Below are 59,394 nucleotides of genomic sequence, written 5' to 3' on the forward strand. Positions count from 1 at the left end.
CACTTTCCACTTGTTATATGTGCTAATATGTTGTTTGTGAGTATTTTGCTATTTTAGAATAATGATATGTTATTTAGAACTCGAGTAGATATGTTATACCATTTGAGTTATGAAAATTGTTTTGTAAGATTTTTAGAATTGTGATTGAAAAGTTTAGAAAGTTATATTATTTATATTTATGAATTATACTGAGAAAAGATTGAGATATTTTTTGTTATATTGTGAATAATTGGTTGTTATTTGAATTTTGAATTGAGTCCTATTCTACCACGTGGTAGGACCATCATTGGTGCACATTAGTTGGCTTTCTTCGTCCCTTAGAGTGAGGGATAAACATTTGTGACTTCTTATTTCCCCTAAAGTGTGAGATAGGCCTATGTGTCTGATTGATTTCCTATAGTGAGGGCTATACTTATGTGGCTCGTGTGTTAGCTCCATAATGAGGACTTGGGTGATCGAGATTATCTGAATATACATATTTTATATTTTTATTGATATATCCATATTTCTTGAGATTTAATAATTGTCCTACTTGACACTTCACGAGTACATGTTAGTATGTGTGATTAGTTGGAAAGCTGGTTATTGAGGCGTTTGTCTCACCTCGTGGTTTCTACTATCTTCAGGTAATAGTTCAAGTAGTGGTCTTTGAGGTAAGGCTTTGGAGGCATAGTATGTTGTTATAGCTTATATAGCCTCCCAGCTTTTATTCTATGTGTTAATTTGTTATATATTGCCACATAGGGCTCATCTACTTTGAGGTTGTAAATTAATACTTATAAGTACTACTATCTGATATAAGAGGGCCGTTAGAAGGCCAGATACCTCTAAGACTCTACATGTGACACTTTCTTAAGATGTTGACTTTTAACTAATAGACTTCATAGCTTATATTAAAATAATTTATCAGTTCTTATGTTTGAAAATATAAGTTTGATTTGAACTAATAGTTGAATAATATTTTTGGACTTTAAAAACCTAAGGCCCAAGTTAATGATTGATATTACTTGTAATATTAGTTTATTTCTTTTAACCATAATAGTGATTTTATGATTTTAATGTTTCTTCTTTTCTATCATGAATAATATTTCGAATAAATTGTTTGATTTAATCTAAATGGGTTTTGAAAGAATAGTTGTCACATTGTATGTTTGAGTATTCGGCTTAAATGTATTCAAGATAGAGATCAAATCAAAAGTGATTCCAATCCTATCTTTGTTAGATTAAGTTTCAATGATACATTTTCATTGGCTTATTTCAATAGATTGGAAATCTGTCCAAAGCCATCTTTGACTCTCCCTGTTTGATTTCTATTTAATTGCCTCATTAGATTTGAAAAATACTCAAAATTATTTTATAAGAGTGTCTTGTCAAGAGAAAAGTAGTTTTAGATTATATTAAAACACTCTACACTATACCAGAAAACCAATAAGAAGAATAAGAAGAGAAAAGTACTTTGTCACACATCATAAAATTGAGCCGACTATTATATATACAAGTTTCAATAGGAAGAATTATTTATTACTCTTACCTACTTTAGACACAAGCTGCAATAGAAACTTCGTTTTATGTCTAACAGACAAATTTAAAGATGGATTATAAATAGAAGATCGCATTAAGTTAAGAAGAAGAGATTTTTTAAGAAGAGAACAAGAAGCAATCTACAAGAAAATTATACAAAGAACATTCTTTATAACATTCTCTAAGAAAAATTATTAAGCTTTAGTGATTAGCATTTACTCTGTTTGAGAGAGAGAAAAAAAAACCCACTCCATTGTAAGAGTAATGAGATTTTAAGTGGAATATACTCTTAATAGTAGTAAGGGAGAGTGATTGCCTTTGGAATTGAAAATTTGCCTCTGGTATAAAGGTAGTCAATGCACTACGGTACCAAGAGCTCACTAAATCTATAGATATAGTGAAACTCTCAAGTAGAGTATGAGGACTGGATATAGGTTAGGCTTTGACTGAATCGATATAAATCTATGTGTGTATTATTTTCTCCTACTCTTTCTTCAAACGATAGGTGATATCTTCTCCAATATAATTTGATTTTATTGATTGAGTTTGATTACTTTAGTAATCTGAAAATTTTTATTAAAACCCAATTTATCCCTCCTCTTGGGTGTTCATCCTTACTAACATTACTAATATCGGCATCAATATTTGAAATTTTGCTTCTTGCTAAATTGAATTTTCAGCAAAATCTTATGGCAATCCTGTAAAACATTACGAAAATTTAAAATTTCCTTACATGCCAACAGAAACTTTGTGTCACCCTTTATGGTGTTTCTCTAATCCCTACCAAAGTAAACAAAACTTTTCTCACCATTTTTTTGTAGCGGTTCGAAACTGCCACTAGTGTCATCCTCGAGTCTTGATCTAGAAGTTCTATTGGTATTGGTGCAACAAATTGCTACTATTTTTATGGGGGGTTTGACTATGTGCGTAGAACCGCTAGCAAATCAATTGTCACGGTCAATTTTATGTTTGGATTGCAGTTGGAGAAGCCAAAAGTATATGGAAAAGCGTGAAACTGAGGTTAGTGGCTTATTGTGGCTTAGAAGATTGTTTGGATGGGACTTCTTTTCTAACTGACTTATGGGAAAAAGTAACTTTTCTAACTGATTTATCCAACGCAATCTGAATCAACTTTTCTAACTGACTTATGGGAAAATTGTACAAAGCTTACGATCTAATTAGTCAGGTGATTTCATTTACTTTAATTAGAGACCAAATAAATTTTAATTTATATTCTTGTTTATCCATTATGTATATTTAATTAATTATCTACAATGTGTTTTCAAATTTTTCTCCATAACAAATATTTTTATTTTATAATCTCACAAATAAACTATTTATATTTTACCATAATAATTTTATGTATTTTTTAAACTATTATTACATTAAAAACATATAATTTCAAACACAATTATTCAATAAAGTCTATGCCCTTTTTAGTCATTTACAACCAAACTAACTTTTCTATTAATCATCCAAACAACTTTTAACTTTTTCAACTGACTTTTTATAAGCACCTATCCAAACATAAATTATATTACACTAACTGACTTTTACTCTAACTTCAGTTACAAAAGTTAGTTAGACTATAAGTCAGTTTTGTCCAACGCCAATCCAAACATACCTATAGTGGCTTGTTAAACCACTATAAATGTGGTCGGTAGTGATCAACTACTACAAATCATACAAAATAATTAATACAAATTCATTTTTTTTGGTATTGTCTTTTCATTTACATCAAAATAAAACAAAAATGGAAAGTGTATAAGTTGCCACAAAATACTAAATGAAAAAGAGATTTTTGAAAATAAAATGATGAAGTAAAATTTATTTATCATCATCATTATAAAAAATTATTATGTTTATAATTGTTTCTTTGCATTTATATATAGTCTGTAATATAGTTATTTTTTATTTTATTGAGATTCACATAACAAAATTATTATGATCATACTCTTCTCCTTACATTTATGTATGATTGTTTACATAATATTATAAATTAGGAAAAACCCTAATTAAATCTGACTGAAATACCTACATTTAAATTTATACGTATACTTTTAACAAATTTTTAATAATGACATAAGGCCAAATTAAGGATTATTGAATATTATTAAATTATCATAATGACCCCTTTTTAATTAAAAAATTGATTATTTTACCCATCTCAAATGGTCCCTAGTCTCTTTTGATTATTCTTTGAGAGTAAAAAAGCATGTACGCTAGGCCTCATTGAAGGGGTCGCACCCATTTTATTGAGTGTGAAGACCTTCGGTGCTCCTCGAAAGAATTTTGGAAAGGAAAGCTGTTCGTTTTGATCAGGATGCTGGTAGATCAAATGCTGATGTTATGTTCTGCTTTTGTCTGTTTGCTTCGCTTAGTTGTTTTCTGTTGGTAGTTTTCTGATTTTTTGTGGACTTTTTAATACTTGCTTTTGAAATGGAGCATCTTTTCATTGGCCAAAAAAAAGGGAATATATAACTAAAACCTTGAAAATTATTTTAATAATACATTCTATATTACAATATAAGTAGCCTTTAAATATACACTTTTTATTTTGCTTATTTCTTGTTAGATGTCATCTAAACATATTTATATTAGTGGTGATTAATATAGAGATTATGAACTTATTTTGTGCAACTATCCTTTTCATTTTTGTTTTTTTCTTTTTGGTTGCCTTTTTTGATAAGGCTGATGCTGCTGCGAAAAACCTTGCAAGTTTTAGACGCTTCTGACTGGAGACACGTAGTGAATAGAAAACGGCGTCGTCAAGCAGCAGACAGGCAGCAAAGGGAACTAACGAAGGGGAGAAGCCGAGCCCGAACCCCTCCATTTGAATCACACCCAGTCGCGTACCCGCCTCACTGTCACTGGTCACTTGTCTGGCGCGAAGAAGCCCTAGTACGAAGCAGCGGCCTCCCTCTCCTTCAAATCCCTAGCTTATCGCTACTCTCCCGGAGTTGCTCACGGCCTTATTTCGACGTCGCCCACCCCGCCCCTCGACGTCGCCTTCGTGTTCTTCTTCTTTGTCAGCTAAGCTATTTCCTATTGGTACAAACAAAATCATCCTATTCCTTCTCTACGTGTTTTCGTTGGAATAAAAATATATTTCAGTGTTGGTTTTTTTTCCAATTGCTGTCATTTTTCTGTTTGCATAATGCCTTCTCTCTCTTCATTTCTCGGGGTTCTTCTTTTGGCCGATATTATGTGGCTTTGGGGATTTTCATTTGTTTACCTCGTCTTCTGATATGGCTAAGATTTTGTTTCGGGTGGCTTTGGTGTATTTCTGACGTTATAATGTTAATATGCGGTGATGTTTGTGACGAAATCTTGGAGAAAGCATATTGGGACCCTTTTTAGGTGTAACATCAAATCTTGATTATATTATTTGCACTTAGCTTTGATTTTCCCACATTTTTTTTCATCACTTTGAAAACCGCACTTTGACAGGGGCAGGAAATATGGCTGGCGTTGCCATCAGGCATCGGATACTGAGATGGGAGGCCTTGATGCAGCCTAATGATGTCATGTTTATGTATGATAAATCTGCTAGAAATTATTTAATGACATGAGGGGTGTGTTTGGCTCAAAAGCCCCCCCTGGGGTGGGGGGAGGGTTCATGGAGGGGAAGGGACGAGAGGGGGGAGAGGGATTGTAATGTTATCTTGCTTGGATTGATGAGAGGAGAAGGGGGGGTTTATGATCTGATATATGATCTGACAAGTGTAGGATATTGAAAGCTAATTGTAGACAAATTAGTCAGAGCAAGCTAAAATATTACCTTAAAAAATTTTCCTTCCTCTACTAAAAATTTTAGCAACCCAGACAAGGGGGAGGGGAGAAAAATCCCTTCTACCCACTCCCCCTCCTCTCACCTCATATCAAACGAGCCCTTAATAACTAGGCCAGTGATTTATTGGCTTCATACATGTAAGTGTTTAAATAGTGAAGTTAAGACAAGATAATTTGCAATGGATTATATGCTGTTTCATGCGCCCATAGCAATCTCTAAATTTTGAGCTATTTTATGAGAAGCTTTGCCTGCTTTTCAATTAGTAATGGCGGTTGAATGAACCAGGGTTTGATATCTCGTACCTCATGTTTGATCGAACTAGAACAGGGCTCCCTTTTACCTCTTTACCTTCATATGAAGATTTTCCCATAAATTATTACAAGAAAACAACTCTTTACTGTGTCATAGCTTTTTCAATAATTCTATTAGTACCTTTGGTCCTTAATATAAGAGTTAGATAACTAATTTGTGAATATTAAGGAAATTTGTTAAGTTAGTTATTTGTAGTAGATGGATGTTATTTTCCTTTAAATATTCTTGTTAATTATGTGCATTGGAACTACCTCTTGATGGAAACTCCTTAACATGTGTAATTAATAGAGACTACTTGGGGGCAAAATAAATAAATATTGGAGACAAATTAACTTGAGGTTTTATATTTAGGATCGAATTAAATCTCCAACTAGCTCTTATATTAATGACTAGAGGTAGTATTTTATAAAATAATTCTATTATGAAATAGCCTGTAGCCTCATGCTTGGGTTAATGTTACTAATTTTTATAAATAATCCATTTCTTTATATGCATATATATATTGACATTTAAGCTTTGCATAATTCATTTAGATGAGATATAAATGAAATTATTTATTCTATCAATAAATTGCTAATACTGCTTGGTGCATTGATTGATTGTGGTTCCATCGCATTTTTGATAGTAGAAGATGGACGACAGCTTGTATGATGAGTTTGGGAACTATATTGGACCAGAGATTGAGTCAGACCAAGAAAGTGACAGAGAGGACGAAGATGAAGAGCTTCCAGACAGACCCCCTGAGGATGAGGCAGCATCTGACGGTGAGGATACACCTGGTGCTACTGATGGCTGGATGACCACCTCCAATGATGTTGATATGGATAATCAGGTTGTTCTTGCTGAGGACAAGAAGTACTATCCCACTGCAGAAGAGGTTTATGGAGAAGATGTTGAAACTTTGGTTATGGATGAGGACGAGCAGCCTCTTGAGCAACCAATTATCAAGCCTGTCAGGAATATTAAGTTTGAGGTTGGAGTTAAGGATTCGTCTACCTATGTTTCTTCTCAGTTCCTTCTTGGCCTCATGTCTAATCCTACACTTGTTAGGAATGTTGCACTTGTGGGACACTTGCAACATGGGAAGACTGTATTTATGGATATGTTGGTGGAGCAGACCCATCATATGTCTACCTTTGATCCTCATAGAGAGAAACACATGAGGTATACAGACACTAGGATTGATGAACAAGAGAGGAAGATATCAATCAAAGCTGTCCCTATGTCTCTTGTACTGGAGGATAGCAATGCAAAATCATATTTGTGTAACATTATGGACACCCCTGGTCATGTTAATTTCTCTGATGAAATGACTGCCGCCCTAAGGCTTGCAGATGGTGCGGTGTTGATTGTGGATGCTGCTGAAGGAGTAATGGTAATTGTTTTAATTGATTGACTGAGTTGGCTACTGTTTTAGGTTAGGCCATGTTGAATATGGTTAAACGCCTGGCTGAGGAAATCCTGATGCAGAAAGAATTATTGCTTTTCTGAATCTGCTAAGAATTATTGCTTTACTGAATCTGCTCTAACTTTCCTGAATTAATTGCCCCATCAGCTATTGGTTTCCTATTCACATGAGAGTTTTAAAAAATATGGTTGTGGTCTATTAGACTGACTACCCCCCCGGGTTCTTACTTGTTCAAGTTGTCCTTTAGACTAGTAAAGCTATCTCCTGTGTGGTTTTATGTCAGTTGGCATAATGGAATTTAGGAATATGGGTTTCTGTTGTAAATGTAGGTAAACACAGAAAGGGCCATACGTCATGCCATCCAAGAGCGCCTGCCCATAGTTGTTGTCATCAATAAGGTAAACTATTCTTTATTAAACATCAGTCGCAGATTTTAAGTGTTATTCTAAGGTTTCCTATCTTTCTAATTTGTTATTTGTCTTTTTAGGTTGACAGGCTAATAACAGAACTTAAATTGCCCCCAAAAGATGCTTACCATAAACTCAGGCATACTCTGGAAGTGATCAATAACCACATATCTGCTTCTTCTTCAACTGCTGGCAATGTACAAGTTATAGATCCAGCTGCTGGAAATGTTTGTTTTGCAAGTGCTACTGCTGGATGGTCTTTTACTCTACAATCATTTGCTAAACTATATGGGAAGCTGCATGGAATTCCTCTGGATGCTAATAAATTTGCTTCTCGTCTTTGGGGAGATTTTTATTATCATCCAGATATCAGGACTTTCAAAAAGAAACCCCCTGCTAGTGGAGGGGAACGATCTTTTGTAGAGTTCGTGCTAGAACCCCTTTACAAGATATATAGCCAGGTGATTGGAGAACATAAAAAGAGTGTGGAGACAACTCTTGCAGAACTTGGAGTTACTCTAAGCAATGCAGCCTATAGATTAAATGTCAGACCTTTGCTGAGGCTGGCCTGTAGTTCAGTTTTTGGTCCAGCCACTGGTTTTACTGATATGCTTGTTCAGCATATACCTTCACCAAAAGAGGCTGCTATTAGGAAAGTTGATCATATATATACTGGGCCAAAAGACTCTACCATTTACAGAGCCATGTCACAGTGTGATCCTTCTGGGCCACTTATGGTTAATGTGACCAAACTGTATCCAAAGTCTGATTGTAGTGTGTTTGATGCCTTCGGTAGAGTTTATAGTGGCAAGATACAAACAGGGCAGAGTTTACGTGTTCTAGGAGAAGGCTACTCGCCAGAAGATGAGGAGGACATGACTGTTAAAGAAGTAACAAAGTTATGGGTATATCAAGCTCGAGATAGGATGCCAATAGCTGAGGCTCCTCCTGGTTCCTGGGTTCTTATTGAAGGTGTGGATGCTTCGATCATGAAAACTGCCACTCTTTGTAACGTTGATTATGATGAAGATGTATATATATTCAGACCACTTCAGTTCAATACTCTGTCAGTGGTGAAAACAGCTACTGAGCCGTTAAATCCAAGTGAATTGCCAAAAATGGTGGAGGGCCTGAGAAAAATCAGTAAGAGTTACCCCTTGGCAGTTACTAAAGTCGAGGAGTCTGGGGAGCACACTGTTTTAGGGACTGGTGAACTCTACTTGGATTCAATTATGAAGGACCTGAGAGAGCTGTATTCTGAAGTTGAAGTCAAGGTCACTTGCATATCCGTTTTCAATTTCCTTATTGTTCTTCATATTGACTCAAGAATTTATTTTTAGAGCTGTTATTTTTGTTGAAGTGTGTTCTATAATTGACTATTTAGGTTGCTGATCCTGTCGTCTCATTCTGTGAAACTGTCGTTGAATCTTCATCAATGAAATGTTTTGCTGAAACTCCCAACAAGAAGAATAAAATAACTATGGTAGGAAGCTACCTGAATTTGATGTTGGTTTTGATCAAACATGCTATATTGCTTGACTTTGCTCAAGCTAACTTCAATCATTCTTTAGATCGCAGAGCCCTTGGAAAGAGGTCTTGCTGAGGACATAGAGAATGGCGTTGTTAGTACTGATTGGAATAGAAAGAAACTAGGTGAATTTTTCCAGACAAAGTATGACTGGGATCTTCTTGCTGCGCGGTCAATATGGGCATTTGGCCCTGACAAGCAGGTAAAATTTCTGTGTCTGTCTGTGTGCTGCGATGCTTGTGCATTTGTGGGGCACATGCATGTGGATGTATAGGTACAGAGATAAATGCTTTGTATGGATAATGTAGGACTGCATTTTGTATGTCTCTTTTATGTTTGATCCCTGTTTACTGTCTTGTTTATATTTATTACTGCACAATTAGATGTAATTTTTTATGATGTCCCTAAACTTTTGCGGTAACATGCATGAATATCTTCCAGGGTCCCAATATTCTCTTAGATGACACCCTTCCTACCGAAGTTGACAAGAACCTACTAAATGCTGTGAAGGATTCCATTGTTCAAGGGTATGCATAATGGTGTGATATTTAACTAATCATTGATCCATTAGTCGCACATTGATTATGAAGTTTTATATTATTTCTTTTACAGATTTCAGTGGGGTGCACGAGAGGGACCTTTGTGTGATGAGCCCATCAGAAATGTCAAGTTTAAGATAGTTGATGCAAGGATTGCCCCTGAACCTCTTCATCGTGGATCTGGCCAGATCATTCCAACAGCAAGACGAGTGGCCTATTCATCTTTCCTCATGGCTACACCTCGGCTTATGGAACCTGTATATTATGTGGAGGTAAATGCTTGTCATTTCGATTGAACTATTATAAAAGTTTAAAGAAAAATGGAATTTGTATATTTTCAGGATCGGATGATTGAATCCCCATGCCATTGGGAGCTTGGTGCACATCTCTTTGGTTTAAATGATTGTCTGATTCAAAATTTCTGTCCGCAAAGCCTAAAAATATGATCATAATTGTATAAGACACACGATAAGACAAGAATAATATTTTATGGAAGGAGATACAACAATTTCTGTGCTTGTCACTGATTAATAATTGTTCTGGAGAACAATATATGTTGAGACATGATTCCTTATGTGGGAAGTTGAAACTTGTATGATCGCATGCTAAAGTTATTCTTCTCACTGTTTCTTCAGATCCAAACACCAATAGACTGTGTTTCTGCAATCTACACTGTGCTATCTCGCAGACGTGGGCATGTCACAGCTGATGTTCCTCAGCCGGGCACCCCAGCTTATATTGTCAAGGTTGGTGGCAAGTTTTTGTGCACAATCTGTGTAGAAATTGGTTATTTAGGACTACCATGTGGTTGTGGATATGCTGAATCTTGCATCATGCATCTGAAACCTGGATTATTGACTTCTTCCCACCTTTTATCTCAGGCATTTCTCCCCGTCATAGAGTCCTTCGGATTTGAGACAGATTTGAGATACCACACGCAAGGTCAAGCGTTTTGCCTCTCAGTATTTGATCATTGGGCTATTGTTCCTGGAGACCCGCTGGACAAGAGCATTGTTCTTCGTCCACTTGAACCAGCACCAATTCAGCACCTTGCGCGTGAGTTTATGGTAAAAACAAGGCGTAGAAAGGTAGAGTACTTCTATCCTTCATTGCATTGTTCACTAGCAGTTTCTTTATATTGTTGGTTGCATGCATTCTTGTCCTGCCTTTTTATGAATTACCTTATCTTCCTGAAGGGAAATAGTTGCAGGATTCTGCTCTGTTTATTTTTGTTTCTCTCATAATCTGTTTTGATGAATGTGATTTAAATTTCAGCTGACCAAGTGTTAGCAAAGGCAAATAAACTGATATATTATTTCGTATTCCCATAAAGCATGAAAACAGTGTTTAACCAATGGTTTTTTTTTTTTTTCCCTGCAAAAGATTGCGATCATGGATGCTTAGGATCGCATGACAATTTGGTAACAACTAATAAGTATGAAATATTGGTTTGATGAATTCCTACGAATAAGAAGGGAAAATTTTTCGATTAGAAGATAAAGCTATGCAGTGTTATGTTTATAGACAAAACATGAAGGAATGTTATAAATTATTCAAGTGTGAAATATTGGATAAGGAATGTCTATTAACATATGTTGTTGCATTCAATCTGCCAGGGAATGAGTGAGGATGTTAGCATCAGCAAATTCTTTGATGAAGCTATGATGGTTGAACTGGCTCAGCAGGCTGCAGATCTTCATCAACAAATGATATGATTCTTCAAATTTTGAAGTTCTGTAGCGTCTGATTATTTTAGTTCTGAATTTGGCATAGCTATATAAGTCCTCCCTAGTCAGTTCATATGCCACCGTAGTGTTTACATTTATGTTCTTCCCGCCCGAAAAAATGAAGTTTATAGTCATTTTGTATTCGAACTTCAAGATAAGAGGGGGGTGGCGGGGATAATGTAATATATTTTCGTTTTGTTCCCGACTGTGGAATGGCGAGTGATTGTTCAACGGGAGATCCATTTTGTTCATTTTCATTCTGATACATAGCAGCCCCAGTAATTTAGGAAGAAATTTTTTGTTATTTGATCGTGATACTATCAATTTATTCTATATTTCAAATTGTTTTGTGCTGTGATTTTTTCAAGGGCTCGTTTGAAGTCACAATTAAAAACATTTGTAAACATGTTTCACATGAGATGAAATAAAATTCTTTTCATATATTTATCTTATATTTTTTAAATTATGATTGAAGAGTTATTTATAAATTACTTCAAACTAATCCTAAATAGAAGCTGATATTCTCAGAAGTCCATATAGAATTACTCCAAATTAAATAATAGAAAAATGTGTTCATATTGAAAGTCTAAAATAGCAATTTCTTCTGCATATCCTATTGCACAATTATTCAAGTATATTGTGAATACCTTTAAAATAGAGTCTTGCGGTAACTTATCTATTCTATATCTTAATGATTAGTATTTTGATAATTAATAAAACTGTTTTAATTTGAAACCAATAGTTTTAATCCTTGAAATAAGATTTCAGCGATCAATCAGACTGTTCCATGGGCAAAAAATTTTTAAATAGACAAAAATAAGTTAAATTTTAATAACAAATTATTAACTTTAAATTTCATAACCAAAACTAAAATAAATTCAAATTTCGAACACTAAAAGTAGTATTAACTTTGTACATAAACACAAGTATCAAAAAGCCAATTCCATCATGACGTTTGGAAAGTCTGTCTTTTATATTAAAAATAAGTTTTCATCCTGCCCCTTGAACCTGTTAATAATTATTCGTGCTTCCAAAAAGGATTTGAAAGCTATATTTAGTTTTAAAAAAAAAAAAAACTGCTACGCTGCTTTAATAAAAATTTTGCAAACCATGATTTTAAAATTTTAGCTTTCTTGACTCTGTTAGCTTCTAATTGTCATGTATCGTTGTAATTGATCTGCTTCCCTATAGTAGAATAAATTTGCTACATACTTGAATACTAATGGGTATATCGAGCAGCCTTATGATTGATTAACAACTGCAGAAAGGAGAAACTCCCTCGTGCTAATAAAAATAATCTCATTCGTCTCCGATGAATAAGTCACAGCCATTAAAATTAATTTTTCTTCAACAATCAACATGACCAATTTTAATCAATAACCTATTTTTGTAGTAATTACCTCCTGTCCTCAATATAAGACATAATTAACTAATTTGGAGATCTTAAAGAAGTTACTAAATTACTTAATTATAATATATGTTACATCATCCCTCCAAAATAATTATGTGTATCATTAAATTATATATACTACTTTCAGTCTATAATATAAGAGTTAGTTTGACTTCTAATTTAGTCCTAAATATAAAATCCCAATCCATTTTGTCTTATATTTATCTATTTTTCTAAGATAATCCTTATAGTAGTTGTACATGCTAAAGATTTCATTACATAATAGTTTTAACTAATACACATAATTAATAAAAGTGTTTTAAGGAAGATAACATTTATTTATTACAAGTAACTAATTTAACTAATTTCTTAATTTACTCAAATTAGTTAACTGAGTCTTTATAATAAGGATTGGAGGCAGTATTGTTTTCCAAATTTTATTGTTTGGCATTTTAACCTGTTTGTATCATCTCTCTCCGTTGGGCTTTGATGTCTTGTAAAAGCCTTCTTATATACTCCTTTTTATTTATGTCTGGAATAAAATTGTTTTTTTATTAAAAAAAAATTACAAATGATAAATGGTGGAAAAATCGCAAATAGAGAACCTAGAATATACATAATTGTAATTTGGGTCCTTGAATTTAGAGACTCGGTCACAAATAGAAATTATAAAATACCGGTTAAAAGACAAAATACCCTTCCACCTTTTGCCAATCCCTTGCCCACATGCCTAAACCACATCTTTCTTCACTCTCGACTTATCTCCCTCTTCCTTTCTTATGGTGGCAGCGAGGTAAACGATGACAAAGACAATGGTGATGAGTGAATGAAGGAAGGTGACGATGAGCGAATGAGATACTGCGCGGATGGCAACGAAAATTGTTCTGGGTTCGATTTTCCCTCCCCACCTTTTTCTTGGATTTCTGGGTTCTTGTTTTCGGTTTTCGAACACATCTTGCTTTCTACCCCTCAATTTCGTTTTTTTTTTTTGGTTCTTGAAACAAAGTTGCTTGATTGTTCTGGGTTTGATTTCTATCTGTTTCTTCTTTTTTTTTTTTGGTTAAATTTAAATCTTTGTTCTATCATAAAGTTTCAAAAATTTTCACCTTTAATTTTGACGATGGCTCTGCGATGTTGGGTTTAAAACCGTTCCTTAGTTGTATAAGTATGTGTTATGAGTCCAATTTTATGAGAATTCGGTTTTAATTTAGACTGGGGAACCTAATTCCCGAGTTTTAAATCTGATAATGAATCTATCACACTGTTATTTTGCACAAAATATTAGAGGGGCCAGAAGTTCCGTGGTTTTTAATATTGCTAGGAAAGATACATATTTTTATAAAGGTCTTCTGGATTTGCTCACTTAGCGAAATAAGTATATCATTATAGATCTAGTTTCTTTCGCTGATACTATAATGATATATGATCATGATATCAATAGGCCTTTCATTTTATCACCCATTTTAAGGGAGAAGAAATATTTATCAAGATGGTGTGAATGTGTTCTATATTATTCTTAAATTGATATATCAGATTGATGGATTTTATCTTTGTCATGAGACCCAAAAATTTGTTTAAACTTAAAAGTAACTAGGAATATCAGTTCTCTGTATGGCGAAGCTAATTACCTAAGATTTCATGCTTAGTGTTCCTGTGAGATGGGTTTCAGGAATCGTAGATTTTGTATGGTGTCTCTATGCTTCTATTGGTAAGATTAAATTTAAAAGGTCAATAAAGTTCATGTTCTGTTTTGTTTTCTCTTCTTACTAACTTATTATTTTAAGTGTGGAAGTTATTATTTTCAATTATGGAGTTGTTATTTCTAAAACTAAATTGTAATTTTGAATATTATATTTGTTATTTTCATTTTAGAAAAGTTACCTTATTATTTTCTTATTTTGATTAGTTAACTTGTTATTTTCTGATTGTTATTTGACAATAATATACATATTTCTAATTAATGCCCTGTTTGGTATGTAGGAATCGGAGGTTTGGAAATGGAAATGGAATTAAATTCCATGTTAAACTTAAATGGCTGTTTGGTATGTCATATTTGGATCCACATAAATTTAATTCAATAAAAATGGTGAATAATTCCATGGAATTCAAGATTTGGCCTTCTCAATTTTCATTTCTATCCTCAAATGCTAACCCTATCAGCACTGCCCACCGCCGGTGACCACAACACACTGCCGGCGAGCACAACCTAGAAGACTCTTCATCATTCGCACTATTCTTCGGTGGGCACAACCCAAAACAATGTGGATCTGAGTTCATTATAGTTTATTTCGAAGAAGAATGCAAACGTGTAGGTCATCATCGGGAGTAACAGGGGCCCGTTTGGTACGCTCATTTTCTCTTTATGTGTAGCGCTTGTAGTAAAATAGGAAAAGAAAGCTGCAGGTGATTTCATACTAAATGTTCTGTTACAATTGACTGGTATAATATTCCTCTCCGAAGCTTGGAACTATCCACAGCATCTAGGAGATCTTGGGTGGTCTGGTTGGGATGATTGTGTAAAATGACAAAAATATTTTGTCTTTATGCTATATTTTGCATGGTGGATCCCCAATGAATAGCGATGCCATCCCAGCTTTCGAGTCTCGCTCCGGCTTTGACTCTCTTCCCAAGCCTGAAACCCCCTCACAAAACCCTACTTTTTCACCAAATCTTAGTTCTTGTTATCACATTCCTTGCATATGCTTCCTTCCATGCCTCCCGAAAGCCTCCCAGTATTGTGAAGAGTGTTCTGGGACCGACGATTAATTCCAATTCGACTCAAGGTTCTATTATCGGACCCGGCGAAACAGGTTGGCCTCCGTTCAATGGAGATAGGGGAACTCACCGGCTTGGCGAGCTGGATCTCGCTTTTCTTTCTTCCTACGCTGTGGGCATGTACGTGGCAGGTCATATTGGTGATCGAATTGATTTGAGGTTGTTCCTTGTATTTGGGATGATGGGTAGTGGCATTTTTACCATACTTTTTGGCTTAGGCTATTGGTTTGATATTCATGTGTTGGGGTTTTTTATTGGAGTTCAAATTATTTGTGGGTTGTTTCAGTCAATAGGGTGGCCTTGTGTGGTTGCAGTCGTGGGTAATTGGTTTGGAAAATCAAAGCGGGGCTTGATAATGGGGATATGGAGTTCTCATACCTCAGTTGGGAACATCATTGGTTCGATTGTTGCCTCTGCAGTGTTAGAATTCGGATGGGGTTGGTCCTTTGTGGTGCCTGGACTTCTTATCATTTGTATGGGGATTCTGGTGTATGTGTTTCTTGTTGTGAGTCCAGAGGACATGGGATTTGTGCAATCTGCAAGTGAGATTGAAATGAATGTAGAAACAGATGGAGTAGAGAATGTGCAAAAATCGGAAACAGAGGAAGCAAAACTCCTTGATTCTGATGATTCGGATTCTTCATCTGCACTTGGGTTTTTTGAGGCGTGGAAGTTACCTGGGGTGGCTGCATTTGCCTTTTGTCTCTTTTTCTCTAAGCTGGTTGCTTACACTTTTCTCTATTGGTTGCCCTTCTACATTACGCACACAGGTAACTGTTGTTGTGTGTATAAATGTTTTCACATAGATTTGGTTTGTCTTTTGCTTCAATTATTATTAGCATCTGCATATTATTAGTGTGACTGATTCTTTATATTGATCAAGCTATTTAACCAATTCAAACATTTACGTTTTATTGAAATGTGTGGGTAGAATGCCTTTTCTAGTAGTTATGATTGACCCGGTTGCTTAGACAATCTATCTGTTGTAGATTGAGACCTAAAGTTTTTTTGATTGGTGGTCATGTCTTTCCAATGTTTTCAATGTTGACCACGATACAGCCAAATGCTAAATAGCAGAGGCTGTGTTTTTCTTCGATGTAAACCTACTGCTTCCTTCATAGCTGATTCTGGTTTTCATTTATAGCTGTTGCGGGTGTGCATTTGTCTAAAAAATCTGCTGGAATACTTTCAACAATATTTGACATTGGAGGAGTTCTTGGTGGAGTTATGGCTGGCTTCATTTCTGACATGATTGAAGCTCGGGCCGTTACTTCTATCATATTCTTGTTCCTATCAATTCCAATGCTGGTTCTCTACCGGCTTTATGGGAGCCTCTCTATGTTGATCAACATTGCGTTGATGTTCCTTTCGGGCTTTTTGGTGAATGGTCCGTATGCACTAATCACAACTGCTGTGGCAGCTGATCTTGGTACACAGACGTTGAATCAAGGGAATTCACGAGCACTGGCAACTGTGACTGCAATCATTGACGGTACTGGTTCTGTTGGAGCCGCTCTTGGTCCACTCTTGGCAGGGTATATTTCTATTAGGGGATGGAACAGTGTCTTCTTTATGCTAATTCTGTCTATTTTCCTTGCTGGCTTGTTCCTAGTTCGTGTGGCAAGAATTGAGATCAGAGATAAGATGAATGCAAGAAAGTGATTTTGGAAATAGAATGGTAGAAATACATTTTTGTTCATTTAGGCTAGGGATGCCATTGGTGTTTTATATGTTAGAGAAGTCACAGGATATGAAATACAGATGAGGTCATTATCATTCAACTTTGTATTATTTACTCATTCTTTGTTCACTGATACAAAATATATAATATTGGTTGATTTTGTTTTTTAAGAGTGATAATCCAACATGCTCCCCAATATTTTTTCCTTCTATTTTTATGTGTTTTTAATTTCTGTGCCCTTTCTGTGCATGGGATAACATGACAAATTTGTGATGTTCCGACATTATAGCTGAACTGTTTATTTTAAAACTGCCCGTTTCATCTGATTCTAATCTGGTCAACCATAGTGCTCTATATTAACCTGGATCAACACTTTGACTTGTAACAACAGTGTAAAATTAAACAAAGGAGGAATAAAATCGTCTAATATTAAAAACAGTTTATAAAATAATGGCCTACATCAGTATTCGATTCTCTTCAACTTTACAAGGGGGAAAAAAAGTAGAGAAATGGGTCTGACGATCCTAGTTTGAAAAGAAATCTAAGATTATGACTTGATCTGTTAACAATCTTTGAGAACTAGTGAATCATGAATAGAATTTCAAATATCTTGGATGAGTTTCATTTTGTGCCTCGCATATTATATTTTAGCTTCATTTGATCCAATCAAATCTAGGTATTTTCAAACAAATTGTACACTTCTGCATGAAAAACCGCGTATCTCAATAGAAGCCTGGTAGATAAACAATTATCCTACAATGATTTGATTTTGAACCCATGAAAAATACCCCTGCAGTGCTTGTTTCTGTACAGTCTCAAATGTAGATTATAATCCTCTTATATGTTGCGCTCTCGCTTTCCCATTAACTAACAAGAAAAAAATAATCCTATGCGGTATAAATTTGTATTACATTTTCAGAGCCTTTCCCCGCTCCATGACTAGGTTGAACATCATTCATTTGGAGATGCAAGGAGGCATATTTTGTGCGTGACAGGTTAATATATGTAGACAATCACATCTCAAGAGGGAAAAAAAAATCAGCTACCTCGCAGACCAAAACAATATTCCATCCTTCCAGTAAGGACTTGAGGTCTGAAGTCCCTCAGTAGATATGCTGCTTCTGAATCTTGGCCTCTCTACAACCACAGGTGGGGGTGGTTCTAAGTGAAAACACGCTACCGTCACAGTTATCTTACCTGTTGACTTTCTCTTTATGGTTTCCTCCACTATCTCTTTACAGCATAATTTCACATCATTATGCTCTTGAAGCCTCTCCTTGCAAAATCCACAGCATTTTTGCTGCAGAAAACGTCCCATATCCCATCACTTCCAATTATCAAAACCTCATCTTTTTTGGTTATTGTGGTCAGTTTGAGTTCTGGCTTAGCCCTTAAAAGGTTCTTTTCTTTCGCTAATTTCCTTCAAGCCCTCAAGATACTAGTCGCCTAATGCCCGTGACACTGACAGCTAACTGGCCATTCAGAAAAGCATTATCAACGAATTCAACCAGAGACTCAATTCACTTCCTCTCTTTCACGCAGAAGGGCCGGCCTATCATCTTTGGACATTTCTATTGCCCTTCCACGTCTGGAGAAAACAACTCTGCAGTCTCCTGCATTGGCCACTAGCAAAGACCTGTACAAAACAATGTAGGATTATTCAAAACCCAGCCCATACTAAATATGAATTTTCAAAATTCTAGTTACAACAGACAATATGCTAGAGGGCGTATGATAGTACTACCTGCAGTCCTAAATATACTCTCTACACTAATCACATTGCTGCACATTCAGACAGAAGGACCTTTCTTGTTCCAAACAAGTGCTCAGACATTGATGCTTCATTTTTATTGGCCACAACAATAAAAACAAACGGCTTCCTTGGTTGAATAATAAAAGCACCCAAAAAGATCTTCCCCCACATTGACATTTGCCAGAATTTATGGAATCACAACGCTGTGGCACTTTAAATCAACACCATTTATATTTGGCGTCAAATTAGCGCAACTGCGCATTGACACTCTGCATTTTATGTCATGTCCAAAATGAGTTCCTCCAAACAAGGACACGCACATGGCAATCCCTATTTATGAAGGAACCTTACGGGGTTGTCTTTCGGATTCAGATTCTACCAAGTAGGGAAATTGAAAATCTATATATTGTGCGAAATATTAGTAATATATTGGTATACCCCCCTCTGGTCCGAAATACAAACCAACTAAAGATTTTCTTATCCATAATATAGGTTACTTGAAAAGTAATAAAAAAAATATGACTCATCATATTCTTTTAACTCTTTCAAGACATCATTAATGTTTTATCTTAGTTCCAGTGAAATGGTTGAAAGATGCTTATGTTGTAGAGTGGAAGTAGTACCTCCAATTTAACCAATTTCAAACCATACCAGCTCTGAAGATCCAGATTCCAAACAGGATACACAATATGCAAGGCTGGAAATGACAGGGTTTTCTGGATTCTGAGTCTATTTTTTTGATACGTCTGAAAAGAAGGAAAACTAAGGATGCTTAACTCATCAGACTGCAGCATGCCCTTAACGACGTGGAGCCCAAAACTTGAAGATCATGAGGGCATATGCTAACTGATTATCATCTCAATTGCTGAAGTTCCACTTGCCATGCTCTGTTCATCATCTCTTTGATCTCCATAATCAGCGACCAGTCTTCATGTATGTCATTTATCAACCTTCAATCAGGTCAAAAGCTTCTGCAGAACCACTTCTGAGAACTATATCTCGATAGCCGCGATCACAGGCCCTTTTAAGACCCATCAAGCAGCAACAAAGTTCCGCCGCAAGACTATCAGTGACGTCTAATTGGAGAAGGGAACCTTCCAAAAGGCCTTGGTTCATGTCCTTAAGAATCCCCCCACAAGCAGCAGCGTTGGATCTATAAGAAAAAGCACCATCTACTTCGACCAAGGTTCTTTCCCTGGTATTTAGTCTATTGTTGTTCTGCCGACGCCAGTATTGTCCCTCCAGTTGACGCTGATGAGCTGATTCTGTATCGCTGAATCTTTTAAGTGAATGAAATTACGTGCAAACTATTGATACTCTGTCTACTCTCTTTTTATTTATTTTATTTTCATTTTTTGTTTTGTATACCAAACATCGTAGAGCCTGGTTGGTACGCTCTTGCAATGAAAATATGGAAAATGTTGATTTTCCATGGGCGGTGCATGCTTGGTTGTAAAATTTTTCAGAAACCAAATTTTTGACAACAGTAAATTTTGCATCATTGGTTCCCACAAATTTTGGTGGGAGTTGCTTGAAGACCCATCACAACGTTGAAGTAGAAAATGATGGACAAAGGAGTTTGTTCTCGAAGGGGACCTTCAGCAATGTTGAATATTGGCTTATCATCACTTCACATGTGGGCTTGAGTAGTGTTCTGTTTTCAAAGGATTCCAGCTCCTTTACCTCATCACGGCTACGTTGTTCTTGAGTTGGAGATATGGCACTCGGATTGTAGCTATTTTAAAATTTTCAAACATGATTTCCCTTCTATTTAATTTTTAAAACCAATGGCCTGCTAATGGACCAAGTCTCTCCCTTATGAACCATGAGAATGTCTAACAAGCAATCAATGACCTTAGGACGAACATTAACGGGAAGGCTTGAAGAAAAAGAGCATTCATTTTTATAAATGGTCATTTCCAATCTGTCTGAGTGAATTGCTTTGTTTACTAAACTGAAAACAGGAGCAAATAGGGTGTGTTAGGAAGAAATTAAAAAAGAAAGAAATTTGTTTTTTTTAACCTTTGCTTACTCTTTCAATCATAAATTTAAAAATATGAAACATTTTTGAACGGGTAATATTTTATTAAAAAGTAGACTCAGATTTTTTTTTTTAATAATATGTTAATTGTCTATTTTGAATTTAAATTGGGAAAGTTATCTATGGATGCTAAGCTTTAACTGTGATAAAGAAATGAGTAAATTCGAATTTGGTGGAACAAAAGCGAATTTGATAGGATTATATCCAAAATTACTGCATAAAATGTGAATTTGCTCATGTGATGACCAAATTCTTTACTACATAAAATACAAATTTGTTTAAACAAATTCGAATGTAATGCAAAACAATTCAAATTTACTGCATCAAATTTGAATTTATTTTTTCTTTTTCTTAACATATTAAAACTTAAAATTTTAAAAAATAACTTTCAAAATAAAAAGATTTTCTAAATGGGTCTCATTGCATTAAAAACTGAGCTCAGTGAAATTTACAATAATATGTCATTTGTCTAATTTGTATTTAAATTAAAAAGATATGTTCACCAGAAATTGACCTTTAAATTAATTTTTTATATGGGTTTGTTTATGCTTTGTTTAACACTTAAAAAATTAGGGCAAATAGAGTGTATTTGATACTAAGTTGTGATTTTTTTTTAATTTTATTAAAGTACACTTTTAGTCTTTTAACTTTAGACAAAGTTTCATTTTTGTCCCTTAACTTTAAAAAGTAAACTTTTAATCATTTAATCTTAAAACCGTTAATAAAAAATGATGGTATTGAATTCTTAAATATTAGTAAAATATTATTAAATGCTAACGTATTAAATTTAATTTTCAAAACAACTATGATTGTTTCAAAAAATCATCATTTAAGAGTAATAATTTTAGAGTTAAAAAACTAAATATATTTTTTAAAATTAAGGGGCCAAATTGAAACTTTACACCAAATGAATACTTTAGCTTTTTAATTTTTGTAACTTTTTAATATTAGAAACATATTCTCTGTCAATAAAGGAATCAGGATGTTGGCTAGCTATTCTTAAAAGCCCAGTTTGATGAATCCTCATTTTTTAGTGTTTTTCAATCATGAATTGGGGGACGGCAAACTTTTGAATTGAATCCGAAATCACACTGCATCTTACGAGTTCAAAACAAAATGAGAACGTGCTTAAAATATATTATATAAATTTTGTCTACAACAAAGATAAAATATAAATAAGAAATTAGGAAAAAAATTACACTGCTCACAAAACAAACTCAGAATCTATGTATAATATTTAAATTTTTTTTGTATTCAAATTGAGGATTTTGTTTTCTTTAATACTTTATTATTTAGTTATTTTTTAATCATTTAATATCTCTAGTGATTTTTTTATTTATATTGAATACTTATATTTATTAAAATTATAATATATTTTTATTCATTTATTTTATTAAATTATGAATTTTTTAATTAAAAGCATTTTTATTTCATAATAATGAATTCTTTAATTAAGGGTAATATGGTAAAGTTGTACAAGTTTCCAATCTATTTTTATCCAATCAAACACAGTTTTTCATTCCAATGCTTACTAAACACGCCCTTGGCCAAAAATTTATCATTCCAACCAATTCTTCCTACCAAATGGGCTCAGATGTATTCATGCATTAGTGAAGTTGTGGTTCGCAGAGAACACATATTTCCTCAATCATCGCTGAAAGCCAACTTAATAATAGGAGTTTAAGTAACCAAACAAATTAAATGATTACTTAGTAGAGCATAGATATTCCCCTTATCCTATTTATAAAGTAGAGAGAGAAAGCTTTTCTTTATACTATTTATACTCCGAAACAACTTTGGAGAACCGTGGAGCAAATTCTCCCATAGAAGATGTCATTAGAGATGGGGATGGCACAATATAGCAAACCTGCACTGTGCCATGGAAATTCCGGAAGGGGGGGCGGTTTTCTCTTCATCTCAGATATGGTGAAGAAGGGTTGTCATGTTGGGTCTTGTCCGGTTGAAAAGAATAATTTTGGACTACGGTTGGGGAAGACATTGGGGGCTATAAGGAAAGAAACAAGGGACCAGGTAGAATATTTTAAAAAATAAAGGGCTTGCATTCATAAACAAAAAACAAAATATTAGAGATTTAATACATTAGATTTTATTTTTACTACAATGTTAGGCAACTTTCAATCTTGGTTTGTTATCTAGTCAACATTTGATGCAGGTCCTAATTGTTCCACAAAGTTCTGATGTTTAACCCATTTTTGGGGTTGCATGCAAGAATTCATAGAATACATAACACCTGCAAAACCTCACCTGCATTGATCAATAATAACATGATCCGCTTCCTTCACACGAAAGCAAGGAGATGTACGAGCAGCAAGATTTGAATGCCTCTTCTCATATCTATATGATCAGCAAGTTTGCAGCGTATTGCTAATACTCCCCAAAATGAAACAGAAACAAGAAACTAAGGGGCCATAGCTACAAGTAAAAAAAAAAAAAAAAACCTATAATGCTTCTTGACAAAATGAAGATAATTCCGCCGAATGATAATAGTCCTTGTCATCTTAGCAATGTGACAAGTTCAAGCTAAGATACGACCTCGGATATAAACCGTACCAGTGAAGGGGCACTCCTTATCAATATTTATAGGTGCCTATACGAAGAGTAAAATGGTAAGGAAGCAGCATTAATTTAAGCGATCATACAGAAATGGATTGTAAAGCACTTGGAATGATAAAACACAAAGGAGTATGACATGAGGAATGTAGAAATGCATTTTAACTAGCAAACTTATGATAGAAAATGGGGAAACATATTAGGAATATAATTGGGTGCCTAATACAATTATAGACTTTAAGGATAGAAGCAATTGGATTCTAGTATAGCATTATGTTTTCCGATTAGATATACCTTCTCAAAAGGGTGTGGCTAATAAATACAAGATAGTTTGCATCAACTGAAAAAACTCATCATAATAATTTTGAAAATTATATTTATCAAATGACATCTAAGCACTAAACTAGCACCTGCATCCTAACAAAACTCAACCGTACTGCTTACATCATACTATTTCCAATCCTTAATATAAAAATTAGTTGACTTATTTGAATAAATCAAGAAAATTAGTTAAGTTAGTTATTTGCAATAAATATGTGTTGTCTTTCCTAAAATAGCCTTGCTAATCAAGTTTCATTTGATAAAATATTTACCATGTACAACTACTATAATGACTATCTTAGGAAAAATGAATAAATATAAGAGACAAAATAGATTTGAGTCTTATATTTAATATCAAATTAAATATCAAACAAACTCTTATATTGATGACCAGAAGTAGTAGTTTAAAGGAAGCTAGCATTTTTGAAAACATCCTATGTTTCCGTAGCAATGATTAACTAGACCATAAAAGCGTTCCCACAATATTTATTTATGGCATAAAGCCATCCAACTAGGTTTACTAGGTTCACATATTCATTAAACTTCATAACATACTAGAGTGCAGCATGTGTAGTGCCCTATCAAGGGGGAAAAAAAAGGCTTACAATAATGAAGAACTATAGAGGTCATGATAGCATAGTAATGCAATCACAAACAAACGGAAGTGATACTAACAAGACAGGTACCACGACATATAAATAAAATCAGAGAGAAATCAAAATGAATACCTTCAATGGCCTCCGTGGGGTCTTGAATCCAAGTCCAATGGATTTCTAGAGACGATTTCTATCTTTTTCAGGCTTTTTTCCCTTCCCAAATTTCTTGGAGCTTCAAAATGAAATCAACAGCAAATCTGCCCCAACATTCAGCATCAACATAAAACTCAAGTGAAAAGTAATCCATGAATGAGAAAAGGGACTCTAGTCATCAATCTACATACCACACGAACACTTTCAATTGCTTCAAAAAAAGCCTTCTTACTCTACAATATTAAGGGAGAAAAAACAAAGATCAGTGAAAGATTCAAACTAAAATCAACAAATTATCGCACTACGAAATGAAGAAAACAGCCAAGAGACGAGCTTGTTCAACTATGGTTGCTAGGGCTCTCTCCATCTGAGTAACGAGGTTTATTGAGGAAGAGAAGAGAGGATAGATCCCAACAAAAAAATCCTAATCGCTTATCCCTCATGTATATGTTTTCTTTATTTACCGAATTATATATGTATATGTTGCAGTCTTTGAAAGATTATTATTATTATTGTTTAAATGAAATATATTAATATATAAACATGTGAGATTTATTGTCGTTCTCACATCTTCAAATGAAGTTGGCTAAGACAATACTCTCCTTATATTTATAAAAAGAATTCAAAAACCAACTTGAAAATACATAATCCTAAGAAAAGCAGCTGACAATTGCAAATCACAAGCGAGGGAAAACCTAACTTGGAATCATAAAAATGTGAGAAAATGATAAAGATACCCTTTGAAACAAAAAAGAAATAAAGAGAAAGAGAAGAAAGTTGGCAGAGTTGAAGAGTGCTTGAACTTGGGAGACAATTCTGTAAACGCCAAAAATGTTGAAAGCAAGGTAAGGTGAGTAATTTTTGACACCACAATCCTCTTGTGTCCATCTCTTGAGCTTCACGATGCTACTGTTTTCTTTCATTTGGCTAGGTATTTTATTCGAGGTAGCTGGGTTTTTAAGTGGGGAGGGGTGAAGTTGGGGGAGCTAGTTGGGGGGAGGAGGTTGAAGTAAGAATGTTAAGAGAGAGGTTTTTTTTTTTTGGGTGCACAAACAAAACATTTGGGGTAAGAGGCATGTTTCTATTCGTTATGGATGAGACTGATCAGTGCTGGAGAATGGCCTAATGTTTAAGGAAAATTCAAAGAAGGGAGTAGGTTTCTTGTGAGAGTATGAAGTAGCATGAGTGTGCAAAGTAAAGATGGGGCGGAGTTTGTTGTTACCACCTAGCGTGAATGTGTGAAACCTTAATATGAAATTGTTAATGCATGAAGTTGTGCTATGTTCCTGTCAATTTGAAAAGCGATGAAATATATTCATTGGTGAACTGACATAAACAATAATTTACTGCTTCAGGTTACTATGCAAAATGAATTGCGATATTTTGGTCATCTTATGGAAAGGAATTGTTTTTTTATAGATGTAGACTCTGCCCTTTATTGCTTTTCCAGGTGAATTTTTTTGTAAGTAACATCCGGGATTATGTCAATGACAATAGAACATTAAATATAACCACTATCTTAGTATTACTTAATTAATAGAGGCCCACTTACTTTCTTCGAGGCTTCAACCCCCAAAGCCATTCTCTCTTCTCTTCCTCTCTCGCCCCATTCCCAATTTCCTTCTTCATTATCTCGATCTCTTTCATGGACCTTGGGTTCCCCCCACAGAGGGAAGAGGTTGTGGGAGAGTCGGTAAGTTTCCACACCAGTCACCTCCATTTCTTCTTCCCACATGGTGCTGCTACAATTAATGCTGAGATTTTGCTGTATCAACCAATCTCGTCTCTGCCGAAGCTTGAAAGGGATATGAGAATATGTTAACACTTTATCTCTTGGCTTTCACATGGTTGACAAAATGCCTCAATGTGTTCTCTTTGTGCTTCTCAAATCCCATGACTGAATTTCGTTTCATGGAAATGTCCTTTTGTTTTTAAGTGGAGATTGTATTTATCTACCTGGTCTTTCCTTGCAACCATTGTACTAATTTCTCACGAAATCTACAAACTACTGCAACTAATTCATTTTTTTGATCCAAGTGATTTCACCTTGTCTTGTATGATTCTTTTTTGAATATATAAAAAAAATCTAATTTAATTGAATGCATGCACGTTGTGCATTCTATATGCTTCTCTTTGGACTCTGTAGATGGCTGTCATGCTGATCAAATAATGTGAAATCAGAGGAGAAATAAAACTGGGATGATGAACTAGTAAAGGAAAATTGATCACTCCGAATCTAATTGTGAATTTGAAACTATTTATGGGTCGTATATAGTTTATGGACTTTGTTACGGGATGTTTTTTCTTCATTCATAGTTTATGGACTGTGTTACGGGAAGCTTCTTCTAAGGGAGCAACAGAAGGATACGTGTCCTTTCAGCTTCTCATAGTACACTAAAGACCAAAACCAAAAGATATTTACTTTTAGACCTTTGAATAATTTGGTCCCCGATTATGTTCTTTGTAAGTTCTGAAAAAAAGGCACACTTTGACGCTGCATAAGAAAGAAAAGTGGTGTCACTTTCTTTGTCGGGGTCTAAAGAACCCAGAGAAGAGAACTACCCTAATTATACTCATGATAACTTAATCATCAAAAAGGAAAACAATTAATAATACTAATGATATTATTAGTCAGTAATGAAAACAGAATAATATGTAATGTACAAGTTATTCCTAGAAAAACTGCAGCATTTGCGTAATGCTGCCAACCTTCTATGCCCTATATATCCCGAGCTTAAAAAACTTTTTGTCCCTTTCTCTAGTGGTTTGTTCCCTTTTCCCTAGACTCAGTAGTGTATTGGAGGCTTTCTCTTTGCTGGAGAATAGTCTATCTCAGCTATGTCCACATGGTCCGTATACTGCTCATGATAGGGCCCCCGGTGCTCTGAAGTAGGCAAAGTTTGAATATTTATTCCCTCTTCTTCCCCCTCAAGTTTCACCATTCTCATATTGCCATTTATAGAGAAGTGAGCTTCATCCCCTCCCTTCTTCACTTTATTCTGCTCACAGAGTTCATGATAGTATCATAAAGAGGAAAAAGAAGAGATGCGAAGGTTTATTTTTTCCTTTTAGATTCTAAGTTAATGCCTAATACAGTTAATAAAGTTTTTTCCATCTCTAAACCAACCTTTGAAAGTTCGTGGAAAGAGGAAATGAATGTGGTAACAAATTTCCTACACTTTATCTTTCCTGCAGCAACAAGAACACATCGAACATGCTTAATATTGTGAAATACGTGAGTAAAGGTTAGTGCTAATTGATTTTCTTGAATGGTGATGCTTAACAAGAAAAGGGAAGAAAAGAAGAATGTTTTTATAGCCAAAAATTAAGTCATTAGGAGTTGTTGGGACAAATTTTGCTTGAGACCTGAGAGTTACAAGGAATCGTTTGAGTTTATGAACAATGCTTACGTTAAGAAGGAAAAATAAACCTAATGGTGTCTGGGTCCATAGAAATCTTCATAAAGTCGAGGTAACCATTTATGTGATTTTGTTGGTACTCTGGAGAGTCTTCTCTCCAGAGTAGCCGTGCATTGTTTATCTTTAGAGAGAATAACTTCCTCCGCTTCTCCATTGCTTTTTTCCATCAAGGTACTTTCTTCATCCTGCAGCCAGAAAATTAAACTTCTACATTCAGGCATGACTGAAACAAGGTTGAAACTTATGAATAAACAAACCCATAAAGCTACACCGAACTTCAAAGTAATGAATACTTACATGTGATTGTTGCTGAACTGCTAGAGACTCTGTCCAAGCGAATCCCTATGGAAAAATAAAGGAAAGTTAGAAACTCTACTTTGGTAAGTGACAGAAATGGAAAAGGCTGAATCTTGTGATTAATTTACCTTGAACCTTGGCAAGAAGGAGGGACAAAAGCAGGAGAAAAACAACTAAAGAATGCCTCATTTAAAGCTAGTAGCTTGAAGATCAGGAAGAAAATAGTTAGGATTTCTTGTGGTGGCTCTCGCAGTTGAAAAAGCTTGAGTATGTCTTGGTAAAGAAGAGCTTGATTATATACATGTTATTGGAACTGATAAGAGGTTTGATGGACAGGGGCATAGATCTCTGCGTATGTGAGTATAGGACAAAGTGGTCCACATTTTAAATTCCTCAGCTTAAAGTGAGTGGGATTTATATGTGGTCTTGCGGCATTCCTTAAAGTGCAACTATATATATAGAGAAATTAAATTACTAACTACTATATCGGTTCTCAATATAAAAGCTAGTTTGACTTTCATTTTAGTTCTAAATATAAGACCTTAATCCACTTTATCTTTTATGTTTATCTATTTTTTCCAAAGTAGTCTTTATGATAATTGCACATATTAAAGATTCTGTCAAATGGTAGTTTTAGCTAATACACATGATTAGTAAGAGTATTATAGGAAAAACAATACATATATATTACAAATAACTAGCTTAATAAATTTTCTTAATGTACTTAATTTAGTCAACTGCTTTTATACTATCTCTGGTGCTTAATATAGGATCTCATTTGACTTTTATTTTGATCATAGATATAAAACCCCAATACACTTTGTCTCTTATATTTATGTATTTTTTTCAAGGTAGTCTTTTTAATAATAATAGTTCTAGCTAATACAGCAAGGATATTTTAGGAAAGACAACGTTTATTTATTACAAATAACTAACTTAACTTTTTTTTTAATCTCTTCAAATTAGGTAATTAGCTCTTATAATTAGGAATGGAGATAATATTAAGGAGCTGAGGTAGTATTTGAACTCCTCATCATTTCAGTGCAGGCTTAGCTGTTAAAGAATAGAAGGAAGAATACTGTGTGCATTTAAATCTGTCATATGATGAAGAAACTACAATCAGTGTTCTGTTTATTGGAAAGTGAAGACACAAAAGGCCGACAAAGAAAAATGGAAGTACAAGAGGAGGAGACATGGGAAGCACATCAAGTTTTAAGCAATGGTATACTTAATTGCAGTCTTTTCTTGGGGATTGGAGTGAAAATATTGTGTGAACCTTGTTCTTCCCAAATTCATGTGTTCATGTGTTTACAAGCTCCCATAATGCCAACCTTATGTTCCGTCTCATGCATACTTTTGTGAAACAAAAGCAGGTCTTTACTCAATTGTTGTTCCCTCGTTTTACATGATGTCACTTATGAGCACCGATTGATGATTAAGTCCATTTGGATCGTACGTCCCTCATATACAACCTTGAAAATAAAATCTAAATTATATTGCATTCTTATGGAAAAACAGTTGTAATTTGTAATTATATGAGAACTATATATTGTTCATGAACTAAGACTAATCTAACCTATTTCTTGAACAACATCTAATGCAAATGACGACATTAGTTCTCTTAAATGCACTCAACTAACAAAGGTTAACTTCATCAAGTGATATAAATTACAAATCGTGTTTTGGAATGAGATGATATTTGGCATTATCAACTCGGTTCAAATTTCATTTTTGGGTTAAATTGTAAATTTGCTTAGAAAGTTTTCAATCAAGTGTTGGGTATTGAAATTTTTTTTAAGTGCAAATTTGCTTCAAAAATAAAATCATAATAATATTACCCTATATTGTTAAAAATTGTTAATGGTTCATGTTACTGTTTTAATAATCAATGTTAGCTTTTTTAATGACATGAGGCAATATTGATACAATCCTAAACTTCTGAGACAAACTTGCATCTAAAAAAATTTTTTGATGCTCAATGCTCTTAATTGAAAACTTTCAAGGTAAATTTGAACATAACCTTTTAGTTTTTTGAAAAACTATTTTTTTTGTGATAAAATGATCGATAATATAAATTTGAAAGAGTTTTGTAGAAGGAAATAAAGAAAACATTGGTTTTGAAGAAGGAAAAACTACCTATTACAGTCCTTATAATAAATATAATTAAGAAGTGTCTACTATTTATCACTATTACCTCAAAAAAAGTTAATTTCCATAAATAGTGAAATTTACTTCATGTATAAAAAGAACAACATTGCTGATCCGAAAATGGCAGCATCCCTTTGGACATAGAAGGCATCAGATAGTACATTTTTCTGATCAACACATTAAATAATATATACTCGGTCCAATTCAGAAAATGAATTATCGATTTAATGGACATATTTTTTTTTTTTTGGGTGACAGAACACATGTAGCTTATGACAAGAGAGGGAGAGGAGATGACTGATCGCGTTTCAATGCTCAGGAGAAGTACCGCATTTTGCCTTCCACGGCGTTATTGAAAGGAAAAATTGTTCGCAGGTCTCATAAAAAAATTAAATAAAAAGAAGATCAAGAAGCTCAATTTTTTAAAATAAATTTTACAAGTTTGATCTGTAATAATAAAAGTTTTATTTAGGAAAAATAACACAAAAATGATACTTGAATTTTGAAAGCCCTGCATAGTTACTTGCATAAGGGAAATTTGAAATTTAATAAAATGATCAAATTGTCCTGAGTAAATTTTTAGAGAAAGGGAAGAGGGAGTAGTAGGTTTCAGATGTGGTTGAAGAGGAAGAAAGAGAAGAGGTATGAAACCGTCGTGCTCCAAATCAAAGTAAGCGGCATCGCTGTTGAGAAAAGTTGCTGTGGAAGAGACATGCGTGCGTTCATACAGAGGTAAGGTTTTCTGAGATTGCTTTTCTCTGGTTTTGTCTATAGGTGTTGCAGTGAAATTGATTCAGTTTGGGGGGAGGAAATCATCGATTGGTAAAGAATAAGATGTGTATAGTTGAGAGAGGCGAATTGTTGGTGCTATTTGACAATTCTGAAGGTTGCAAGAAGGAGGAGTTGAGATTTTATTTTATTTTATTTTTTCGTCCATGGGTATTGCAGTGAAATTAAGTGGGGATTGAATGTGTATTTTGATGTTAGCAACAAGAAAATATTAACTAGGGATGGAATGTTAATGTTAACTTGTTATTGGTTGTGTGCAATATAAATAATATCACTGAGACTATGGTTTTTGGGAAATGCCATTAGTAAACTTGTTCTATGCTTCACAAGTGTTGACAATTACTAGAGAAGGTGGAATGCAAAAGTGCACTGCTTACTTGCTATAGCAATTTGTTAATGTTCATGTTTGGATGTTTTTAATATCAGCTCTGAGTGAAGGTTGCACATCAAAATTTCCCAATTTATCAAGTAATCATTAATTTTTTGAGACTCATTAATATTCTTACACAACTTGTTAGCAGTATTATTGAAGTTGTTAAAGTGCCACTTTTTTAATTACCTATAAAACCTGTTATTAAAGTTGATAACAAACTTGTTAATAGTATTAAACAACATATTAGTCGCATTACAAGAATTGCAAATTCCCCATTTATGATGTCATAATTAATCTCTTCAAGCATAAAAAGCTCTTAATCATGTGGTTGATAGCCCTGTATGAGTAGTTAATATCGTTATATAACTTGTTAACAGTATTACTTGCCCACATTCAAACATGGGTAAATCCAAATTCAAACCAGGTGAGTCCCTCTCTACTCGCTCTTTATTTTCCAACATGATACTTTGCTCGTTTCATTCTTGCCAATAATTGATTAGTATACCAAAACCACAATTTTATCAAAATATATATACATACTATTTATTAATTAATTATATAAATAATAAATTGGTCTTATATATGTGCATATATTATTTATTTATTTATTATTTTATATCTTTCTTTTTTTTTTTAGTAATTTGCATATGAAACATTTATTTTGATAACAGCCATCCAAACACTTTTAATTTATCAAAATTATTTTTTTTAACAAAATCTATTCTACTCAAAAAGCTAATCCAAGCACTCCCAAGATTGCAACGCAATTTGAATGGTGTTCTGGTTCTCTGTGCCTTGGCATTGGATTCCATGTCTAATTAGGTGATGAAGGCCACGCTAAGCTTCAGAAGAAATCCATTGCATTTGTTAAGCCCTGCATCCCCATTGCCAATTCATATTCTTCCATATACATTAAAAAGCATAATAGGAAATCAAACAAGGAAATAACTTGGTTTCAATAGATAAACTCACTCTCATTGTTAACTTTTGATAGACAATTGATTTATCATTTATCTACAAACTAAGATTACTAGGCTCCAATTAGATAATTGGTCTTGGCTGGTATTACCATGCTGCATATCAGTCTAGCAATAATTTGACCTCCCAAGGCGACATGGAAACCAGTTGACCCCATTTAAATGACACTGACTATATTATATGGTGCGTATCAAGGACACATCATGTGTTTTCATGGCCATTGCTTAGAGATATACCCGCATTAATTTTTAATATTAATATGAAATGATAATACTTCTTCCAGTCCTAAATATAATACCTATTTTATAGTATAATAGGTTATATGAAAGTGGAAGTTTAGACATATGTGAAAGTCACAAAAGAATCAGTTATATAATTATTCATGAACACCATTTCCATTGAGCTTTATATTCCGTGTCATATTCAACTTTTTTCAAAAACCCTTCCAAAATACCAAGCAGGACATTAGTACTCCCATGAATTGTTTTGATTGAATTTTTAGTTTCACGTCAAAAGTTCAATTGATGCAGCGTAACACTATTTTATTGATCTCTTTGGAATTTGCAAAGCTTGCGATCCTGGCGCATCAACCGTTCAGCTTCACTAAATGGGACCAGAACATTCAGAAAAGAGATGAGTGAAGGTCAAAACCTGATTTAGCTCGACTAGCTTGTACAAAACTTAGTTTTGCTTCTGCAAGTGAGCACCAGAAGATATCAAAACATATTCATAGTAATCAATATTTACAGGTACGATTAGCGAGGCTTTGAAATGAGGAAAGTGGCGTCTAACGCTTCCGTTTGCTGGTTTACCAACTAATTTGATGAGCAATCCTTCGCCCAATGTCCAGCCTTGTTACATTTATAACAAGTGTCGTTTGTTGAGGCAGATCTTTGTCCCCTGGCAGGAGCATTTGGTGTGACCATAAGGCAGTCTTTTGCCCAATGCCCTTGCTTGCCACATTTGAAACATGCCGACCGACTTCCAGAATCGTAGCTCGGTCTGTCTTTCTCACTCATATTGTAATTGCTCTTGCAGGGACTGACGGATACACCATCCCCAACAGAGAGCTCACTGCACCACTTGAAGAAACCGCAAGAATCTGCCTATTTAAACAAATGCGATGAAATCATGGTGACTGTGTTATGTTACAGAAAATAGTAGACTCTAAAAGATCATTTATCAAATGAGGCAAAAAAAGGCCGGAAGGAAAAAAGGAAAAAAAAAAAAAAAAAAAAACCAAGACTTTGATCTAGCACCAACATCAAATATGACAAACCAGAGTTTTGGTCCATTGTTAATCTCTCGCGTTCTTCTGCTTCTCTCAAAGAAGCTTGTGATTTTTTTTTTTTTGGGGGGGGGGGGGAATTTCCATTGATACCATCATCAGCTTTCAGATGCCTATCTAAACCAACAGTTACTTTTCAACACAAAAAAAGGAAAGGAAAAAAAAAAAACAGAGAGAGAGAGACCAACAGTTACAAACAACTGTCGATACTAACCACAGCTGTTCCCAGAAAATTTCCAGGAGACCCTTAAATCTTAATGACGTTGCTGAAATGTAGCCTTACATACTATGTTTCAAACTTTCAGTTACCAACATAAAATGATCAAACAACCTTGCCGTACTAGATGCATCAGCAAAATTGATTTCAAAAGAGAAAACGGATTCTATCGAATCCTATATTAAAGAATGTCAACTTAATGACAATTGACGCACTATGTAAGCATTCAGCACAGAAAGAAGCCACAAGAGCAAATAGAAGGAATGCAAAACATGGCAGAATCCCATAACATATGCCACCTCTAAGAGAGGTTAATTTTTCTACTGTTTATTACGACGAGCAGTATGGTATCCAAACTTGCAATTATATCACTGCATAATGACTTTTATCAGATTTTAAATGCACACAATACGTTATACGCAATTATTTAGTTCAAAATGCTTAAGAGCTATGAATCGAACAATACATAATATTATCGCTGAACTTGGTCGTTTATCAGATATTTAAAATATGGGTATATGTTGCATAAATTTGATAGAGCCGGCTATTTTTAAGACAGATTTGAAGAAATACTCTGCTTTGTATCCTCCATTACAGCTAAAGAATGTAAAGAATAGAGGTCCTAATGCTTCCTCTAGCCTTGAGAAAGCTCAAACACACTGAAAAATGAAAGAAACAAGAGAAAATAATTCCCTCCTAGTTTGGTATCCGAGAGACTAGAACCCCCTCTCCTCACAATACTACTCAGAGTCTACTTGATTCCCACACTAAGCCCCTCTGCACAATTATACATCACACGGCCCACTCTCTCTCACACACACCCCCCCCCCCCAAACAAACACACAAACTTCACACATTCCTTAGGCTTGGCCCATTAGTCACGGGTCCATCAAATTATTTGGCCAAAAATAATTTGAAGACATACACCTAACAATAAAACAATGTTATCAGTATCTTTTGGTTGGCAATCGATTACTTTAAGACAGAGATATTATGAAAGCAACGTGTAAAGGACACAAAGCCGAAACCGAGCTAAGTTATAAATCTGACGGTTGGACGAGATGGCTGGCTTGGTTTCATTTATCAATGAAAAGTATAAACAGAAGAAAAAGTTAGTACCTGGTTTCTTGGACAGCGATAAAATTTTTGGCCATGATTTTTACCACTTTTAGCTGTTAGAATCAAGCAAGCTCCAGCACCACAAGGACAATGAAAGGATGGAAACAATGAATCAGACACGGAACTTTGGTTGCCTCCAGAAGTCATTCTAGTTCCAGCAGCATTATCACACCATTCAAAGAAACCACAGCCGCCACTCTCCTGTCAAATTATTGAAGCATGTAAAACAAACAAGCATAAATTTTCCCTTCATTAACCAGATTTCACGAGAGACAATAAATTCTAAGATGCCAAAATCCTTCCATGGAAATCAAGACCAGAATTATCACTTAAACGTAATTTCAAAATTTGCTGGCAAAAATATATTCAAAAGTAGAAAAGGATCCAGGAGAAATTCTCATTAGCTTCAATCTGTTCTGAATTGATAAGTTGCCCCTTTCTTCTCCTACTCATTCTAGCGAACACAATAACCCATGACTTCATCACGTGATTTGCTTATCTACTTTTCAGTATATAATACAAAACAAAACCAAAAAAAAACGAAACGAAAGTCCGAAAGGTTGATACATCCCACTATACAACATTTAGATGCTCTACTATTGTGCCATGACCTTGACCATTCAGGGAAACAGGATAACGCTTTTACCTTTCTAAGACCATTCTTTGAGAGGTTTAGCCGAATGTCTACGGAGGATCTCTCAAAGTATACTTAAACTGAAGTGAAAAGACCGAACAGGGGGAGAGAGAAATGCCAATCTCACTTCAAACCATATCGATCTTACATTGACAGGGCCTGCCTCTTTAACTCATTGTTACACCTCCTTGAGATTGGACAATTCACTCGAGCTCAACCAGTCCAACCAAGAGGGGGGGGGATGAAAGAAACTTATTTGTAACGCAATCATAATCCCGAAAGAAACTTTTTAATTTAATATAATGTGCACTTAAGATTGTTCCGAGGAATTCAACGACGATAAAGAATAACCCAACCCCACCTCTCTAATAGGGCACTTGTAAAACTTGCGACCTCGATTTTTCTCGGTGTTGGCCGTCAAGATCAAACAAGTTCCCATTCCACAGGGGCAAGCTTTCTCGACCACGGCAGCGTCCTTCCCATAATTACCAAAGTGCCCTCCACCATGCCCTCCAGGTGCCGGTTCCACACAGTCGCGAGCCCAGTGGCCGGGCCTTCCACATTTGAAGCAAGAGCCACCAGCGACCACCGGAACGCCGCCGCTTATTCCTTTGGTTACTGCAGTGGCGGGAAAATTGTGGCTTCCCTTCAAAGCAGCGGTGTATTGTCCTTCTTCCTCAGAGGCGCAAAGAAGCTTCGGACGTTTGTTAGAGACGACGTAGTCCTCCACCGCCGCGAGCTGCGATAGGAATTCGTCGTCTTCGATTTCAACAGTGATGTTGTTAGGCCGTTGCATCTTCACCTTCACGTTCTACATTTCGAGAATTTCATATTTCAAATACGCCTAGTTTGGATACCCTTCCAGCCTCCCACACCCTTGCGTTCACAGTTTCCCGGCCTTTCGATTGTCGTTTGGGAAATGCTTAAACTGCCGCTTTCTCCGTCCTTCTCATGAGTAACCCTTAGACTAGACTAAAAAAAATAAATATGTAAAAACTAAAAGTTTATGAAGGCAGAATATTAAAAAAAAGATTAAAAAATTATTATAATAAAAACAGTTATGAAAAAGAGAGGACTTGTGATGGAGAGAGATTATATTAAAACATAATATTCATAACATTTATTATCTAGGAAATAATGTTTAGGAAACAAAAAATAAATATATTAATAACTATTAAATAAATCTTTGATCGGGGCAAAATAGAAAAATTGCTACAAAACTTTGACAGAACTTATAAATATTGCTTATATTTAGGAAAAATGGATGGATGATTGTTGTGGCTTATAAAAAGGTACGAAAGGAGTAAAACGAAAGCCTAGTGTACAAGATCACTTGCTACTGTTCTTTTAAATGATTGTCTGTGTCTAATTAAGACATTTAAGTCCCTTTCTTCTAGTTAGATATCTATTTTTTAGGGTCCCCCATCCGGAAAAATAATCACTTCCTAGTCTTGTCCGATGAAAGCCTGAGTAATTTTGGAGTTTGAACAAGACTAGGTAGAGTGGGCTTTCCTTCCTAAGTGGTGACACTTTATTCTTTTGTATGAAGATCTCTCATATTACAAGAGAAGAAATATAAACGCTATATTACAAACCCACATATCTATATGTCATTGCCTATCTCTTTATAATTGCATAATTTGTCACCACACGTTAGGTCTTTATGTAACATCCATGATCATATATGTCAACAACTTGAGTCTTGAAATATTTAATTCTACCATATATGTATATTGCACATATATTAAATACAATTATATATAATGTATATTATATATATTGAGCAAATTTCCATATATAGACTCCTGGTAGGGTAGTATTCCTTGCCCTACATTTAGCCATGCCCGAAAAAGTCCAATTCTTTTTCAAGCTACTTTGTTTTTTTGGTGATACTAAACGGGGGCAAAGCTCAAGACTAAACGCTAATTCTTCGAGGGTATTTAATACTACCAAGATGAAATGTCCTATCTTGAAAATACTGAACTTAGCCCCACATGTAATCATAGTATATGATGTGGTGATAATAAGAGAAACAAACCAGAAATTTTCTTTCTAAAACAATATCATGATGGGGGGGGGGGGAAAGAATTACTTACACACCAATCTATCATGATTATTAAAAAGGTAACTGTCATCGATTACCAATAAAAAATTAGATAAGCTCTGAGGAAGGGGATAATACCCTTTAGCAATAGTTTATCACTACCTTAACCATGTTAGGAAGGGATGCTGCCTAACTACCATGATTGTAGAAAGAACCATAAGCACCTGATAAACATAGTTATGTCATGTTCAATAATCATAAAGAGGCCTCAGGCCACCACCTCAAAGGAAAATTTTCACTTATTTAAATGAAAATGTTCACATTCCTGTGGATCCACAAATAAATAAAATAAAATAAAAGGAAGCAAATCCAATGGTTTTGTGCCTACTAATAAAGTACAGTCCAGTTTAGCAGCGATAAACTCATAATAAATGCAATTCCCCAAATTAATTAGATGAATAGAAACCAGTCTAACTATCCTGGGTGGCGATTAATAGTAAATCAAACATAACAATTATGGAAGGCCTAGCTACTCAAGAGAGTAGCCTCACGCCTTCGGAACTTTTCCTACTACATCTCCTCTGCTGCTCTCACTTGAAAAGTGATAAAAGTAAAAAGGTGAGACAAAATGTCTTAGTAATTCAGTTCCTATCCACCATACCTATCGACACCACCTATGAGATGCCAGGTAGACCTTGTTATTCAATCAGATAACTAGGTGATTAGATTAACTGTTCAAGTATATCAAAATGATTTTATTACAATAGTAAAGCTATAATTATAACAATTCAAGACATAGCAAGACAACGATTAATACAAATTATGAAATTTCACATTCTAGTATATTATTAGTTCTAACATTATCTCCTCCTTATTCCCGCTGATGTGAACCCATGGACTGATCACTACCCACTAATGTGATGCAGACTGGCTAAAGTCCGTAGAGCACACAAGGGCTATGAGTTCTTGCCCTCGGGGATGCTGCCTGAGTATGAATCACTAGAGTGTCGCAAGCCTGGGGGATGCTGTCCTGGCAAAAGAAAGTGGCCAACTATAAAGCACCATATGGTAGTGTGCCATGTGGTCACAATTGTTATTTCTCCATCACAAACCTCCTCTTATAATAACAATTAATCAGTTAATCTTAATAACTATTTAAATAGTCAAAACAACTACTTCTTAGCACAACGATTATCACACAATGCATAGATCAAACTGTTAGCATAAGAAAGGCTAAACAACTTAGTTTACATCATACTGCGTCTTGAAGAAATAATTGTTCTACCAGACAGCCTTCATAAAGGCCAAAAGTCCAATATATCAATCATTAGCTAAGTTTTCATTTTGGGATTTCCACAAAGCTCATTGATAGTCTTGATAAGTGAGGCAAATAAGAAGAGAGCAACTTGGTACCTGTAACATCCAGACTTTTGGGCCTAGAAGCATCAGAAGTAGCCTAAATTAGATAGGCTACCAAACCCTTTTTGAGCAGAAGTCTCAAAGATGAGAAAGGAAGTCAAAGCAGTTTCAGGGACTAAACTACAAAGTAAAAGTTTTTCAGGGGCTTCAGTATAATCAAGGTCAGAGACTCCAGTAAAGTCTCGAAGGCCTAGAGAGAGAAAAGAGACTAGATATAGGCCAAAGGTTAAGTTAGAAGCCTCAAAGAGAGGATTATATGAAGTTAAGTCCAAGTAGGGACTAAACTGTAAATTCAAAAAGTTATGACCAGTAAAGGCAAAAATGGAAGAGTGTACAAAAAATTCCAAGAAAATACCAAAAAATCAGAAATAATATTCTAAAACTCTTCTATGAAGAGAAAAGACGAAAATATCCCTGAGATAGCTTAAATGGAATTTATGAGGTTATGACTAGTAAAAAGTACACTGTTTGAGGTAATTATTTAAAATAGCAAGAGACCTCAAAAATGTACGTAAAAATGAGGATTAATTGGTTGAAAGGTTATACTAATTTATAAAATTAGTCCCGCAACCAAAAGGCTAGTGGAATGGCTTTAATAAATTAAAGAGCAGATTATACCGATAAAAGGGTATTTTAGTAAATGATTTTTATACAAGGCTTAGAGGAAGTGTTATGGCCTGAGAAAATTCATAGATACTCTCTAGAATGAAGGGGAATTTATAGAATAGACAAAATTTTTGAACCCTGGAAGGCCATAAAGAAAGTCAGAGAAATGTGGACTAAGTAAAATAAGAGGAAACTTAAGGGCTAAGTTTAGATCTGACGGTTATGATCTAATCTTCCTTCTCCTCCACCATTTTTGCGACACGTGGCCTCTTCTAGAAGCATAATGTAAGGATGATGCAAAAGTCCACTTGAACTTCCAAAATTACCTTTACTCCTTCTTCTAGCTACCAAGGGCATTTTGGTCCATTCAAGGCAAATTTTTGCCTATAAATAGGCACTCCCTCCCCTCGTATTTTGGCCAAGCAAGGGAACCACAGGGAAAAATCTGTCGCTCTTGCATCTAGAGAGAGAAAGATCTATTTTTAGTGAGAGAAAGTCCACCTAAGTTCAAGCTTCAAGATCAATGTATGTGGTGGCTGTAGCATCTGATTTGATACCTATTTCGAATTAGTTAATGTGTGTATCTGATTCTGAAAATTTGCATGCTTAAAGTACACTCTGTAAGCTTTAGATCCATGGGTAGAACACTTCATTTGGATATGTGTACGATTTATGGTGATTTTTCAAAGTTAGGGTTTGAAATCTGAAAACAGTGTTGAACTTTTGGAAGAGTTTCGAGTTCCGTACAATTCTGGTACTGTTCAGCGTAGAATTGGTTCCTGAAACTATTTTTCCTTTAAATTTAACTTAAGGATGAGTCCAAAAAAAAAACTTAAGGAAATTTTAGTGAGACTTGGAAGCACTCAATTTATATTTTTTTTAGATTTAATTATGAATTTTCAAAATTGAGCAAAAATTCTGGAGTTTCTGCGTGAACAGTACCCGCGAACCAAAATTTTCAGATTTGGTATTCTTGAATCTAAGGCCATCTAAAGTGGTCCTAATTGACAAGAAATGGATCTTAAGGATGAGAAATGATAAGATTTATATTAGAAAAGTTAGAAAGAAAACCCTAAGACTAAGAGAAGGAGTTGAGGTTCAAGAAAGCTAGTCTTGAACTTTATGTAATCTAATGGTCCTAATGGATTGTGTGATCATTATGGTTATGTTTAGGACTTTTGGAACATCCAAGAGGATGTTTGGTGATGTTGACCGAATGCCCACATGGTTGGAAAGTCAAGGGAGTCAAAGGACAAGTAAGAGGAAAGCTTGAGGTGCAAGGTAGTGAATTTACCCTTTATGTACTTGATTGGTATGCTCAAGTGTTGGTTTGTATTTGTTGTTTGAATGATGTTGTGACATGATGATTGTTGTTGGAAATGCTGTTTTTAATATGTTCCCATGGCCATGCATTTTTATACCAAGCATAAAGCATGATGACATGTCACTAGTTAACTTAAGTTTATGGAAAACTACATAACATACACTAGCATCCATCTTGTGCATGTATGTGGTAATGTTTGCTACTGAGATTCCCCCGAATCTCACCCCTTCGTAACCAACCATTTAGGTCAATCAATGATGGGCACTAATGGCATGAGAAGCAAGGAGAAGAAGTGGAGAATTATTGATTCTAATGATTGATACTAATATTCAATGTATAATTCTCCTATGTTATAATTATGTTGTGAATGCCATGTATTTAATTATAAAGCTTATGGCATGTATAAGAATGTATGAGCATGAATGAGAAAAAGTAAGCCTATGTTAGGTATGCCAAAGAAATAAAAAGAATTAAAGTAGAGAGATGTTAAGGGATAAAACGTAAGTCATGGAGCAGTTAGTTTCGAGCTTCAGTTTGACCTACCATATGAATGAGTTAAGCTACGAAATTTGGTATACTTATAGTGCACATCCAAGCTTTAAAATGAGTGGTAAATCACCTCATTTGGATGTGTATACAAAGAGATATGAATTTTCAAATTTAAGGCGCAGAATCTGGAGAGTTCAGATTTTACCAAACAAATAGTAATCTTAACCCAATAAACTGTCCGAATTGGGTAAGAATAAGTCCAATTGAATATTTTTTCCTTAAAGAGCATTGAAAGAGCTTTTCGTAGAATTTTAGAACACCTCCATATGATTTTTCTAGAATTAGTAATAATTTTTTAAAGTTAGAACTGTAATCTGAAAATTGGACAGTGATAAGTAATTTTCCGAAAATTAACATCCAAATTGAAATTTTTAAGTGTAAGACCATCCAACATGGTCTGGAATGGTTCTAAATGAATGCTAAGGTACTATATAAGTAAGGTGTGACAGTACCCTTGTAAGTACTCTTGCAAAAGCAAAATTAGGCTTCACAACAGGATAAATCCCATTGGTAAGCGACTACGGATAACAAAATGCATTATACTCTATCGTAGTCTAAAAAGCTAATCCTAGATTTTGAGTCCTAAATTCTCCTATTTGGCTATTGGTCTTTATCTCAAAACCTATGGATTTTTTTTTTTTTGTGTTTCTTTTTCACGGTTAAAGGAAATTCTTAGAAATTCAACAAATTAACTTTACCGAATTATTAGACTAGTATTGAATTGCGATTCTATACATCCATAATAAAACAAAAAGGTTGAAAAGTTGTTCTATCAAAATCCCCAAATATTAAATATAGAATATAATTATTTATACAGTTATATTTGAAATCAAAATAATAAAATAAAATTAAAAAAAATGAGGAAAGAGACGCTGATAGTGTGTAGGTGTGGGTGTGTGTGTGTATATATGCATAGTTTCCCTTCGTGTGTGCGTGTGTATATATAGACACACACGCACACGGCTTGACGTCAAACACCGGGCAGGAGGAAAGGAAATATATATAGAGAGTATTGTATGCGTCTAAGAAGGGTCGGGGAAAAAGGACGCGTCAGATGAGATAAATATATATATGTGTATATATGTGTGTGTGTGTGGTAGTATATGTGTGTGTATATATATATATGTAAGTATATTATTCATATTATAATCAAAGAACAAAATAACATGTACGGTGTGATAAAACTCGCGTCACTTATCTATGGAAGGAAATTTCAAGTGTACAATTAAAGGAAAGGGATGAAGGAAAAAAGAAGAACAATGATGAGAATAAATAAGGGGCCACTGCAAAACAAGAAAGAGTGAACAGAGGAAAGTACCCGGTGGGTATGGAGAGAGAAATACTAGACGAGCTACTAACTTGGGTACCATGTTTGAGTGCTTATATACATTTTTCAACACTAATAAAAATTAAACTAAATTATATTATTTCACCTTATTAGGCTTATATAAAAAAATCCTCTTTAATATAAAATAGCATCCTAGATTTAAGAAAAATAGGGAATATCTCAAAATTAATCAGATTTTCTTAAATATTATATGTAAAAGTGAGGGATATCTTACAATTAATTAGATTTTCTTAGATATTATATGTACTCATATCTATAAATATATATTTTATCTCTACTTTACTTATTTATTATTGAATATATTTTCTTATACCTATATAATTTGTTCTATCTTACGTTGTGAGTACACACATCCAAACAGTTTCTAGGCCTAAAGCTTGGTCCTATTTATCTTAAGGGTAAAACTACCACTCAAAGTCTCAGAGGAAAAAAAAAAAAAAAAGGATGTTACACAAGATCTTACAAGAAAATTTCCATAGCTTCGCTCAGTGAACTATTCCATACTGTCATGCAATGGAGTTGTTTATAGCTTAGGGCTGTCAGGCGGTCCGCACACCTATTGCACTCTTTGTAGACATGTTCTAGCTTGACTTACTAATTTCTATACAGAAGCAAGTTAATTTTATCCATCATCTTATCTCTTTGCCTAATTCTCTTTTGCTTTATAGACTCCTTCACAGCTTGCTTAAAGCCACACATTCCACCTCCACTTTTTTATGTTCCATCTACCAGCAAATTTGTAACCCCTCCCTTACTGTCTAGGCTTCAGCAAAATTGACTATAGGTCTCATGATTTGTTAAGAGAATCCTCTTATCCATTCCCCACTATCACCACATATAACATCTTCGTAAGCTACTTCTCCTGCTTTGTACCAACTGTCATCCACGTTTAATTTACACCAACCAGGTTTTGGTGGATTCCACTTGACCATGATGACCCTCTCTCTCTCTCTCTCTCTTGTGTATGTCTTCCCTCATCCTATCTTTTGTTATAGCTCTTCAATTGGTTCCCAATTAGTTGCTCAGCATTCTTGGTTGTGAGGGTAAGAAGCATTAAGAATGGGCTAACACTTGAAGAGTTGGGGTTAATCATAAGTGAGTGGATTGGTAGTGATGAAATTAACTATGAAATTAAGTACACTATGTCTTTTGATGAAAAGACATTAATTGACTTGTATGACAATCAAAGTTTTAAAACCCAGACCAGACCGAACGGTCAGACCGGTCAAACCGGCAACCGGAGAATACAACGGCTCGGTTTTTATATTTAGACCGTTTGGAGAGTTGGACCATGTTAGACCGTTTTGAGCCGCCTATTGAGCCGGGAATCGGAGTTAAGCCGGGACCCGGAGCAGTTTTCAGAGAACCGTCCGGTTGGGCAAAAGAAAGAGCAAGGAGAAGGAAAAAAATAAGGGAAACACAAAAAAATCTAAAAGGAAAAAAATAGCTTCTTTATTTTTCTCATTTACCTGACACGGATCGATCGCATGAGATGGATAAAGGATGATATTGAGGAAAGAAGCAAGCTTGGAGCGTTTTTCCTCACTTGCCGTTAGAGCCGGTAATATGGGTTGGACCCGCGGGTCCAACCCGCCAACCCGCAAAAAATGACGGGTTAGGGTTGGCCAAAAGCCAACCCGCCACTACCTTAAAAAATATAACCCGCACCGCCATAACCCTAACCCGCGGCGGGTTGGCCCGCCAACCCGCGAGCCAACCCGCGGGTTAACCCACCTATTTTTTTAAAAAATATATAACAAAGGCAAAAGTAAAGCAAATTTTTACTTCAAACTTTATTGTCATTAAAAATAATTAGATAAATAAGGTTATTCAATATTGCTCATTGGTTTCATTGAAAAAAAAAATGTGAACTTATATATTATCATGTTGGAAAATTGGACAATCATATACTATTTGTATTTTATTGTGTTGTAATTTTTATTTGGATGTTTCTAATATTTTATATAATTTCTAGTATTTTTATTTTGTATTATATATAACTGCTAATATTTAAAAAATAAGAAAATTTTAAAAAAAACAAAAAAAAAAATTTGGCGGGTTGGTGGGTTGGCCCGCCAACCCACCTTGGCGGGTTAGGGTTGGCAAAATGCCAACCCGCCAGAAAACGAGCCTTTTGAGCCCGCACCGGACAACCCACAACCCGTCACGAGCCAACCCGCAACCCGCGGGTTGGCCCGTTTTACCAGCCCTACTTGCCGTCGACTCAGAGGAAGGCAGTGAGCTTGACACAGGCACCCTTTGATGCATCTGAAGAATTTCCTTGAAAAGAAAGGAAGAGTTAAAAATAATAATAATAAACTGTTCCTCTATTAGTTCGATGCACAGAGGCCAGATTGGAGAAGATGAAAAGTTGTGCATCACGTTTTTCAATACTGTACTTTGCTCAGTCTATAAGATTTTTTTGAAAAAACTTGCTAAGCCAATTTTGAAATTCGAAGGTTATCCTTAAGCATGCATCTCCTATTTTTATCTTACTGTAATTAATTGTTTTGAAACCTATATTTTGTATTATTTTTACTCAAAATAATTAGCATAAAATTAGACATAGATTAGTGTAATTACTATAATTAATATCGTCATCTTTTATTTTATTTATGATAATTAATATAAAATTAAACGTGTAGTGTGTTTAGTATATTATTCATTTTAATCAATATTTCTAAGTTAAAAAAATAATCTTTTTCTGTTGCAGCCCAAAAAATTTGTCAATAATTTTAAATAAAAAACTGTGTAAATGAAATTTAAATATTAAATGAGTTAATGGAGCCAAAAATGTTTATTAAAAAATGTATAAAAAATTTTAAAATGGCCACAGCCCATTAGATTAAAATAAAAACAAGGTTGAACTTGTTAACTTTTTAATAAATTTGACTAATTATGTTAATATCATTATATATGTATATAATATTATTTTTAATTTAATTATTATATTACCGGTTTGACTAGACGATTCAACCGATTCAACCGTTTGAACCATGACTTGCTAGTTTTACCAGCTTGACATCCGGTTCGGCTTTTAAAACATTGATGACAATGCTTAAATATATAGTTTTTTTTTTAATACAATAGGAATAGTGATCATGTGCATATGGAGGCAAAAGGGAATAAGAGAGAACCACAATTGGGAACAATTGAGAAAAGTAAGCATAAAATTTTTTTGAGTTCACAATTGTTATTTGTCAATTTGATGTTGTCATTTGTATGACCATTCTTGTTATTTTGAATGCAGGAGTGACTCGCTTAATATGCACTTGTCGTTGAATAAATTATAATTAGTTACTGTCATGGAGATGGTTTTTTTTTTTTTTCCTATCATTGACTAATAGAAAATTGCTATTGCCTTATTTACTCTTTTTATTACCAGTTATGTAATCAGGTTATTCTGCTAGCATGTGCTAATGAACTCTAGTTAATATGATTGAATTGAATGATTATGTTATGCATGCAGAAGTTGTTATTTAATGTTCCATTCTTATTTATTTTAGCTTCTATTTCAATATGAGTCATGAAATTCATTGGTTGACAGAAAATTAGCAAAACAGTGATGCCTTAAGAATAACTTGTCATTCTCAATTTAGGTATTGTCAATTCCAGATTTATTCTTATAATTGACTGGTAAAAATTGCTATGACCTATTTGTATATTAAATAGGTCATATAGTTAAGGCCATCTGGATTTGTACAGTAAAAATATGGAAGATAGAATATGATAAAATCAAATGATATTAAACTATGATATCAAATTACATCCAACTCATGAAACAAAGAAACAGGTTCAATTTAGTTAACTACACCATCATTATATACATCCAACTAACAGAATAATCTCAAATTAGTTCCTAACAGCATCCTAAGAACTAAGACAGATGCCTTCTCTTGCTCTTCCTACTCTTCTTTCATTGTAGTTGCGGAATAAGTTTCAATGCCTTGTCAAGCATTTCATTCAAATCATGATTCACCATCTGCCACATAAGGTCATGAAGAAACCCGGAAACTTCTTCCTCTATGTAGTTAAGGGTGATACCAAATTCCCATCCTCTTAGCCACATCATGCAATGTACATCACAATCCCTTATGTGCACAGAACAATATGAACAGATTTAGTCAATGCAGCCATTATGTGCAATTATCTAACAAAGTTGAAAATTTACAATACTGATAGGTTAATCTATTGAGGGACTAGAGCAAAGATCATTTCTAACATTGGCTTCTTCAAAATGATTCCAGGCCTCATGATGTCTAAGATGGTATGTAACCTATTCATCTGCACAAGTCTCGTGTTTATTACCACTAAGGATATTAAGTACGAACCATTGAGAAGACAAAAAAAAACAATTGTAAAAAAGAAATGGCTTTCTCATAGATAGCCCATGGCTGCCATTTCTACTGGGTCCTTGATAACAACCTTCTTCTGCTTCCCTGTTTTCTAACTTCTTTTGTTACTCCCAAAACTCACGATATAACTACAGTATTCTATACATAGCCAGAACCATGCTTCGATAATAGACGTGTAAATTCATAACTTCTAACCACATAGGTGACCAAATGATCATAATGAAACCATATTACATGGCATTATGATTGGAAAATCAAGTTTTTAAAAATTTCCTTCTCAGGTCACTATTTGTTTGGTAACCCTAGAATATTTTTTCAGCTTTGAAAATTCATAACTAATTCTAGAAAAATCAAAATGATGTAGTTCTAATTTATAATTAAAAATCTTTTATTTGTCTACAAAGGAAAAATACCCATTGGTCTATTCACTTTATCATTTGGGCTCCATTTCATTCCCAAAGTATACTGTTTATTTGGTCATTTTCAATTTCCAACTTTATTACCATAATTTCAAAAATCCATAATGTTTAGCACAAAACTCAAAATTAAGTGATCTACCCTCTATTCAAAACTTGGATCATGTACGTTAAACATACCAAGTATCACATTTAGATTCATTTATTTGCCTAGAAAAATTACAGCCACCAAATCATAACTTTTCAAGTTTATATAACCTCTTATCAAGCATAATTTTAGAAAGTATAACCCATAGCTAAGCAAATTTAACTAAACATCATTCATGCTACTGTTTACTCATGCATTAGCTAAGTCTCGCTAAAGATAAGGTGCTTATGTCATACATTCATCCATCATAATTTACAAAATTTATATCATTTAATTCAAAAGTTTCCAATACATAACATTCATGCAAATCTTCAATGATTCTCTAAGTTCTTCCCCTTACTCATTGAAGGTCTAGCCCCTATTTGGTGTCATTTTGAATATGATAGGAATGAGATTTCATGAAAATCTTAATAGCAAAGAATAATAACAATAATGTCAGCAACGCAAGCTTATCATAAATCATACATTAACTTTCATGCTATGGAAACAGAGCACATATTCATACCATAAGGGAACTCAATCATGCATATTGTCAAGACATCAAATGTGAAGAGTTTAGCACATAACATTATTAATGGCTCAATCATATCATGGCATAGAATATATAATAAACAACCATTGCAAGTTAATATCAAAGTTAAATGTTCTTGCTACCTTGTTCCAAGTCTTGATTCTTGCCTCTCTTCCCTTGAGTTTTAGGTCCATCTTGCCGATTCTCAACTCCTATTCGATCACATAATAGGGGCATTCTAAGTATCAATTCAACTTCAATAACTTAAAGCCTTAACACTTATATTTGATTTTTAGGGTTTTAGTGTCACCTTTCTTAATCTAATTCCCACATGCTTTTCCTACATAATTTTGTATATAGAATCCATATTTGAGCTTGGAATCACCAAAATCCAACTCCTTCCTATCTATCTTGATTTGGCTGAATGCATAGGGCCTAGGATTCAAAATTTTTATTTTCAATTCTAATGTTTCCAAACACTTTTTCTCAACATTATCCTACACAATTTCATCTCCTAAACTCATTAGAAGCATCAAATTAACATGAATCAAACTCTAAACCTTAGTACTCAAAGTGGCCAAACCTTGTGTCCCAAGAAACTAATCATAAAATCTTCCATAAATCATGCAATAACACAAAATTCAAGCGTTTTTCTACCTCTCAATCCCTACATCATCAAATCATTCATGGCATGCTTAATTCAAGTTTTCACGGCACAAGAACTTAAGTTTCTAGCTCCCAATCACCACAAGTACTTTATTTATATTACTTTTCATTCCGCGTAACCTTTTTCCATCATTACAAGTCAAATAAAATGCCCATGTAACTGATAGCAAAGACTTAGAATTATTACAAGCCTATAAAGACGCTAGCTTAGGCTAGCTTGATTGAAAGAACCCCTGATAAAGGTGAGATGAGTGAAGCACTTATATCCTTGAGAGACTCACTTGTTTTATATTCTTCTGTCTTAATTGTGTTCTTATCTTGATTCCTTAGCATTTATTATCTCGTAATGTAGGTTGATGAAAAGATGTTGAATAATTAAGCCATCTCTATTAAGTTCAAATTTGATTGATTCCTTTGCTCATTAAAGATATTTTGGGATTATTCTTAGTTTTGTCTATGAGTGCAAATGTTTAAGTATGAGGGAATTTGGTGTATCGCTACTTTATTTTATATTTTTATACATATTTTAGGGATTTTATTATAATTTGAGGTCTTAATTGCATTGGTTATGAATAAATCATGTTAATGAGGAATTATATAAATAATTGCTAAAAAGGGCCTAATTATCATGTTTTGTTAATTTTTTAATTAAACTAATTGCATGAAAGTATTTTTACTTTCTTGTGTGTTTTAGGATAATTATGACTTCTAATATAAGTTAGGCCAGGACGCCATTTGCAAGGTGATAATGGATCAAGAAAGAGGAGCCTTGGAGCCCAATTAAAATTTAAAAAAAAAAAAAAAGTAGGTGTTGAAGAACTAATGGAGTTTAGGGCCTTGAGGATACATTTAGGTCAAATTACAGCATAATTAGAGCCTATATATTTCAACCTACCACTTATACTTGGGCCCTAACACCTCTATTTAAGCCTAAATAGCATCTCTTCTATGGCCCTATTATCCACAAACGTGGCTCACCATTAAGAAAGGGTAGGATTATAATTTCACAAGGCTTTCTTCCTCATCAAGTCAAAACCATGACAATATTTCCCAATCATTCCCAAAATTCGCCTTGTTATTTTAAACCTAATTTCAACAACATCACAGTCCTCAAATTCACTGTTCAAACACTAACTTTCACACACATAGAAAATGAACGAATCACACTTCCAGTCATTCACAAACACATGCATGTCAATTCAAAATAAACCCTTGTCAACTGTTCCCCTCAGTCATGCAAACATGTCAACCACCCAAGATTTAAATCCCCAAACTCATCTCAGTTAAATGCCGACGATGCTTAGTGGCTCCCCACACACACACCTTCTTCATTCGACCCAACCAATGAGACCCCCAACCTTCGTCCTTCAAAAAACCACTATTCGCCTTCAAACTCTTCTGCTCTCTCACACTGAAATTATTTCCACCTCAGAAGCTCTCCTAATGCTGATGCTTTTAGGGCCACGATGAGGATAGAGAATGAGAGAAATAAGGAAGCACGAAAGGGGTGGGTGGTTATGCTCCAAACTAGCCCCTCTCTCCTTTTTAAATATGATATAAGGGCATTTGGGTCATTTTCATACGTTTCAAAACACCCATGAGGAGCCGCTTTCTTTTCTATAATTTCATCCTTTTAGGTGATTGAATTGGGAATAGAGAATTTGAAGGTTCTTTTTTTTTTTTTGTCATTTTCCTATTGTCAAACATTAAACTATTGATTATTACATGGGGATTTTTCTTCTCTGTAGACTTCACATATACTTGTTTGGCCATCACTTAATATGCTTGTTTAAGAAATAATCATGCTTTCTCTTGTGGGCAATTTATGTAACTTAATCTTGGACAGAAGACGGCTATTCTACGAAGATAAAAGCAATTCGGATTTGACTTAACAGTATATTCAATTATTATCAATCGTCAGCTTCGGCTAGTCCCACGCTTTACCCTTTAAAAGTTTCCGTCAAAGAGAGTGGGTTTAATGGTATTTGCATCATTTTGCAGTATAAATTAATTACAAACGAAGTCAAAGAATTTAGGAATGTTTTTTTTCCCCAAATTCACGAGTCCAATCTATAGATAACTCTTAAGTGGGACTTGTTCGTAACAAAGGAAACCGGTTTTACTTGGTTTGTTGGAGCCACTTTATATGCAGCAGTGGAAATATCAACATCACTAGCCAATCTACTAACCACAGTGGTAGTCGACAAACCGCTTCGTGGAACCCCAAGAGTTGGTATTTCATGAAACTACTCAATTAATTCAAATATTTTAGATGATAAGTTAAAGATCCGCAATGTGGTATTTCTAACGTGTCGTTTTGTGTTTACCCACTTTAGTTTGCATTATCTTTTGTTTTACCTTGTCATTATCGTTGCTTATACTCCTCTGTCCTAAATGTAAGACCATATACACACTAGTATAAGGGTCTTATATTTAGTATCGGAGGAGTATTAGATAATTTGTTTTTGATCTCATTTTGGGATCACTCCTCTCTCGTTGGGTGTTTTTGTTCTGCCAAAAAAAAACTCCATTAATTTGTCCCTGTTTTTTTTTTTGGTTGTCATGTGATTTTATTCTAGGAAAGCTGGTCTTGAATTTGCGCTTACACCCTGTTTTAATTCTTATAGTACCATTGAAAGCATCGCTTGGTTAAACTAAAGACATATGATCTATTTCAGGGCTCAGTCCCTTAAAAAATTCTTAAACTTGAATAGGCCATCTTGATACTAATAAAGTATATGAAAATTATTGAATCATAAATTATGATAATTTCATTAGAATAAAGAAAATTCCAAGTGCCAGAATTTAAAGTCATGATTGTAACTTGCAAGGATAGTAGTTATTGAAAAATGGAATCATATAACGAGATTTATAATTGTTTGGCCTTTAACTAGAAGTTGAATATAAATGGATTAATATTTAAGAACACATTTAATATAAACCTCTTAAGATTTTCATTGTATCTCCAAGATTTAGTTTAAACTCCTGGTTTTACAATACGATCCCTCAAATTTAATTCAAATACTTGAGAACCACTACAATTAGTTAACTTCACAGACACTTGAGTATCACTACAATTTTCTCAAATTTCAGTACTTGAGAACTTAGCTCCTTGTGTTTCATGGTATACCTAACAACTACTCCCCCTTGCACCATGCAAGGTAACAACCTTTTGTAGAATACAATGGAGTATGAATTCTTTCAAAGAAGGGATTAACAATGAGGCATAGACTCAAAACTCTTCTCTTTCTAAGAAATAGTGCAGGACACTAAAGTATAATATGATAGAATATGCAATGAAGCTCGATAATGATCGTGACAACATTTCAGCACACATTTTTGAGAGTTCTTGTCATTCTTTTCAATGCTCCTCCTTTTGTGAATCTCAAACACAGCAGAAAAACGAAATCGTTCCTTGTGTCCAAGTAGTTCTGATTTTGATGTGCTATTGTCAATTTCTCCCTCTCACCAAAATCCAATACACACACACATAGATATATGCATTATAATAGTGTCCATTTTAAAAGAAAATGGCTAAAAAAAAGCCGAGTTTATAGGATTCTAAGCTATGCCTTATGAAAAGAGGTTGGATAGGCTCAATGTAGGTAGACTCTCTAATAGGAGCTTAACCTATTTTCATCCCCAACTATGACCAAGCTAGCCAATAGTGCCAATGAGAAAGAGATGAATATATATATATATATATACATAAATCTTATATTCATCATTTTTGCAACCGTGTAATCTTTGTATGTGACCGTCTTAACAAGTTGCAAATGCTTCGAGCCTATATTCCAATATTTTTCATTTTTGCAACCGTGTAATCTTTGTATGTGATTTTCATGATTTTATTTGCTAATTAATCTTGCCCAAAAATTTGAGCATCATATGAAGAATAACCCAAATAATTAATGATTATTGTAAATTTAGTGAAAAATAATTGTGCACAAGACTATTTAAAATCAATTAATCACATCTCCATTTTTATGAATTATTTTCAAAATTCATATCCAAATTTAGATGTTGTGATTGATTGATGATTAATGATACCTATTGTAATTTGTAACGTGCAGATCAGATTTTCTTCTTTTCACTCTAATCATGATACCTCCTGTATGGGACAATTAATCTGTTATGAGAAAAAGTTGTCATGCAATCAAATAACTTGCATATTAAAGATAAATCAACCGATATTAAATTGTCTTCTGCATCTTGTAAATTAATCAAGATAAATGTGATTGATCCAATCAAAAAATTTTCAACTATTCAAAATAGATTAGATATTGTATAATATTTTAAATTAAAAATAAAAAAAATGTAGTAATAATTTTTTTTCAATAACCGATATAGTAGTAACTACGAGTTATAACATTCAATGTAAATATATTTTTACAGACTGAAACAAAGATGACCGGAAAAAAACTTGAATAAAATTGCTAGCCATCCTCAATTATCTAATGTAAGTAAAACTGTAAGACTAAGCATCTAACAAAAGAAAAAGTCAAGGCAGTCACAGTCATGTCCTAACCATCAACAAAAGACAAGTCCAAGTCACGCAGTGAGTACCAACTCTGCTTCAGTTCGCTCAATTCCTTCTGAGCTTTCTCCAAATCTTTAACCCATACTTCATAATTTCTGGCCTTAGTATGCAAGGATGTCACAAACTGTTGGTGTTCACGAACAGAGGCCTTTGCCTGTTCTCTCAATTCTGCTTCTTCAGCAGACAGGTCCGCCTGGTTTGCTTGTCTGAGATTTATATCGGAACGGGCATTGATGGCTTGCTTCTCAAAATTAGCCTGGATTTTATTAATAATGGCCTCATTTGCTTTGACCAGCTCATCCTCTCTGTGTCTGCTGGTGAACCTAAGCAAATATATATCACGTTGCAACTTTGTAACTGTAGTAAGCAACTCACGATATCGATAGCACTTGTTGGTCGTGACCGCAATGGTTTCCAATTCGTCCCTGTTGGAAAGACTGATTGCAGTTCAGCAACGCAGACGAGTATCGCTTTAAGTATCTCTTCATTCAAACACATCATATCCAAGCGAATGAAAGACATGACCGAATTACGAGCTTCAGCCAGGTTGTTGTCTAGATCCATGGGCTTAATGCAGAACCCTGGTGAATCTAGTGTTTCCTGAGAGTAAAACAAAATCAAAATAAGAGAACAAAGAGACATGCAATGCCACTAATAGAAAGATCAAGGCAATGCACTCACCAAAGTTATAACTGTATCAGGGATTCCCTACAGGAAATGAAGCACAGGTTAGAATAGTAAAGAACTTGATAATGAGCTCATGGTCCAAAAGAGAGAGTCTACCTCTGATGAATGGTGGTCATTATTTGCTTTTTCCTTTCTAGGAGGCATTATTTTCCCTGCATACAATATTTTTGACATTTTCAGCTTATAGGGTACTAAAGACAAGGAGAGAAAATAAAATGTGTAGCCCCTATGAATAAGATTTTATATGCATTTTCAGTTCAATGACTACATTTACTAGACCCAGAAGTGTTTCTGTCCCTGTCTCTCATCTCATAGGGTACAGATGCCAGAGGAGACAAGTAGCATGCACAAATAGAGCCCGGAAATTTTCTTACCAATCAGGCCAATCACAAGATCTAAATCCCTGTTAATGAAAGAGGCACCACAAGACTTATTGGATCAAGAGCTAAGAGGCCTCAATGGGCTATGGAAGGTGAGTTGAATAAATGCCTCAAGCTAGTCAATATACTGACAGCAAGTGAAGATAAAGTTAAGGGCCAAACATAGTAGCTATTTCGAGCCTGTTATTTAGCGTGTTATCTAAATAAGCATGTCATGTTCAATACAAGTGATTTTATTAATCAAATGGTATGTTTATAAGAACTAGGGCTTTATTAAATTATTCATTTTTTAATTTGATGAAATAAAATTACATGTTTCATTTTTAATATAACGTACAAAGGCAATAGAGTTTCCTAAAAAGTGGTAGCCTATAAACCTATTTAAACAATTTGAGAGGTTCGCAGACAAAACAATTTTTGAAGTAATATAATTTTTGTGACTCGTTTTAGCTCTCTTTATGGTTTCTTCCTCAATTGCTTGAACTTATCATAGACAAGTCCCTTTGTAGCATTCAAGACTTCTTTGATATTCAGAGTTCATGAGTCTCCAGTTTATACTTTATAGGGTATAAACATGATTACAAGGTTTGGGGTTCTTTATACACTTGGTGGTTTAGATTTTCATTTAGCCAGGGCTTCTCCGTCAAGATGGTTCCTGCTGAACCAATTTGTTGCTTGCTCTAAATTATGTTTCTTCCACATAATCAAAAACCTAAATCAAAATCAAAAGCAAGGCAAAACACTGAAATATCATAGAACTGAAACAAAACAAAACTCATTTATTTATCTGCTACTTTTTAAATGAACATACATAACCATCAGAGTAGTTTAGAGGTTCGGAATTGGATTCTCTAGCTGGATGCAAGTTGAAAATTGGGTCCTGAATTGCCTTCATGGTATGGATGATTGGTTTAAACAGAAAAAAACATAGTAATAGAAATTTCAGATAATCTCAGAATAAAATGCCAAGCTGGCTACTTTCTGCATCCAGAAACTCAGCAAGACACAGCATCGTTTATCAGAAATTATCTAAATCAAGATATTGCATATTAAACAACTAGCTACTTTCTGCAACAATGTTGTTTACTCTTCATACGCATGAATGACCGAAGAGATGATTATTTACTCTCTAAATTTTATACATTTGCCTTGAATCTACAACATGTAAACCACAAATAAATGTAGTCTCATCATGCGTGCGTTCAACACTCATCCCAGCTTAAAGAACAAAATCCAATGATCTGAAACATACGTCAATTGGGGAAAAAACCACTTGGGAATAATTTAAAAAAAAAGGGGTACACTTTAAACAATAACTAGGATAGCTAAATGACTATGCAAATGTAGTTCAACCATGTAAGCCTAACGTTAACTCCGTAGATATACTTAATAGAATAAAGACATCATAAGAATGAGATATCCTCCTCACTGCAAAAGCACAATGTGAAAGTCAAACATGTCCAATCAATCCAGATCAACATCTAGCCACCAAACAGGAATAATAGAGAACTTGAATCAAACAGCAAAAAGAGTACAGCGGGAATGCAGACCACCACAAGACAATGGAGAGTGTAAAATCCCAAATCATAAAGTGTGAAGACCAATCAAAATCATAAAATCAGCATAAATCTGTTTCAATCGCATTATCACATTGATGTTCCTCATTCACTTGCTCACATATTTTTGCTCTCTTTGGCCAAAATGAATTTCTAGTTCTATATTTCCACTAGTTGACATCTATAAGAATATAGCAAAAATAATATTTATGCAGAAACAAATAACCTCATGAGGACCAAATCAAACAAGATCAAGAAAAGGGGAATTCAACAACCTGAAAAGATTGAACATAAATGGGTGGAACAAATTGAAATGCGAGGCTAGGAAAGGATTAGCAATTCAAAGCATCAAAAAAATTTCATAAAGCATGACCAATAAGATTTCCTATAGAAAAGAGTAAAAAAAAAACAAATCTATATCTTATCTTGTATGAGGCAGCACTTAGAAGACCTAAGATAGTTTTAAAAAAAAAAAAAAAAATAGTACAATGAAGTGCCTCAAAACCTATGGATTATAGCCAATAAAAAAAACTTTGCAATCTATTCTAGAACCTATAGGAGATAAATTAAGTAAAGAATGAATGAAGTAGAGCAACCGAAATGGTAATCATAGTGAAGAGAGGTTAGATCACAGCCAATTGATACATCTTGAAGTTTATCCCAAGGTTTAGTGTTCAAGCTTTGGTTTGGGAGAGGAATTGGGTATTAGGTGGGTTCTGAGGTTTGGCTCAATCTTGGGAGAGATAGTTTTGGATTAGAGGTGGTGAATTCTGTAGAACAACCTTACTGTGTTGTTTGGCGGGAGAAGGGGGATGTTTGCCATAGCATAGACAAGTCCCTTTGTAGCACTGAACACGGATTCAGAGTTCGTGAGTTTCCAGTTTATAGGGTATGAACCAGATTACAAGGTTTGAGGTTCTTTACACACTTGATAGGTGGTTTTGACTTTGGTTCAGCTGGGGCTTCTGCATCAAGATGGCTCCTCCTAGCTCAATATGTCACTTGCTCTAAATAATGTTTCTTGCACATAATTGTGATTGTAAGCTTTAATAATAAGTTTAGGTAGAAAACACAACTGAAACAGAGCAAAAACTCATCCAATTATCGGCTACTTATTAATTGAACAAATATAACATAACCATTAGAGTTTAAAGGTTTGGAATTGGATTGTCTAGCCGGATGCAAGTTGTAAATGGGTCCTGAATTGCCTTCATGGCATGGATGCTTGATTTAACAGATAAAACATAGGAATAGAAATTTCAAATAATGTCAGAATAAAATGCCAAGCTAGCTACTTTCTGCATCCAGAAACTCAGCAAGACACAACAACATTATCATTTACCAGAAATTATCTAAATCAAGATTTTGCATATTAAACTGCTAGCTACTTTCCGCAGCATTAGTGCATGAGCATGTGAATAATCCCAGAGGTATTCAAGTCAAGGGAACTCCAAATATGCATGAATGACTGAAGACATGATTATTTACTCCCTACATTTTATACATACAGGCCTTGAATCTAACCACAAATAGCCTTAAGGACCTAAAGTAAGAAGCATCAACATAGAGCCTGTTTGATTTTGTTTTCGACTTGTCTTTAAAAACTATTTCATAAAATAATTTTAAAACTACTTTTGAAAACAAAGCAAAAATAAAACGTGTTTGATATTGTCAATTTCAAAAAAGTTTTACAATTAAAAAAAATAAATAAAACCTGCTATTTTTTCAGGATAAGTTTTCAAGTTAAAAAACAATAAAAAAACCTGTTTGAGTTTCTTTTTGAATTAAGGAATATAGAAATATCTTTTAAAAAGTGGTACATAAAATTAAAGGTTGCTTAAAACAATGAGAACTGTGGTTCAATTAAATCTGGAGCTGTACTGATAAATGTTATCTCATCATACGTGAGTTCAACATGCTTCCCAGCTTAAGAACAAAATCCAAGGATCTGAAACATACGCCAATTGGGAAAAACCATTTGGAATAATTAAAATAAAGGTACACTTTATACAGTAGCTAGGGGAGCTAAATGATTATTCGAATATAGTCCACCATATAAGCCTAAAAATAACGCCATAGATACACTTTATAAAGTAAAGGCATCATAAGAATGACTGAATGAGATACCCTCCTCACCGTAAAAGCACAATGTGAAAGCAAAACATGTCCAATCAATCAAAGACTAATCAAGCCAACAAATAGGAATAATAGTAAACTTGAATCAAGTAGCTACAGAGCAAAGAGGGAATACATACCATCACAAGACAACGGAGAGTGTAAAATCCAAAATCATAAAGTGCGAAGACCAATCCAAATCGTAAAATCAGCATAACACTCTTTCAATCGCATTATCATTCTAAAATTCCTCATTCACTCACTCACATACATATCTATCAACTAAATCCACTAAAATGTCCGTCTTTCCCCCTCCAACTACTTGCTACCATTTCTGTCTCCGTGCGAAAAAAAGGAGCAAACCCTCGAAAGATCGAAGCTAAGAGACGAAAACGAAGCTGAGAGTGGCTGAGGGTAAAGAGAGAAAGGTACCTTAGCGATGAGCAAGCCGCAGGCGGCAAGAATCAACAAGTGCGATTGAACCCAACCGTGCCGCTACGTAATTATAACAAAGCCACCCTTTTTAAAAAAAAAAAAAAAAAAGGGTCAGGAGTTTTCCCCTATTTCTCAAACATAAATGAGTTTTTTAAGGGAAAATCAGAAAAAATACCCTAAAAAATAAAAATTGTATACAAAACCTATTCATAAAAATTATTGTCAGTCAAAACCAATATTAATATTGTAACGAGTCTCTATTTATAAATTTTCTATTTCTACGATCTTCTTTTCTAATTTTTTCTTTTTTAAAAAAAAAACTTTTTTTATGAGCCTAGGCCACGCATAGTAGTGACTAATTTTGTCACATCATAAACTTATAAATGAGCTCTCCATACATACCTTTAAGAATTGAACTTCTAACTAGATGCTTAAAGAACCCAACTAAGTGTTAATTGTACTAAGCCTCATGATTAATTTTATGTTTAAATTTTTGGGTTAATATAATCTTTAGTCC

At 34.4% G+C, this 59,394-nt stretch overlaps 4 protein-coding genes, 1 long non-coding RNA gene and 1 pseudogene across 12 annotated transcripts; 2 read left to right on the forward strand and 4 right to left on the reverse strand.

Annotated features, from left to right (window-relative positions):
- The first annotated feature begins 4,345 nt into the window (after positions 1 to 4,345).
- Positions 4,346 to 11,539, forward strand: LOC114756007 (110 kDa U5 small nuclear ribonucleoprotein component CLO). Of its 2 annotated transcripts, none has more exons than XM_028944916.1 (11): positions 4,346 to 4,572; positions 6,252 to 7,001; positions 7,364 to 7,432; positions 7,522 to 8,715; positions 8,826 to 8,924; positions 9,013 to 9,171; positions 9,411 to 9,496; positions 9,582 to 9,780; positions 10,144 to 10,254; positions 10,390 to 10,596; positions 11,125 to 11,539. In XM_028944916.1, exons 2-11 carry the CDS (start codon positions 6,258 to 6,260, stop codon positions 11,221 to 11,223), a joined length of 2,967 nt encoding a protein of 988 aa, XP_028800749.1. In that variant the 5' UTR covers positions 4,346 to 4,572; positions 6,252 to 6,257; the 3' UTR covers positions 11,224 to 11,539. The 2 variants fall into 2 exon arrangements, with proteins under 2 accessions (XP_028800749.1, XP_028800747.1); XM_028944914.1 differs by having other exon boundaries at positions 6,255 to 7,001.
- Positions 11,540 to 13,371: 1,832 nt separating this feature from the next.
- Positions 13,372 to 17,260, forward strand: LOC114756008 (putative glycerol-3-phosphate transporter 5). 3 transcript variants are annotated; one of them, XM_028944917.1, is made up of 4 exons: positions 13,372 to 13,513; positions 14,606 to 14,968; positions 15,058 to 16,170; positions 16,545 to 17,260. In XM_028944917.1, exons 3-4 carry the CDS (start codon positions 15,207 to 15,209, stop codon positions 17,060 to 17,062), a joined length of 1,482 nt encoding a protein of 493 aa, XP_028800750.1. In that variant the 5' UTR covers positions 13,372 to 13,513; positions 14,606 to 14,968; positions 15,058 to 15,206; the 3' UTR covers positions 17,063 to 17,260. The 3 variants fall into 3 exon arrangements, with proteins under 3 accessions (XP_028800750.1, XP_028800752.1, XP_028800751.1); XM_028944919.1 differs by having other exon boundaries at positions 14,606 to 14,667; positions 14,786 to 16,170; XM_028944918.1 differs by having other exon boundaries at positions 14,606 to 16,170.
- A 640-nt stretch (positions 17,261 to 17,900) lies between these two features.
- LOC114756018 (probable protein phosphatase 2C 27) lies at positions 17,901 to 18,737 on the reverse strand (annotated as a pseudogene).
- Positions 18,738 to 23,139: 4,402 nt separating this feature from the next.
- On the reverse strand, positions 23,140 to 24,556 carry LOC114756004 (uncharacterized). Its single transcript, XR_003741388.1, has 3 exons — positions 24,496 to 24,556; positions 23,335 to 23,483; positions 23,140 to 23,230 (listed from the first exon to the last, which is right to left on the reverse strand). It is a non-coding gene; the product is annotated as an uncharacterized LOC114756004 (long non-coding RNA).
- An 8,489-nt stretch (positions 24,557 to 33,045) lies between these two features.
- LOC114756020 (DNA-binding protein HEXBP) lies at positions 33,046 to 36,711 on the reverse strand. 2 transcript variants are annotated; one of them, XM_028944929.1, is made up of 4 exons: positions 36,140 to 36,711; positions 35,145 to 35,345; positions 33,333 to 33,626; positions 33,046 to 33,213 (listed from the first exon to the last, which is right to left on the reverse strand). In XM_028944929.1, exons 1-3 carry the CDS (start codon positions 36,572 to 36,574, stop codon positions 33,336 to 33,338), a joined length of 927 nt encoding a protein of 308 aa, XP_028800762.1. In that variant the 5' UTR covers positions 36,575 to 36,711; the 3' UTR covers positions 33,046 to 33,213; positions 33,333 to 33,335. The 2 variants fall into 2 exon arrangements, with proteins under 2 accessions (XP_028800762.1, XP_028800761.1); XM_028944928.1 differs by having other exon boundaries at positions 33,046 to 33,626.
- A 16,769-nt stretch (positions 36,712 to 53,480) lies between these two features.
- On the reverse strand, positions 53,481 to 58,893 carry LOC114756005 (uncharacterized). Of its 4 annotated transcripts, none has more exons than XM_028944911.1 (4): positions 58,875 to 58,893; positions 54,488 to 54,543; positions 54,386 to 54,412; positions 53,481 to 54,304 (listed from the first exon to the last, which is right to left on the reverse strand). In XM_028944911.1, exons 2-4 carry the CDS (start codon positions 54,533 to 54,535, stop codon positions 53,918 to 53,920), a joined length of 462 nt encoding a protein of 153 aa, XP_028800744.1. In that variant the 5' UTR covers positions 54,536 to 54,543; positions 58,875 to 58,893; the 3' UTR covers positions 53,481 to 53,917. The 4 variants fall into 4 exon arrangements, with proteins under 4 accessions (XP_028800744.1, XP_028800745.1, XP_028800746.1 ...); XM_028944912.1 differs by lacking the exon at positions 58,875 to 58,893 and adding an exon at positions 58,583 to 58,686; XM_028944913.1 differs by lacking the exon at positions 58,875 to 58,893 and adding an exon at positions 55,583 to 55,600.
- Between the last annotated feature and the right edge of the window lie 501 nt (positions 58,894 to 59,394).

The sequence above is a fragment of the Neltuma alba genome, unplaced genomic scaffold (assembly GCF_004799145.2).
Source record: "Neltuma alba isolate B1F8T4 unplaced genomic scaffold, ASM479914v2 tig00010369_pilon, whole genome shotgun sequence".
NCBI lineage: Eukaryota > Viridiplantae > Streptophyta > Magnoliopsida > Fabales > Fabaceae > Neltuma > Neltuma alba.

Coding starts and splice junctions, on each gene's coding strand:
- LOC114756007 (XM_028944916.1), top strand. CDS start 6,258: ATGGACGACAGCTTGTATGATGAGTTTGGGAACTATATTGGACCAGAG. Junction 8,716..8,825: donor ATTCTGAAGTTGAAGTCAAG/GTCACTTGCATA, acceptor TTGACTATTTAG/GTTGCTGATCCTGTCGTCTC. Junction 10,597..11,124: donor TAAAAACAAGGCGTAGAAAG/GTAGAGTACTTC, acceptor TCAATCTGCCAG/GGAATGAGTGAGGATGTTAG.
- LOC114756008 (XM_028944918.1), top strand. CDS start 15,207: ATGCCATCCCAGCTTTCGAGTCTCGCTCCGGCTTTGACTCTCTTCCCA. Junction 16,171..16,544: donor CTTCTACATTACGCACACAG/GTAACTGTTGTT, acceptor TTTCATTTATAG/CTGTTGCGGGTGTGCATTTG.
- LOC114756020 (XM_028944929.1), bottom strand. CDS start 36,574: ATGCAACGGCCTAACAACATCACTGTTGAAATCGAAGACGACGAATTC. Junction 35,346..36,139: donor ACAAGTGCCCTATTAGAGAG/GTGGGGTTGGGT, acceptor ATAATTTGACAG/GAGAGTGGCGGCTGTGGTTT. Junction 33,627..35,144: donor ATCGCTGTCCAAGAAACCAG/GTACTAACTTTT, acceptor TTGTTTAAATAG/GCAGATTCTTGCGGTTTCTT.
- LOC114756005 (XM_028944910.1), bottom strand. CDS start 54,565: ATGTCAAAAATATTGTATGCAGGGAAAATAATGCCTCCTAGAAAGGAA. Junction 54,413..54,487: donor ATGACCACCATTCATCAGAG/GTAGACTCTCTC, acceptor CATTTCCTGTAG/GGAATCCCTGATACAGTTAT. Junction 54,305..54,385: donor CTGATACAGTTATAACTTTG/GTGAGTGCATTG, acceptor TTTTACTCTCAG/GAAACACTAGATTCACCAGG.